Source organism: Episyrphus balteatus, chromosome 2, assembly GCF_945859705.1.
Source record: "Episyrphus balteatus chromosome 2, idEpiBalt1.1, whole genome shotgun sequence".
NCBI lineage: Eukaryota > Metazoa > Arthropoda > Insecta > Diptera > Syrphidae > Episyrphus > Episyrphus balteatus.
The window spans coordinates 18566362-18638450 of NC_079135.1; the positions used below are offsets into that span (position 1 = coordinate 18566362).

Consider the following 72089-nt stretch of genomic DNA (forward strand, 5'->3'; position numbering starts at 1 on the left):
TGTAACTGTTGCATGCTACGAACGATGCTACCATTCCCAACAATCTTCTCCACTCTTCTCTAAGCCATACAAACCATCACCATGCATGGCCGACGGACGTGGAAGTTACTTCAGGAATTGACGAGTGACAAAACGAGCTATAAAACTCGAAGTTGACTAGTTTTGTCTTCCGTTTTGTTATTTTGCAAAAAAAAAAAATGAAGACCAAAACAGGAAAATCCACGAAGCTCGTGCTCACTTTGGCTCATAAAGAAGTATATAGAAGTAAGTCTTCTAACCTATTTGCGCTAAATGTTGAATTTTCTATCGCACCGACACCATCACACTCTGCAATGTCATTGCTATGCCGAAATTGTTAAAGAATCTTTAGCTATGCGTGTTTCCCTCTCAGATTCATTTGTAATGTATCTAGGTTACGACCGAAAGAACGACCAGCCAACACCGCACACATTCCCCATAACATTGGTGGCTGGTGGGTATAAATATTTGAGTGGCTGAATGCCCCTTTTCCAGGTTAGCACTTGTCGTTGTCGCCTAAATGAATAGCATGGGAGTGTACGGCAACTAGTTGTTGTTGGTGATTGTGGCGGTGACACACAAACAGTTAAACGAAACAGTTTAATTAGCGCTCGATTTCTCGATTTCTTCCCACTTGTTGTTTGGAATAGTGGTTATTATGGCACCTTACCAATCAGAACAAATAAAGTTGATATTTTATGAAATGTTATTTAGAATATATATGTACAAAATAAGTTCTAAGTAAATTATGTTCATAAATTGATCAAGATGAACGAATTATGTTTTGAGTTATTTTTGGTTGATAAAACTGTAGATTAACTGGTTAATAGAATAAGCAAGTTGGAGATTTTTTTAAAAACTAAGATAACCCTCCCCAAGCCGAATATAGTCTAAGTGCTGGGAAACTCAGATGACGAAAAAATAATAATACATATATTCAAAGAATAAAGGTCTACATGCGAGTAAAAATAGAAATTGAATTTTTAAAGAAAGATATTCATGACCCCCGCACCACAGCCGCCGCACCATTTCATTTTGAATGAAAAATTCGATGCACCACCGCCGCACCACGACTGCAACACGTCCGCACCATTTAATTTTGTATGCGAAACTCGCTGCACCATGATATCTACATAATTTTGGATTATTGGAAAATAAAACTACCGACGAGAAGGAGACTCGAACCCGAGTATCCAGAGAACTTTCAATTAGAAGTCCAACGCCTTAACCACTCGACCACCAAGTCATATTTGTGTGAACTGGCAACTTGTAGCTTAAGTCAAAATAACTTTGAAGACGACTTAAGCATTTGTATAAGTACGAAAATAGAATTTTTGATCATGGTGCAGATGTGGTGCGGCAGTGGTGCACCAAATTTTTCTTTCAAAATGAAATGACGCGGACGTGGTGCAGTCGTGGTACTGCAGTGGTGCGGTGGTTAAGAAATTTTTAGAAAACGGTAGATAGGGTAGGTGGTGACAGTTATCAGAAAAATAATTTACGCTAATAATTTCTATCTTCGTGCCATATATTTTGTGTATAGGTGCAAAAAATAAACATAAAATTCGTTTAAAAAAAATAAAACAAAATCTGAAATCAAATTGCCCTCAAAAAACAAGTATGCAGTTTTGATTGATATATTAAGATGCATTTTTAGAAAAAAAAATGTTCATAGTCGTTAGAGCCGTTTTTTAAAATACTATTTTTTTTATAAATAATTTTTTGGAAAAAATGGTATACCATTTTGTAGAAATCACTAATCAACATCTAAAAACAAAGTTTCAAAAAAAAAAAATACAATGTCTCTTTTTCGAAAATTTGATTTTTCAAAAAAAAAATTTTGAAAAAATCCAAAAATTACTTTTTTCGAAATTTTATTTTTGGCTTATATTAAAAATATATAAATGCTTCTTCGCAAAAAGTTTCATTCAAATCGAATTGATCGGATTTGAAAAAAAAAAAAAACGGTTCTATGGCAGGTACCGTTAATAATGATTTTCAAAAAAAAATTTTTCATTAGAAGATAGACCTTGTCTTAAAACTTGAATTAGAATTTTTTTTAACAAAATCGTTGGAGGCGTTTTTGAGTAATTTCAATTTTACTAAAGGCAGAGATAAACTCACTCTTTGCGAATCTATGTTTTGCCTTTTTTGAAAAAGTTTTTTAAAACTTTGTATTGTTTACATAAATTAAATCGTCTAAAATTATTGTCTAAATTATTGATTTTAGAAGCATTATTTGACAATTTTAAAGGTTTTGGTAGGGTCTTCATATAGCTGAAAATCAGAACACACGTAGTCTTCTGTTGCCAAAAAAAACTGGTAAATTTTATCGTTTTATATTATATTATAACAAAATAATGTGACCAATGGTCATTGACCATTATTATTGTTAAAATCTCGTTTTCGTCCAAAAAATTAAATTTCTTCTCTAAAAAACATTGTCAAGCAAAATTAATTTGTCATGCGACGACCTATCTTATCATCTCTAAGATTTAACATTTTTCATCTCAAGATTCATCCACAAAAGTTTTACTTTCTTTTTTGCCAATTCATCATTATTTACCGAAAAAGCCGCACTACAATGACCTTGACATTCCTTCAAAACTTGATGAAAAGTACGAAAAAAACTAACCAAATACCTTTTTAAACAATAATTTCTGGCTGGAAAGAAAAGTGAAGTCACATTCGTCATTATAATTAATCGAAAGTTTTTTTTTTTTATTGCAAACTAATTTCATTTTTATATCTTTTTTTTTTTAAGATTGCTTATCTGGATGCATCCGTCAGCGGGTATTTTTGAGTTCGGAATTTGTGTCACATGAAAATAAAAAAAAAAAAAAAAACAACAACAACAAAAGAAGAAGTGAAATGAAGAAGTGTTGAGCGCAAAAAGGGAACACAAAGAAAATTACATACAAATCGGTTGATCAGTGGCTTTGTAATAAGAGCTCACGATCACGATCAAAAATCAAGATCTTCCAAAGGAATACAGAACTAAAAAGAAAACGAAAAATAAACATTAAAGAGAAATAATAAAGAAGACCAAGAATATAAGAAAAAAGAAGAAGCAGCAAAATGAATGAAGTGCTGACGGTTAGTATAGCCGTTTTGTGCTGCCTGCTTATCGCGAAACCGATAGCTGTTAACTGCGAAGAAGAATCATTGGCCGGCAGCTTTCTTTCCGGTAAGTAATTTGTAATTCGGCTTTTTAACACGCATGGTGGATAGGTATTTAGGTATCTGGTAGATTTTTTTTTTTAGAATTGATCCGATGACACATTTGTTGTGCTAAATATTTGAAACTCATACATTGTCGAATCGATTGTTGATGATTTTGAGAAATGGTTATAATAGCATGACCATTTTAAGCATACGCTAAATTCCTTACTAGGTCAAATAGGACAGCAGAGCTATAAAGGAAGTTGAATTTACAAACGGAATTCAAAACATTAGCAAAGGTTACATCACTCCACATGCGAATGACCCTGTTTAATCACAACACCCACAACATATGAGCTGTGGGAGAATTTTGATCAATGAATACAATGAAATTCTGAACACTGTAGACTGTTCTGAAAGGCTTAGAACTGCTCGTAAGTTTTTCTCATCCACTATGGTTGGGTTGAAAATCTTCCTGACAATTTACAGCTCTCTCTTAGTTTAGGAATGTATGTTTAAGATGCATTTGCATGGACTCCTGCTTAAAAAAGCTTTGAAATTCCTTATCAAGATTTTAAACCGAAGAAAAGTAGTATTTTTCTAGGTCTAAAATATTTTTTTTTTTTTGACATTTCAAAACTTATTTTTATTAAAAGGCATTACATTATTTTTCTCTTCTTTTTATTTCCTGATTCGCTTCAAAAGTACTTATAATCCTGTCGTGTATTTTACTCAGGGTTAGACCACCCCTTAAGTGTTTTACTGCCTTAAAAACCAATAAAAAAAAACATCTCTTAAGGTTTTATTCATTAAGTTTATTGTTTTTTAGGAACTTTAGCCCGTCCTATCCTTTTTTTTTTAGCATGACCGTTGATTTTTTAAAAATATAATCTGCTTGCGATAATCACACATGTATGCTATATCTTCGTCGTTTTCCACTTCAACACAAGCTTCGTTGGTAAACACCCATCTTTTATATCTGCAACGTACAACTCCTTTTATCGCAAAAAATAATTTTGAATATCAACCTTCTATTATAAAAGAAGAAAAAGTTTTATATATTTCAATGTTGAAAATACAACTTAATTTTCACATGAACGATTTGATGAATCGCGTCACAACCGAACTTGTTTATATTTACAGACATGATCGATTATACCAAAAGACGCACTTATTTTATATTCCAATTCCAAGTCGTGTTGTCAATTTTTTTCACACAACATAGTACACAAACGGCCTTGCCCCTATCGGCGGTCTAATCCCCATTTCCCCTTATTAAACACAAACAAAATTGTAATCAAACAAATTTTAAATAAGTTGATTAAAAAATCTCAAGTCAATTCCATATGCTTTGAAATTTTTTTCTGTTAATAGTACCTACTTAATTATTTGAAATTTGAAGTTTTTGGTTAAAAAAACGAATTTTAAAAATAACTATATTAACAGTTCAATACATGGGAGTGGTACGATTGATCGCAAACTAAAATCTTTTAGGTATAACAAAATCTCGCATTTTTGCAAAAAAAAAATGCAAAACAAAATTTCGCATTTTAAAAATCTCAAATAATAGTTTATCTTTTGAATGGAACAAATTCTTTCAAGAGTTTTTATTGCTGAATATGATTCCTTGCCATAAAAGTATACTCCAGTCAAAAATGCTACTAAATACACTTTAAGAGTGTTAAGAAAATTTTTTAAATTAGTTTTGACTAAAATTCTAGCATTCAATGAAAAAAAAAGTTAAAAAATTGACGATTTTATTTTTTTTTTTTGTAAATCAGGGAGCATTACGTGTATGAACCCGGTACGTCTAAACTTTGTGCAGATAAAATAAAGTTAAAGTATAAAATCCTTTGACAATATGCAATTTTTAATTTTTTTTAAAGAAACGATTGAAATGTACCTTTTTCAAAAATGAACACTTTTTCTTTATTTTTAACTTTTTTAGTTTAAAGCCAGGTTTTAAAATTCGATAAAAAAAATAATAACACGGTGTAACACTCAAAATATACGCGGGCGGTGACCTATCAGGTTTTGTAGAGCTAGTCGCACTAATTACGAAACGGTATTTGAAAATCCCCTAACACCCCCAAAATCTGGAGTTACGGGCAAAAAACGGGTTTTTGGACCTTCACCCATTGAAAAAATTATAGCTTCGTCAATTTTTTACCCATTTTCGATTTTTTTACAGTTTCTGATAGAAGATAAATATACCTTTTCAATAATGTATAAAACATGTAACTCGGTTAAACCACATAGAATTTATAAGCTGTAAAAATTCCATTTTTTTCGTCATTTGCCCAACTTCGGCATCAATTTAAAGTATATGTTTTCAAAACAACATGCTATTTAAAAAATATATTCTAAAACTATATCTATTTAACAATCAATCGAGGTATTTTTTATGAAAATCACTTCAAAATTGGCTTAGAAAAAAAAAATGTTTCGATTTCAACCCAGATACAGAAATTCGAACTTTTAGTAAAGAACAAAAATGTTGTTTTGGCACGTAGTAGGATAACTTGGCAGCCAGGATTTGATAACGGGTTTTTGTAGAGGAGCTCAATACAAACATTTTTTTCTTTGGGAGGGGGGTCTATCTCTCCCCGTTTAGGTGAGAAGGGCATTTTTCTAAAAAAAAATTATCAAAATAAAAAAAAATTATTAAAAACAACGGCAACACTTACAGTAATAAATGATACCATTTCCGAAAGGCAAAATTGTACATTTGATTCCAATTTTTAAATCAATATAATATAACCAATAGTTTTTGAAATAATCGATTTCAAAGTTAAAAATAGGCGAAAAATTTTTTTTTAAAACTCATTTTATACTTTTTTGTTCAGATTGTGAATTTTAATAAAAAAAATTACTCACCCAGTGAAACCGTGACAAACTCTAGTCTGAAATATTTTTTTTAAAATCCTGTTCCCTACAGACTTTGAAGAAATTAAGTTAACTTAGTTTGTTAGTCTAAGTTCTGATTTCTTTTAATTTCCATGTACTTTTCAGTATAGACAAGTAAATTGTTACGATTTGCAAATTTTAATTTATTAATTGTTTTTCATTTAAACATGCCTAGCATAGTTTTCATATTTAAGGAAACTAACATTAATCTCCATTCTTTTTAAATTAATTTCAGGCCTCCTAGATACCATAACCAGCACAGCTGATTCCAAAGACTGTCCCGGAATCTGTGTCCATAGCTTAGCAGTGTTAATATGTGATGAAGTTCTACACGATGTTGCCTGCCCTTCGGCCAGTATGAAATGTTGCATACAAAATTCCGTAGCTAAAAATACAAGTTCATCCAATCAAAGTCCATCAACAACTTCAAAGCCGGAAACTACAACAAAACTTCCCACAACAACAACAACATCAACAACACCCAAGCCAAAACCAACACAGAAAAAAGTACCAACAACAACGACAACAACTAAAAAGCCAGTCTTGTCTAAAAAACCATTAAAAGTTGCTGAGAAAGATGATAAAGATTCCTTAAGTAAGTATTTTTAAAAATTCTTTAAAAAATAGTTTTAAGAGAAAAACTTATTTTCTTAGAAGAAACTTGCAGTGGAGTTTGCGTTGCTGATAGAATCGCAGAATATTGTGAAGCCTATCTAACCAGCTCGGGTCTATGTCGGACCGGTAGCAAGTGTTGTGTTTCGCTGGTTGAGTTTCCCAATGGAAAGCTACCAAAGGATATCTACATACCAGCAAGTACACACAAACTAACATAAATATTATTTTGCAAACATTGAAACCTTCTTTAACTTCAATCTTCTTTTTTATTTTAGAACATCAAATGGGAAATAATATGATGAATCAAACTGAAGAAAACAAAAAGAATCCACCTACAAAAACAACAGGATCTTCCCAAAGTACGACTTCATCAACAACATCAACGACTATTAAGGTAAAGAATGTTCAAAAACGTTTCAAGAACAGTTTATAAAAAGACTTCAATTTCTAGGTTACAACAACCACAACTCCCGAACCAGCTCGTGTGAAGACCAACTCTCCACCAAAACCCCACAAGTCTACAATGAAGAAAGTTCCCGCTACCACAACAACCACCGAATCTCCCCAAGAAGATGAAACTTCGAACGATGATGATGATGAGCAAAATGAAAACAACAACAACAATAACGGACAAGTCCTTAAAGAATGTGAAGGCGAATGTTTAAGTGGCCTATTTTCACTTTTTTGTGAAGATATTGACTCTGAGGCCTATTGTCCTGGGGAAAGTAATTGTTGTGTAAATGATGTTAAATCTGAGGCTCCACCAACAACACCAAGCTACAAACCTACACCAGCAGCTAAGGTTCCTTCAAAGCCTGCCGCAAAGGTTCCACCAAAAAGTCCTGTAAAAATCGCTCCACCACAAGCGCCATCGCCATCATCTTCATTGCAATCGGCAGTCCAAGATATATTAATCTCGCAATTTATGAACTATGCTGAAAATACACTAACAGGTGGAGGAAGTACTACAAGCAGTAGCCCTCAGCAAAGACCTCCTCAACAACAGCAACAACAACAACAACAATATCCACAGCAACAAAATAATCAGATTGGACCATGTCCTGGTTATTGTATGTTACATTTAATGACAGCTTTTTGTGATTATCCTGCTGTGGTTATACCACAAACAACGACTTGTGGTAAAAGCTCGGTTTGTTGTGATAACACAAGGTAAGACAACCAAAAAGTCTAAATAAAGGTTCCCTATTAAATCCTGGTTAAAAAATTTCTTCCAGAGCGGGTCCCCCAAAACAAAGACCTGGCAGTGGGCAGCTTCAATCTCAGGCTCCTAATCAACCACCTTCGGCTCCACCATACGTTGTACCAAATACACCAAGTCCTGATCCACGTGAAGAGTGTCCAGGATCATGTATTGTGAGCCTTTTGAGTTTTACATGCTTCAGTAAGTCCTTCTTTATAATTCTTTAACATTTTTTTTTTTTTTTCAATTTATTAATTTTTCTTTATAGAAAATGCTGAAATGACCAATTTGTTCAAATGCAAACGGTCTGGACAAATGTGTTGCGCCCCAAAGAGCAAAATTTTAGAGAAACAAGATTTCATGTCACGCAACGATACGTATGTTCACTATCCACAAGCCCCACCACCGATCGCATATCCTCCTCAACCACAGCCACCTGTCAATCAGTATCAGAATTATTTGCCAGCTGGACCACCACCGCCACCACCACCACAACTAGTCCAATATCAAACGCCATCTGTGCCACAGCATTATCCACAATATGGACCGATTCCAGCACCTCCAATGTCAGGTAAGTTATCTGGTACTAGCAGCAGACAAATCTTCATAAAGTTCTCAAATTTCATTTTTAACATTAAAAAGCCCTCTTACAAGATGAAGACTTTAAATTTTTAAAATCTTCACAGAATTCTTGTTTTTTATGAAACAATTTTAACTTCATGAAGATCTCTTACAATATGAAGACTTTCAATTTAAAAAAATGAAGCCCTTTTACAAATTGAAGACCTTTAATTTTTAAAATCTTCATAAGTTCCTTCTTCTTCATGAAACAATTTTAAGCTCTTGCAGCCCTCTTACAAAATGAAGACTCAAAATTTTTAAAATCTTCATAAGTTTTCTTCTTCATGAAACAATTTTAACTTCATGAAGCCATCTTACAAAATGAAGACTCAAAATTTTTAAAATCTTTATAAACAATTTTAACTTCATGAAGCCGTCTTACAAAATGAAGACTCAAAATTTTTAAAATCTTCATAAGTTTCTTCTTCATGAAACAATTTTAACTTCATGAAGCCGTCTTACAAAATGAAGACTCAAAATTTTTAAAATCTTTATAAACAATTTTAACTTCATGAAGCCGTCTTACAAAATGAAGACTCAAAATTTTTAAAATCTTCATAAGTTCCTTCTTCTTCATGAAACAATTTTAAGCTCATGCAGCCCTCGTACAAAATGAAGACTCAACATTTTTAAAATCTTCATAAGTTCCTTCTTCTTCATGAAACAATTTTAACTTCAAAATGAACTACAAAATGAAGACTCGAAATTTTTAAAATCTTCATAAGTTCCTTCTTCTTCATGAAATAATTTTTAGCTCATGGAGCCCTCTTACAAAATGAAGACTATAAAATTTTAAAATCTTCATAAAATCCTTGTTCTTTATGAAACAATTTTAACTTCATATAGCCCTCTTACAAGATGAAGACTTTAAGTTTTTTTTTTTAATCTTCATAAAATCCTTCTTCGTTGTGAAACAGTTTTAACTTATTGAAGGTCTCTTACAAGATGAAGACTTAAAATTTTTAAAATCTTCATAAAATCCTTGTTCTTTATGAAACAGTTTTAACATCATGAAGCCCTCTTACAAAATGAAGACTCAAAATTTTTAAAATCTTCATAAGTTCCTTCTTCTTCATAAAATAATTTTAAGCTCATGGAGCCCTCTTACAAAATGAAGACTTTAAAATTTTAAAATCTTCATAAAATCCTTGTTCTTTATGAAACAATTTTAACTTCATATAGCCCTCTTACAAGATGAAGACTTTAAGTTTTTTTTTTTAATCTTCATAAAATCCTTGTTCTTAATGAAACAATTTTAACTTCATGGAGCCCTCTTACAAGATGAAGACTTTAAGTTTTTTTTTTAATCTTCATAAAATCCTTCTTCGTTGTGAAATTATTTTAACTTATTGAAGGTCTCTTACAAGATGAAGACTTAAAATTTTTAAAATCTTCATAAAATCCTTGTTCTTTATGAAACAGTTTTAACATCATGAAGCCCTCTTACAAAATGAAGACTCAAAATTTTTAAAATCTTCATAAGTTCCTTCTTCTTCATGAAATAATTTTAAGCTCATGGAGCCCTCTTACAAAATGAAGACTTTAAAATTTTAAAATCTTCATAAAATCCTTGTTCTTTATGAAACAATTTTAACTTCATATAGCCCTCTTACAAGATGAAGACTTTAAGTATTTTTTTTTAATCTTCATAAAATCCTTGTTCTTAATGAAACAATTTTAACTTCATGGAGCCCTCTTACAAGATGAAGACTTTAAGTTTTTTTTTTTAATCTTCATAAAATCCTTCTTCGTTGTGAAATTATTTTAACTTATTGAAGGTCTCTTACAAGATGAAGACTTAAAATTTTTAAAATCTTCATAAGTTCCTTCTTCTTCATGAAACAATTTTAAGCTCATGAAGCCCTCTTACAAAATGAAGACTCAAAATTTTTAAAATCTTCATAAGTTCCTTCTTCTTCATGAAATAATTTTAAGCTCATGGAGCCCTCTTACAAAATGAAGACTTTAAAATTTTAAAATCTTCATAAAATCCTTGTTCTTTATGAAACAATTTTAACTTCATATAGCCCTCTTACAAGATGAAGACTTTAAGTATTTTTTTTAATCTTCATAAAATCCTTGTTCTTAATGAAACAATTTTAACTTCATGGAGCCCTCTTACAAGATGAAGACTTTAAGTTTTTTTTTTTAATCTTCATAAAATCCTTCTTCGTTGTGAAATTATTTTAACTTATTGAAGGTCTCTTACAAGATGAAGACTTAAAATTTTTAAAATCTTCATAAGTTCCTTCTTCTTCATGAAACAATTTTAACTTCATAAAGCCGTCTTACAAAATGAAGACTCAACATTTTTAAAATCTTCATAAGTTCCTTCTTCTTCATGAAATAATTTTAAGCTCATGGAGCTCTTTTACAAGATGAAGACTTTAAAATTTTAAAATCTTCATAAAATCCTTGTGAAACAATTTTAACATCATGAAGCCCTCTTACAAAATGAAGACTCAAAATTTTTAAAATCTTCATAAGTTTTCTTCTTCATGAAACAATTTCAACTTCATGAAGCCCTCTTACAAAATGAAGACTCAAAATTTTTAAAATCTTCATAAATTCCTTTTTCTTCATGAAACAATTTTAAGCTCATGCAGCCCTCTTACAAAATGAAGACTCAACATTTTTAAAATCTTCATAAGTTCCTTCTTCTTCATTAATAATTTTAACTTCATGAAGCCCTCTTACAAAATGAAGACTCAAAATTTTTAAAATCTTCATAAGTTCCTTCTTCTTCATGAAACAATTTTAAGCTCATGCAGCCCTCTTACAAAATGAAGACTCAACATTTTTAAAATCTTCATAAGTTCCTTCTTCTTCATGAAATAATTTTAAGCTCATGGAGCCCTTTTACAAGATGAAGACTTTAAAATTTTAAAATCTTCATAAAATCCTTGTTCTTTATGAAACAATTTTAACATCATGAAGCCCTCTTACAAAATGAAGACTCAAAATTTTTAAAATCTTCATAAGTTTTCTTCTTCATGAAACAATTTTAACTTCATGAAGCCGTCTTACAAAATGAAGACTCAACATTTTTAAAATCTTCATAAGTTTCTTCTTCTTCATGAAACAATTTTAAGCTAATGCAGCCCTCGTACAAAATGAAGACTCAACATTTTTAAAATCTTCATAAGTTCCTTCTTCTTCATGAAACAATTTTAAGCTAATGCAGCCCTCTTACAAAATGAAGACTCAACATTTTTAAAATCTTCATAAGTTCCTTCTTCTTCATGAAACAATTTTAAGCTCATGCAGCCCTCTTACAAAATGAAGACTCAACATTTTTAAAATCTTCATAAGTTCCTTCTTCTTCATGAAACAATTTTAAGCTCATGCAGCCCTCTTACAAAATGAAGACTCAACATTTTTAAAATCTTCATAAGTTCCTTCTTCTTCATGAAACAATTTTAACTTCATGCAGCCCTCGTACAAAATGAAGACTCAACATTTTTAAAATCTTCATAAGTTCCTTCTTCTTCATGAAACAATTTTAAGCTAATGCAGCCCTCTTACAAAATGAAGACTCAACATTTTTAAAATCTTCATAAGTTCCTTCTTCTTCATGAAACAATTTTAAGCTCATGCAGCCCTCTTACAAAATGAAGACTCAACATTTTTAAAATCTTCATAAGTTCCTTCTTCTTCATGAAACAATTTTAACTTCAAAATGAACTACAAAATGAAGACTCAAAATTTTTAAAATCTTCATAAGTTCCTTCTTCTTCATGAAACAATTTTAATCTGATGCAGCCCTCTTACAAAATGAAGACTCAACATTTTTAAAATCTTCATAAGTTCCTTCTTCTTCATGAAACAATTTTAAGCTCATGCAGCCCTCTTACAAAATGAAGACTCAACATTTTTAAAATCTTCATAAGTTCCTTCTTCTTCATGAAATAATTTTAAGCTCATGGAGCCCTTTTACAAGATGAAGACTTTAAAATTTTAAAATCTTCATAAAATCCTTGTTCTTTATGAAACAATTTTAACATCATGAAGCCCTCTTACAAAATGAAGACTCAAAATTTTTAAAATCTTCATAAGTTTTCTTCTTCATGAAACAATTTTAACTTCATGAAGCCGTCTTACAAAATGAAGACTCAACATTTTTAAAATCTTCATAAGTTTCTTCTTCTTCATGAAACAATTTTAAGCTCATGCAGCCCTCGTACAAAATGAAGACTCAACATTTTTAAAATCTTCATAAGTTCCTTCTTCTTCATGAAACAATTTTAAGCTAATGCAGCCCTCTTACAAAATGAAGACTCAACATTTTTAAAATCTTCATAAGTTCCTTCTTCTTCATGAAACAATTTTAACTTCAAAATGAACTACAAAATGAAGACTCAAAATTTTTAAAATCTTCATAAGTTCCTTCTTCTTCATGAAACAATTTTAATCTGATGCAGCCCTCTTACAAAATGAAGACTCAACATTTTTAAAATCTTCATAAGTTCCTTCTTCTTCATGAAACAATTTTAACTTCAAAATGAACTACAAAATGAAGACTCAAAATTTTTAAAATCTTCATAAGTTCCTTCTTCTTCATGAAACAATTTTAAGCTAATGCAGCCCTCTTACAAAATGAAGACTCAACATTTTTAAAATCTTCATAAGTTCCTTCTTCTTCATGAAACAATTTTAAGCTCATGCAGCCCTCGTACAAAATGAAGACTCAACATTTTTAAAATCTTCATAAGTTCCTTCTTCTTCATGAAACAATTTTAAGCTCATGCAGCCTTCTTACAAAATGAAGACAAGAAATTTTTAAAGTCTTCATAAAATCCTCTTACAAGATGAAGACTTTAAATTTTTAAAATCTTCATAAAATCCTTGTTCTTTAAAAAAACAATTTTTTTTCCTTCTATTCTTTATAAATGTTTGTACTTTTACGAAGCAATTTTTTGTGCTTTAAACTTCATTAAATCATTGTTATTTTTTTAATATAATACAAAGTCAGCAAACTCTTCATTTTTAACAAATCTTCGTTTATTTCAGTTCCTCAAGCTCCACCTCCACCACCGCCAACAACAACAACAACCACAACAACGACCACCACGACAACTGTCCGGCCACCAGTCTACTCCAAATATGTTTGCGGTGTTAAGGGTACTCGTCGCACCGGGCGCAGTCTTCGTTTGGACCACATTAACTATCGCCGCGAGAAATACGGACGTGCAAGACGTCAATTGCAACAGCAAATGCGACATCCTGTGTATATAAGTGATGCTTCCACTGCAACAGCTTCAGTATCAACAACAAATAATGGCATCATGAAGACCACAGAACGTCTAATTCTCGGCTCAACTGTGATCCCAATCCAGATCAATAATGACAAACTGGGTGATTTGGTTTATGGGGACGAGTACATTGAGAACAATCTAATTAGACAGCCAGCAGCTTCTGACAGTAGTGCCATTGAAATTCCACAACAGCGGCCGGTGTATAGTAATTACAGTATGCGTCGTCGCGGACGCGTTGTGGGAGGTGAAGACGGTGATAATGGCGAATGGTGCTGGCAAGTTGCCTTGATTAATTCGCTAAATCAATATTTATGTGGAGCCGCTTTAATTGGTACTCAATGGGTGCTTACCGCTGCACATTGCGTAACAAAGTGAGTTCGATGATTTTTATGATAAGGGACATAAAAAATAAGATTCATTTTTATTGGGTTTTATGATGTTGAAGATCTTTTAGAAGATTGCTGATTAATTCTTTGATTTTTAGTATTGTTCGGTCTGGAGATGCAATTTATGTCCGTGTTGGAGACTACGATTTGACAAGAAAATACGGTAGTCCGGGAGCTCAAACTTTAAGGGTGGCTACAACTTATATCCACCATAATCATAATAGTCAAACTTTGGATAATGATATTGCTCTTCTAAAGCTTCACGGTCAAGCTGAGTTAAGGGACGGTGTTTGCTTGGTAATAATTTGTCTTAATTTGTTCAAACTTTTATAAACCCTTTTTGCTTTTAGGTCTGTCTACCGGCTCGAGGTGTCAATCATGCAGCTGGAAAACGTTGTACAGTTACTGGTTACGGATACATGGGTGAATGTAAGAATCGTTTAAAGCTTTTTTCTTCTTTTGAAAAATTAAAAAAAAAAAACTTTTTTCAAAATTTCCTTTAGCTGGTCCAATTCCATTAAGAGTTCGTGAAGCTGAAATACCCATTGTAAGTGATACAGAATGTATTCGTAAGGTCAACGCTGTGACGGAGAAGATCTTCATTTTGCCAGCTTCAAGCTTTTGTGCGGGAGGCGAAGAAGGAAACGATGCTTGTCAGGTACATATTTTTCAAATTTTAACACCTTTTAACATTTTTTACGTATGGTTTTTGAAAATTCCTTTTCAGGGTGATGGAGGTGGCCCTCTAGTCTGTCAAGATGATGGATTTTATGAGTTAGCTGGTTTAGTGTCATGGGGCTTTGGTTGTGGTAGGCAAGATGTGCCCGGTGTTTATGTTAAGGTGTCATCATTTATCGGTTGGATAAATCAAATTATAAGCGTAAATAATTTATAGTTTTTAAGTTTTGAATTTTCCAAAAAAAAAAAAAACAGAACAATTTGGTTTCTAAAATAATGATTTTTCAATTACTCGAATAAGAATTTTTTTTAAGTTTCGATATTAGCAAAAAAGGGAATTTTAAATTATTTTTTTTTACTTTAAGTTTCAAAATTTTTATATACCAGTGGTAATGAATTTTCTCTGTTAAAAGAGAAATTCGAAAAAAAAAATGAAATAGAGTGATTAGATTTAGAAAAATTGGATAAATTTGAGTACACTTTTTAAATAGTGAACTTGTTTATCCTTAACAAAAATTAAAAAAAAAAAAACACGAAATGATAAATTTTACTGACAACATATCAAAGACTTTTTGTTCAATTTAATTTCAATTTATATTATTTTTTTCAAATTTTTAGTTATAAGTATGTTATTTATATTTTTTTTTTTGGATTGAAAGTCGTGTAATTGAATCGAAATGTATATAAATAAATAAAAACAAAAAAAATATTTTATAATAAAATTAAATCTTAAAATTCTTGGGTCTTCTTTTTGAATGTTGTTGAGAAAATGGATATATGATATCATCTGCTAGATGTGTTATACTTTCCAACTAGATATTAAATTCTTATTGGAAATATTTTTGAAGTTTTCTTATTATAATTTAAATATTTTCAATGCCATCTACCGTAAACAGTCTATACTAAAAAAAACAAGAGTTATGAAAAAATCTTATAATTACCTAATTGTTAAAAAACAATTCAACAATATAATACTCTCTCAAATAGATTTTTTTTTTTTTAATTTATTTCAAAGTTTAGATAAAGTTTATTTCAGTCTTAGAAGTTTATAGACTTCTTACAATTCATGCTGAAAAAAAAATCATTTCACAACCAACTTTTTACGAAAAATTCTAAAAATGCGGATACCTCCTAAAATTCCCATTGAACAATTCCTTAAAATAAAAATATTTTCTTATAGCAGATAAAAATGTTATATACTCAAGACAGTGGCTACACTGTCAAAATATGTACACTAGCAAAATATGTAGGTATTGGTTAAATGAAATAACTCCAATTATGATGATATATCAGTTTTTAAATTTATCTCTTATTTACTTAGCATTTTCACTGGTACAAATTGAAGATTAAGATTTACTGTCTAATTGCAAAATTATTTTCTATACGTATTTATTTTAAATTTTTTTTTTAACTTTTTTACTTCACCATCATCATTATTTAAAAAACAAATATTTTGTATAGTTCTTGTACTTTTTTTATAAACTCTTATAGGTACATACATATTTACAAAGTTTGGAATGCTTCTTATACAACTTGTAATTTTTCAGTTAATTAGAACACAAATTCCTTGTATTTTGTTTGAAATTTACATAATTAAGTAGACATGGATAAAAATGGGACACCCTAGTATTTATGTACATTTCCCCAACTATTACTAAACATCTAATCTTGTGCAAACAAAAGAGCTGATGTAAAAACTTTATGTTACAAAGATCATGTTTGTTATTGCTTAGTTTTTGTTAGTTTTCAAGTGCAAGGAGTCTTTAGTGAACAGTGCTTCAAACATTTTTTTGTAAATTTAAATTTTTTTCAAATCTAATTTTGGTGAAAGCAAGTAAATTTTTATTAAATTCATAGTTATTGCAGTCCTGTTTTACTACCTACATTCTTTCTTTTTTGGACTCCCTCAATTATGTTTTTCTTCCCATTAATGTATATTCAACAAAGTGGAATTTAGGTCTTAGTTCAAAGAACGTGCAAACCGATATTAGGTCCATCGGGCGTATGTTATACTTAAACCTTCTTCTGTAGATAGTAGTAGTTATTATGTTTTATATCGAAAAAAAAAATTGTTTTAAGTAATCATAATAAGTTTTATTCTGAAAATTGTCGTTCTTCACCGTTTTTTTTTTTTTCGAAAAATTGTCATTATTTATAATGTCTTAACACTTTCCTCCAACTTTATATAGCTAAACATTTTCCGATAATGGGCCAAAGTAACAATTCTTTTTATTGTCAGGATATTTATAAAAGGAATCAACAATATTAAGCCAAGTTATAATTTTTAATTTTGTATATTTTTTCAAGAGAATTAAGCTTGTGCAATTTTTTCCAGTTGTTAATATATAAACAGAACATCAAGACAGAATTATTGTACTCCTCCTTAATGTATGTATTCGAGACAAATGAAAAATAGTTCCCAATTGGTAAATTTTTAACATTAAGAATACAAGAAAGAATTAAAAATTTGGTAAAATTATAAAAGTTGAGAGACATTTTTTTGACAACACCTATCTTTAAGTTGAGGAGTTGTGTATGCAAGATTCTTTAATTTTTTTTTAAACATTTATTCGTTAAAAACCAATAATCAATATCCAAGTGATTAGGAATTTCTTATTATTTTCCATTAAGTAAATATTGATTAAATATTTTGATGCTTTTTTTATTTGTATTCAAGATATTTATTGGTTTGATAAAGGTACATCTTGGTGTCTGTGAATATTTCCATTACCATTATTAGAAATGTTACTACGGAAGACACATAGTTAGTTTAAGTATCATAAAATCTATATCTAACTGGATAACACTTAGATATAAGTACAATATAATGAAGCAGTATTGTTTAAACAAAAGAGCTGATGTAAAAACTTTCAATTTTAAGAATCAAGTAAATTTTTATTTTTTCGGTTTATTTTCGTACAAGAGATTATACAATTTTTGGAACTGCCTCATGATCATTTAATACAAAATTTATTAATAAAGTGATTTGTAGGAAATATATTACATATTTTGATAATACAAATTTTTCCTTTTTTTTAATTTATTGAATCATAGAAAAAAATTACTATTTTTTTTTGTTCTTATTTTCAATCTTCAGATTTTTTTTTTGTGTGTTTAAAAGTTTTAGCTATGAAAAGCACATGAATTCGTTTAGCTTCACTTCTCTTAAACAAAAACAAATCGCTAAGTGCTGAAGTAAGTATCTAAAATATAAATTGTATAAATTATTTAAAACAGTCTATTTTTCTTCAGAGTACTAGAGAAAATTGATAAGACAGTGCACATTTTCAAAAACAATTTTTAAATGAGAAAAAGTCAAGAGGTGCTTAAACGCATAACCTTACCCTTCAAACTTAAATTTTTTTTTAATTAATTATTGTTTTTTCTTGCTCTATTTAAGAAAAAAAAATCCGTTGCTTACTCATCCATCTCATCACATAATAATAAAAAGAGTTGACACTCAAATTTAAATAAGTCAGTTAGATTTTTTTTTTTTTTTTCAATATAATGAATAATAAGTACCTCTACTTATTTTCTTCCCATGGCCTTGTAATAATACCTATATGATGAAAAATGAATTTCCTCAAGGTTTTTCTGTTATTAAAATTCTTTATAAAATGCGCGCCAAATATATTCAAATTTCACCCTACTATGTCCTCTATCTATCTTCAACTAACGTCTCTAAATCGTTACTCAAATAAAATATATAATAAAAAAAAAACTTCCCAGAGTTCTAATACATCACCATCAAATCAAGTAAATAAGTTCTGTGAAATACCTATCCAGCTATGCTTTTTTTTTGTGACTCTCTAAACTAATTTTACCCTAAAATCAAACGCTGCCAAAGTCTCTCATATAATTTTTTTTGTTGTTTAATTCTAATTCGCATTGACACTCACCAAAAAATATAACCCTTTCCTCAGAATTTCTAATAATTTTTTTTTGTTGTTTGTTCTCCTGAAAAATAAACCTCTCTCTCATGTAATTATAGAGGAGAACACACAAAATTTCCTACCGTCAAAATTTGTACCCTCTAAAAAACTCATATATGCACAGGGCGGAGCATTACCGGAGTCTACAGAGTGATGATGATGATTTCTTTCATCCTCATCCTCACATCTTTACCCAGCCAGCAAAAGATTCCAATAAGATCTTCATCCCTGTTCTAAAACTCATATATATATAACTTCTATGCGAATCTACCCAAGCAAAAGGCTTCTCTCGGTCAACAATCCAGGAGTTAAGAAGGGTCCATGCTGGGTCTAGGTATGTTTTTCACTCCCAGGCACTTTTTTGAAATCGTACCGCTCGCTCGCTCGTTCGTCGCCGCTGCCACCGTCTTCTATAGCATTTTGATTCTTTCGTATACATATAAAATTTTTTTTATATGGACTATATTGTACATCCCTTTTTTTTAATTTTTATTCTTTTGTAGATACCTTCTTTCTCGTCGTATGTTTTGTGTCCAAAGACGTGTGGTATGTTCTACAAATAAATACCTACAAAAAAAAGAAGGTACAAAGATTTCCCTCCAAGAAGTGTTCCTTGTTGAATTGGATTGGACTTGTGGACTGGATAACAAAACAGTGGCGAGTAAGAACAGAAACAGAACTTTGTCTGGCTTCGGCAAGAACGGTTGAAAAATAATTTTGTATCTTGTCTCTGATAAATATTTGTTGTGTTGTGTGTCTTACTTGAAGATAAACAAAATACGATAAATGAGATTGATATCGAATCTTTTTAACTAAAAAAGTTTTAACTAAAAAAAATAAATAAGATTATCTCAAGGAATCACTTTATTTACTGTGATTTGAATTAATTAATTATTTTTGGACATATTTTTTTTTAATTCTTCTAAATTTAGAGTAATTTTAGTGGAAATTTTTTGAAGTAGTGCATGTGTTTATAGTTAGTTTAGATTAGGGTTTATTTAGTGAAATATTGTTCAACGACAAAAATTTGATAAAAAATGGAACAACCATCTGGAAGTACACATTCGACAGTGGCAACGACAGTGACAAGTGCGGTACCAACAGTTGTTAGTAGTGTACTATTATCGGCAAATCCCCAACAAGAAGATGCAAATATATCAGTTACCAGTGGTGCAATGTCCGAGGGACAGCGATCACTATCTGGAGCACCATCGGCCTCGTCAAGTCCAATATTAAGTCCACCGGGAAAGATCTTTGGAAGAAATGCAAATGGAACAAGTGAGTAACAATATTTAATTTTTTCTTTATTTACCTTTTTCATTGAATTGAATTTTATCACAATTGATTAGATAATACCGATTAGTGTTTCTGTTGTTTACTCTAAGTTTGCCACTAGAGCAAAAGTCTCAACACATCTATTAACTTTTTGCTAATTTTAAATCAGAGAGTAAAGTTCTCCAAATATCTTAAATTCTGAAATTGAAACGCGCTATTAGTAAAAATAATGAACGATAAACATTCTATTAACACCTTTCTTATTTCTTTGAAACCCTTACAAATGTTGAAAGTTTTGTGTTTGTTTTTTTAACGTTATCCAAAATTTATATAATGTGTGGGTTGAAAATTTTAAAAAAATTACAGAACTATTATCGTATCGATGTTTCGTTGAATCTAGTCTAAAGAAAATGTTTAATATTGACTATATTCTGAATAGTCCTTACGTTTTTCAAGAATTTTCGGTCTCCAAAGGTTCCCTTACTCAAGCCTTACTTGAGTAGTATACATACTTTTCAAACTGTGAAAGATTGCTTGCTTTGAATTTAAAACAACTAAGTTTAAAAATTGTTAATTCGATTCTTCTGCCAGTACCAGCGAAAATAGGTACTTATGTCAACTTTGTTTAATTTTTTGATAGTTAAATAGGTATTTTGTTAAGACTATTTTTGGTGTAATAAGAATTCCTAAACAAATTTAGATCAACGGTTTTTTGTTTTGGATACTTTATTATTATTTAAAGTAAAAGTATAGTCAAATTTTTTAGCATTTAAGGTTTTGAGTAAGAAGCAAGATGTACAGTGAGCACTTTAGTTGTTTTTATGGTTAGTTGTTTGAATAACTGTGCTTCACCTGTGAAACCATGTGTCATTGTTTTGCATGAATTGAACAAGTTATTTTTAACATTCAAAAGATTGCTAAAAATTAGTTCTAAACACAGTTTTGGTTTTTAGTAAACTAAATAGTGAAGGAAGTTTGATGATTTTAACTCATTAATTTATATTTGCAGAGGTTTTTTTGTCACAAGGCTAGGGGGACTCCAAATAATTTTGGCAATTAAAACTTAATTTTTTTTTTTTGGTTTACAAACTGTAATTAGCTTTATGTATACACGCACATGTGTATTTTATATGAGGTATGATTGAGAAATTCTTATTTTAATTTTATTTTATCATTCCGGGAACGCTTCTATAACTTAAAAAGAAACTAAAATTCAAAATGAACACACATATTAAAATGAACTGTATTTCTTAAACATTTCATACTTTCTTAAAATGAGTATAGTGTGTACCTACATCCATCGAATTTCATTCGGGGCACGCCGTTTGTTGAAATTCATATTAAAAACATATTTTTTAGTAAAAATCGAGGTCATTAAAATATAACCACAAAAATATTTGGTTTAATTCAAATTGGAACCGTTCTGTAGTTTTCAGAAACTTTAAATCAATATAATGTTAAAAATACAACTCATATGAGTTGCGTTGTAATAAATGATATAGGTCGTTTCAAATCAAAAGTCCAATAAAATTGAAAACAAATAAACAGAAAACTCAATTTTATTGGCTCATTACGAAAAATCAACTCAAAAATAACAACAAATCATGCTTGTTTGAATGAAAGAAATGCTTGAGAAAAAAATAAACAAACGAAAAATCTGAATTTTGTTTATTAATGATTTATGTATATGGTGACGACTCCAAAATAATTGAAAAATAAAAATAAGATTTACTGCCCAATTATACAAATGATGAAAAGCTGTAAATCGTTTTCGATTGGCTCTCCGGAAGCGTCCGGAATCATTCAGAAGCCTTCTGAAAGTGTTTTATTCGCACTAATATGACAGGCAGAATGCTTCTTAAAATAAAAATTCTCTACTTGATTTCAAAACAGAATTCACTCAAAATCACTAATATTTAAATAAGTAAACGTCAAACTAAATTTTCTAGTAGAAAAGCAAAAAATTTTTATTTGATTATTCACCAATACAGATATAAAATTTCAGAATTGAGTGGAAGCGATTTAGGCCCAATTTATTGACTCTCCATTAAACTTAAATCGCCATTAAAAAAGGGAATTTTAAAATTAAAAACCAATTTCGTTTAATTCAGTCTCTTTTAAGGATTTTTTTGAAGTTTGGCATCATTAACTAATTGAGCATTAAATTTAAAAGTAGTTTTAGTTAAAACACCAAATTCGACCTTTTAAGAGGGATTTTTAGAGCAAATGGAGGTTTTAAACAGAATTTCTATTTATTCGCTCTCCATTAGTGTCAAATGTCATTTCATTTATTTTTTTTTATTTGAATTATTATTTTATTTGAAAAATGTCAAATGAGCTAAAGAATTATTAAAAAAACATCACAATTATGAAAAAAGTAAAGACTAGAATTTTTTGTAGGTATACACACATGCATTTGTACCATAAAAAAGAACAAAATTCAAAGAAATTAATGCATTTCTTGTCTACTTCGCACAGATAATACTAGATCTACTAGATTATATTCTCCACTTCAAAACTTATCATTTTTGAGATGCTGCATAATACATACATAACATACATAACATTGCAATTGAAGCCATGAGAAGAAGAGATATAAAGCTTACTTCTAAACCAATGATACGAGATGACTGCCGATAACACTTAAATTTAAGTTGTTATTTGACACCGATGGAAAAAATTAAAAATTTCACTTAACTCCTTCTTCTTCTCATGGTTTCAATTGTAGGTTGTAGCATTCTTTGGTTACCGCTGGTATATCGTTAATCTCTTGCATTTTCTGGCGTTTTCAGCTGCAAAATACTTACGGGTCATAGTTTTTTGGTTTTTCTTCCAATTCAAATCTATTTGATTTGACAAAATTGACAGATTATTTTTCAAACAAAATAAAAAATCCCTAGGATATTTTTAACAGAGTTTTAAATTTAACTTTAACTAAAGAAGAGTGAATTAAATGAATTTTTAATGATGTATACTTAAAGGCGACAATAGTTTAACGAGGCCGTTAACTAAAGCGATAAATTTCAAAATTTAATGGAGGCTCAATAAATTGGCCCTTAAACTGTTTTATTGGATTTCAGAATGAGTGAATCCTTAAGTTATTCCAATCGAAAACGACATTAAACTACTTTTTAAATTTGTTACTCACATTGGATGTTTTAAAGAGTGTTCCCGGAATAACTTGCGCATATTTGCTTTTAAGAGCATTTAACAATGCCAGATTCCAAAATCATTTTCTTTGACTTCGAGGGGTAGAAGCCATTTTTTCCTTCCGCAATTTTAGCAATTATTTAGGAAATTATAACTTCGCATTTTTAGTTTCGCAATTTGTACCTGTCGTTTCAACACCGTTATTTCACCGTTATTGCACATGTTATTATTGTAACATCTCTACGAGATGTCATTATGCAAAATATCTTTTTGTCGATTGAAATAATTTTTAAAAAAACAGCAAAATGTTTTGTTGCTACCTATATCTAGTGGATTTTTGTAAACTCAAGTTATACAAAATTTCCTTGTGATCCTTCAGCTATTGGACAATTTTGGCAATTTTTCAATGAATTTCAGACCTTTCCAATAGCATGTAAAGTATTTGATTTGAGTAAAAAATTTATCTTTTCAAGCACGAGCAATTTTTAATTAAAATCGGTTGAAAATTGCAAAAAATACTTGTGTAATGAGTTAAATTTTAAAATTTCATTTCTTTTTCCCGAAAGTTCAGATTTTGGAGCTATACCAAAAAACAAAAAATTATGTTTGACTTGGATCAACAAGCCTTAAGAGTCGTACTGGGATCTATTCACATTAATATAGTCTTCAAAATCTAAAGTTTAGAGCTCGAGCTCCAAAATAAGTATACAGTTTGATCTTATGAATTAAGTTGAGTTTTTAGAAAAAAAAATCAAAATCGTTGGAAGCGTTGGAATGCAAACTTGATGTATCTATAAAATCTATAATGGCAAGTTAAAACAGGTTTTAATTTTTAAAAGTTCCCAGAAAATAAATTAATGCTTTTAACTGGCTTTTCTAGTCAGAACTGCCTGATATTTGATATTGTTATCAAAATCCTTAGGGCCGTTCACAAAAGCAGTTAAATAGCAGGAACCGTTAATTTAAACCATGGAATGCTTTCAAAAATGGTTGAGGTACAGAAAAAAAGGCAGACGAATTCCATTTTTGTTTAGTTTTTTCATTACCGTTCGTATAGTCATGTTTTTGTTTTTTTTTTTTTCTATAACAAAATTAGACCCCTTATTAAATTTAATCTCTAGTCCTTTTCATTTCCTCTTCAGAGTGTAGGTTTTCTTCAGGTTAAAACATCCAATTTGTATCAAGTCTTTTTTTCTGTTTTTAACATTCTTCTGCACCATCGTTCTAGACAAATAAAAAAAAAAGAATAGCTTTTTCTTACAACTTATTCCTATCGATTGAAATTGTTGCAAAATAAAAAAAATCCCAAGCGATTTCACATGGGAGCTGAAAAAAATTCAGCCACCCAGTCGCCAATTTTTTGCTCCTCATGTATCTACAATATTTTTTTTGTCGCTGAAGTTTTTTTCTGCTATCCTTTGGATACCATACTATACAACCTCATGTGAGATTTTTCTATGTTATAGCTGCATGCAACTTTACTCACTTGTAGCGGGGTGATATCTGTTTTTATTTTATTTTTTTTTTTTTTTGTGATTTTATTTCTGTTGGACTCATATCCTATGAATGCATTATAATGTAGTAGATGGCTGCACTAAAGCAAAAAATAAATAAAAGAATATAATATACAATACAAGTTTTTTTTTACATTATTTTGTGTCTATCGTCTGGGAATCAGAACCACAAAATTAAAAAAAAGACAGATAGTTAGGACATTTGATATCGTAAATACCTTAAACATGTGGGAGAAGATTATTTTGTTATGAATCGAATCATCACATTATGACGTCATTTTACAAATATTTAACTTACGGATGTGTTAGTTCTTTGTCATAAATTATATTTTAAGCGCCATTCAGTAAGTAGTTATCCCCATTCATTAAACAATTCCAGCACCGACGAAAGGATGAAAAAAAAAATTGAAAACACAAATTTCGGACATATGCCGATGTTGGTGTGGTTTCCCTTTCCTTCTTCCATTTTTCAAAGGGTTAAACAAAATATATGCGGATATGCCCGGTGGAAGTTAAAAATCCTTTTGCTCACAGTTGACTTGATCCAAAACGAAATCCAATGGATTATTATTGTTATTGAAAAGGCGTAGGTAAGGTAAGCAGAGAGGAGTCCAAAAAGGAAAAGGGTTTCAAATTGGAAGCATATGTTTTTGTCTGAACTGTGTGTGCACATGTCTAGTTGGAAAAACGTAGGTTACTTTCAATTTTAAGATGTGGTGGGTGTTTACACTTTTTTGTTGGTATTATTATTTGAGATTCATTTACGCATATTTAAATTGATATTAATCTTTGTGGCGGGAAATCTTATGAAAGAGAAATTTCCATAGTTTAGTTTTGTTATCGTTTTTAATCGCATTCTGACATGAAATCATATTATGACATCTTTTTGATGAACATATGTTTTTTGTGTTGAGGTTACACTTCATTATGTTTGTGATGCTTATGGAGCAAGATTGAAGGATATGTTTTGAAGGGTTTTAATTGTATTTAGGATGTGCGTTTGGGTTAATTTTTGTTTCAATTCGTTTGCGTTAATGTCATTGAACTCTATGAAAGCCATGACATTGTAAATGGTAGTTTTTATTTTTTATTCGCAATTTGAAATTTTTCCCATTTTTTCTGCGTTTACCAATGAATTCAAACAAAAATCAGAAAACAGTTCATTGTCATTTGACTTAAATTTTGTATGTTTCAGCAAAAAAAAATTCTTTATGTTCTAGTTAAATTTAATTTAAAGTGGTAGGTTCGTTTTAATTGTCTTTGGGTGGCTAATTTTATATTTTATGGGTGCTGAACAAGAATATAAATTTGTCCAAACAAATTTCTTGAAGCAGATATGAGAAAATACCGAAATACTTGTTATTGGTGTACCATATATGTTTTTGTACGCCTTTTGGTAGCAATTTTTTCTTAGAGCGATTTTGTTTTGTCTATAAAGACTGATTCCAATCTAGAGTCCTTAAATTTTAATGTCTATTAAATAAAAAAAAAAACTCTTAGACCAACAGAAAGTAATTCTATGAAGCTACACAGAGAAAAAAAAAAACAATGTAAAAACAAGTAGTTCTTAAAATAAAGCGATTTCAACTTTTTATAATTCTTTCAACTCCCGGCTGAGATTGTAATTTTTTTGTCAGATGAAAAAATTCAATGCAATTAAGAAATAAGAAGAAAGCGGTCAGAGAAGATTAACAAACAAAAAGCGCAAAGAATCCATTTTCAATCGCCATCCAAGAATGAAGTTAACTTAAAGTTATCCTACAGTAAAACTCATGAGTAGGGATTGTACTTTTAAGAAAGGGATAAAATTAAGTTTAATTTTCTGAAAACCGACGAAAACTGAAAATCGTATTAAAAATTACAATTATCTGATTTTTTTTTTTATCCAATTTCGAAGAGTCACTCCTCACTTGTTATTTAATATATTGATACCTTAAGGTCTGATTCATTATGAGAGAGCAAGACTTGTGTTCAACGATAGTGAAATTGATGCCTAATTTTAGACGTTTGGCCAAATATTTTCATTCTTTTTACATACTTTTTTCTTATTGCTGTTAAAAATAAACAAAATGCCAAAGCAAAAAAAATGTGACCTGAAAATGGCGTTTTGCTCTCGTCTCGTAATACTTGAATCAGGTATGAAAAATTTTCAAACAAAACTTTTTCGTATGATTTTCCGAAAACTCAAAAGTGTTGATGTTTACATGATTTTCCAAGTTCAGCAAAGAAGTGTTAAAGTAAAATTAATTATAGTGAAAAATACCTATAAAAGTCTTTTTGAAAAATATAACTTTGTCTAACTAGTACTTTTTCAACTTAAATAAATATTTGTTTGATAAAACTGGCAATGATATATCAAGTAAAAGTATCAAATTAGATTCATAATTTTAATCAAATTCGTTCAGAAATTGATTAAAAATCATAAATTAATGAATGCTTCGAAACCGACAAAAAATTAACAGAGACAATATCTTTTTTACATTAATTTGGGTAAAATCATACGGAAACTACATAGAGAAAGTTCACCCGGTTGATTTAAACTTAGTTTACTTTCAATTTAGTGAAAAATGTCCTTACTTACCTACATAGTTGATCATAATTGAGGTGCATAGTTTCCACATTTTTAAAGTATATTGTGGTAGCTGCACAGAAAAAACTAAGTCACTTTGAATCAAAATGACGATCTCCTTAAATTAACATTCTTGAAGTATTATCTTTTTTATAAAAACCTTTTAAAATCTGTTAAAATCAAAGTTAACTTCATTTCATTTTATTATGTATTATTTAAAAAATAAATGGAAATGTATCTGCTAAGACTGAAGTGATTTCTCATTATCTTTATGTGCATTCTTATTGAAATGAAAAGAGTATAAAAAAATAAAAGGATGTTCACATTGACTTAAAGCGATTCTTCTGGAAAAAAAATTTAATTTAATACAGATTTCAATTGTTTTAGGCAAGTATTTTTTCCGTGTAGATACTTCATACTTTGTTGAGCATTAAACATGTAAAGTTTTTTTTTCCATTAGTTTTTGATTCGCAAGTCAACAGATATCGAAAATATTCTAAACTAAAATTTCTTCCAATAGTAAAAAAAAAAAAATCAGGAAATCTGTTATTTACAGTTTTCATTTCCTTTAAAATAAACACCATTTAAATAGATTCTTTTTAATTTGAAATAACATCAAGTATTTTCCGTTAAACATAAAATAAAAATAAAAACGATATCAATTCTTTTTCTTAAACAAATGAAAATCCTTTTCATATCAAATAAATTTGCATATTATCCTCAAAAAAATATAACGGCCATTTCCTTTTTAATAATAAAAACTGGTTTCACTAAAAATTCCGTTAAAATTTCAATATAAATAGGTAAATACAAAAAAAATAAGTCTTTTTTTTTATTACTTTTCTTATTGTATTCATTGCTTCCATATATTCTTGTTTACCATTTTCAAATCTTAAGAAATGATAAAAAAAAAACAACAACAAAAAAACAATATCCGTTTCTTCTTCCACCAATAGAATTTTTTTCTTTATAAGTTTCCTTGAAGGTATCCTTAAATAAACTTACCCTCCCAGATTTTTTTTTTACCTAACTGCTTTTATGTGATAAACTCAAGTAAATTAGTACTCTATATACTTGTACCTAAGAAAAAAAATGCCTATGTAAGTCTTCCATGACAGTGACAAACCAACCCCTAACAAGACTGTCTTCCTTTGCCATTGGCAAACGATCACCGTACCGTTGTTAGGGGGACCAAATTTTCGTTAGGTAGGTATAGGTATTTATGTAATTTTTTTTCTTGTTGGTTTAATATCAAACCCGAAAATTCCATTATCATTAATACACATGCGGGATCTTTTGTATGAAAAATTCTTACACATATTTTATATGAGACAGAAAGACTAGGAAAAAAAAATCAGTTACGGCCAAATATTTAATATGCCAAAAGAAAACAGGAATTCCACTAGAATCGAATTTAATATTTAACAAAAAAATATAAAAAAAAAAACTCACAAAAAAATGTAATACCAAAGGATCCCCTCTGATAAAATATGTCTTCGTTTTTTTTTAGGTTTTGATTATTTGATAAACTGGCAATGAAATTTTTCAGTTTTTTCTACCCCCAGCGAGCACCAAAAATACTTAACTGACCATTTAGCACACACAAAAGTCCAATAACAACAATCAAACCAAAAAAAAAAACCTATTTCAAGAAACGTCCAAAAGACATTAGCGCGCGGTACAAGTTCGTGTCATCAACATCATCTGCAACAACCCACCATCGATTGCCGCCGCGCCGCTCGGCAGGATGGTCGATGATGGTGTTTTTTTTTTTTAAGTTTTTTTTTGCCCTTACAACCCCACCATATATTGCGCAAAGGGCAGATGGAATTTTGATCGACAGGAATTTCGTCTTAAAACTCCTTAATTTATAAGAGTATTTTGAGAAATAGTTTTAGTTTTTTGTGCAGACTTTTCCGATATCACACAACACAAAATGCGCAGACGCAGACTCTCCATGATGTGAATGTGTTTTTTTTTTTTTCGTTTAGGTCTCATCTTCACCCGATCTTGTAGCTGGACTTTTTTTTTTTGTTTAAAGGCTTAATTTTTATGTATCGTCTAGAGAGAGAGAAAAAGACCCATGATATAAAACAAGATGTGATCCTGTGAGTTTGGTAGAAGATGCTGGTAAGCGAGTCAAAAAAAAAAAAAAAAAATTGTAATGAAGCCTCCTTGTTGTTGTTGTTATTGTCATGGTGATCGTTTAGGAAACGAGCAATCGGTTATATGTAGGTCCAATGGCCATTCTTCACTCTGCTCTGCATCTCGCAATGTGTATATTGGGACCTTAAAAGTGCTAAACTCATAAAAAATCCTTCACCATCATCATCATCTCTCGCGTTCAGGACATATAGCATAAAGCAGGGTATATCTACACTCCCCGCAACTTAGTGCACCCAATGGATATATAAAATTAAGTGAAAAAGAATTGGTTACCAATATTGTTGCTTCACATTGATGGCTGGCTGGACACAAAAGACGAGGGAAAGACGGTCGACAAAAGGGTAGCAAAAAAAAAAACTTCTTACAAACATTATTTGTGTATTAAAATCACGTATCATTTATTTATTGCAAATGGAGGGTCTTTAAGCGATGGGTGATGGTGGTTTAGCAGGCGGCGGTGGCAGTGGCGGCGGTGGTGGTGGCGGCCGGCGCATGCTGCTGCCATGTTATCCCACCAAAGCGCACATTACTGTGCGCGTACCGAACAAACTCTCTCAGTCTCTCAGTGTGGTGATGGATCGTGGGGCAACTGGTTTCCTGGGCCTTGCCACATTTAACCATTTAAACACTGAGGTTTATATAATTAGATACATTTCAAAAAAGAGTTTTATAAAAAGTAGGTACCTACACTTTTTCATTTGACAGTTGTTTTAGGTGAGATTTTTAAAAAAATTAAGAGTGCTATTAGCTAGAGAATTAAAAAACAAAGAAATAGAAACCGATCTTATGGTTTTAAGTTAAAAATTGCGTCTGCAATCTGTTAACAAACATATGACAAAATTTTTTTTAAGTTGGTGCAAAAAATCTATTTTTCTTACTTTTCTTAGACGAAACGTAATGCAACTTTATTTAAAGCTCAAAAATATCACATTTAAATCCATTTTTTTTTTCTGTCAAAGTGAGCCTAATTAAATAAACCACACTGTAAACTTCTTGCTTCTTTCTCCAGGCTCTTTAACTAATTATAAATTTTTTCTTCTATCTTTTCTCTGAATCTGTTTGTTTAGTTGGGCATTATACTATAGTGTGTCCCATCATCATCATCATCGATGGCAAAGTGTTTATGTCCATCCGAAGACACACAGTTCCACACAAGAGCAACAAAAAAAAAACAAAAACCTACAACAACAACAATAATAACAACAAAAAAATCCTTTAGCATTATGTTTATGGTTTAAGAGTTACAGAGAGCGCTACCGTGTTGTACAATACCAGAACATGATGAATATCCATTTTTTTTTTTGTGTCTGTGGTTGCGCCTCCTGAACCTGAGCTCTAGATGTGTATTTTTCTTGCATGAAGCGCACTTTTGATTGGGGTTTTATGGTCTCGCAAAAGAATATTGCTGCTCTGGTCAAGCAAAACCGTTTATGGTTATAATGTTGTTTTTTTTTTTTATTTTTCAATATACTTGTACCTAACCCATGGAACAATATTCATAAAAATAAAATTAAATCGACTGTTAATTTAGTACCAGATCAGATATATTTTATTGCAGCAGAAAAAAAAGGTTCATCATATTTAGACAGGTATTCTCTCACAAAAGACTATATGGTATAGAGAGAAGCGGTTTTTAATTATTGTCAATTTTAATTGTGGCAATATAATTTCATGGTGGAACACACTGTTATGCATTGAAGAGCAGAGCATCTTAGATTTTTTCCACAATCACCTTGCAGGTGGCCACACAATTATATACAGAAAAACCAGGCATATTTAAAGTTTTTGAGGGATTCCTCACAAGCATTGAATAAAACAAGATTTCATAAAAATTTCAAAAAGATTTAGATGCGTTTTTGTTATTCATGTTATTTTTAGATGCAAACGAGCAGTTTCAGATTTTTTAAATCTCAAAACACTTAACTCCCAAAACTTGTATGCATTGTTTCTTATATCAAAGCAGTTAGCTCGCATATACCTGAAAATAGTTTTCTTTATGTTATGTTTAAATTTTATCGAACAAACCTTGATGCAGAAAGACAGAAAACTTAATGCTAACAAATTATTTTTTTTAAAGATTCTTTAAAAAATTCTATATTTTATATTGACACCAATGAACGAATAAGCCAATTTGAAAGAGCAAGCTCTGAAATAAGGGTTTTTTAAAATAAAGTTCGCAAATCAGCTCTTTTGTTTAAATTCATAAATTATTATTTTTAAAATTATCAAATAAAAGAAATGAACCAAGAAAAAAGGATTTTTATCTGAAAACACGAATGTTATCTCAAAATTGGAAAATAATTAAAAAATAGATGATTTATTATTTTTTAATAACGAAATGGATTGAAATATTTTATTTATTTTCTTGATTCTTTTACAATGAGTCCTATTTTTTTTCTAAAATTGATTTAAGTTTTGGTATCTTCTGAGGCTCTCAAATTCCTTTCATATCCTATTTGAAATTTCCAGCTTTCGTGTATGATTCAATGTTTTTAAGTTCATTAACAAAAAAAAAAAAAAAAAAAAAAAAAATTTTTAAAGGTTACCTATAACTAAAATTTATTTAAAAAAAAAAAATATTTCGGAAACATTCAAATGAATGAAATCAGTACCTAGGTACATATCTACATAATAATCATAGACTTTTGTCATTAGTTATCCCGTACAGTGCGATAAATAATCTCATTAGTCAGTGTTACTCAATTAGAATCAACAGTTAACTAGTTTGCAAATCACTGATCTGCTATATAAAAATCGCCTTTGAAGAAAACCATAATTTTGAAAGAGTATTTTGTGTGAAAATTTCCAACGAAGCCAACATTGCTGTGGAATGTCAAGTTTTTACGATATTTCAATATTTACAAGTCAAAAATGCAATTTTTGTAAACTTTCGACTCTGAATTACGCCCCCCTTATTTTTTTTTTTTCAAAACAATACACCTTTGCAATCTCAAAAAGGTTAACTACACTAATGCTTTTTTTTTAGGATATACCAATTTATGTCTTCTGATTTGGAGTTAAAAAAAAAAGAAAAAAAACAAAATATGGAAAAACATATAATTTTGATTGAACATAAGAAAAATGTCATTAAACATTCGTTTTTGAGATTATAAAATAAATAAAAAAAGTGATGAGCTCAATTTTCTATTTTGAGATCATATTTGTATTCTAAAATTTCGGAAGAATTGATGTGTTTTTTTCTTACTGTTAATATGTTGCTTTTTTCTACAACAATATTTCCATTTTGAAAACCTCTGAGGTAGAAAGTTTTTCACATTATTCTTGTACTTAAAAAAATATATAAATCAAATTTAATAATGTAACAATGCAAACTAAGAAATTGAATTTTTTTTTTTGAAGACCAAAGCTTTAAATTTAACGCAATTTAAATATCAGATTTAAATATTTCTTCAAATGAGTCTTGCATATTTCAGTCAGATCAGTCCAACACTTTAATTTTTTACTGCTACAATATCTGATAACCGATTAATAATAAGATGTATTTTAAAAATTATTCATTTTTTTAAATCTATTAGTGTTAATTTTTTGGAAACCAAATTAAGATTAAGAAATATCGAATTTCTGATGGTTTCAAAAAAATTAAGAAGACAAAAAAAAATATTTTTGCAAACCAGTGTTTCTATTAGATACATTTTGTAAGCCAAAAAAAAAGTATTAAACATTATTTTTTGTTAATTTAACAAGAAACTTGTCATTTTCTCTTCAGATTCCTATTAATTTAACGAATCTTTATGTTATTAAAAAAAACGCTGATCATTTTTTACTTAAATGGTCTTAAGGTAAAATTTAATTTTGCTTGCAGTTAAGTTTTCTTTTATCAAATATTTAAATGCAATAAATTGGTTTCTGAAATGAGTAAAGTTCTTCAATTGTTTAAGTTTGTTACATCAGATTTTTGATGAATATTTTTTTAATTAATTTTTAATTTTTAGAAAACAAAAACAATACTTTCAAATGGCTACAGTCATTTAAAATAAAATAATTAAATCAATTTCTTGTTTATGATTTTTATAAAACATAAAAACAAAAAACAAATCTAGGAATAAAATTAAACTATAAAAAATTGCTTAAGATACATTTTTTTTTTCAAGATTTTCAGTTACCAAATGCTTTTTTTTAACTACCAAAAAGGATAACAATTTCAAACAAATTAACAAAATTTTTGTTTAAAAAAAAAACTTCTTTCCCACATAAAAATAAAGCAAAAAAAAAGCATTTTAACCCTTTCATATAATCTCACAAACGCCCAAATTAAGTTAGAAAAAAAATACATCATCTCCCAAAAAAACAAATTAAGCCTCTAAAAAAAAATCTGATCCTACCAAATTCACACGCTAAAAAATATATTCAAATATCCATACACACCGTATAAGACGCATTCATTGCGAACCAGCAGATAAAAAAAAATCGAAAGTGATATAAAAAAAAAGGTTTTTTCAACTAAAACCAAATATAAAAAAAACCGATGCGCAACCTACAAAAAAAAATTACTCCGAATATCTCTCCAGTTAGGTAGTTTCTGATATTCTATGTCGAGAACCAAAAACTCTGCTAGTTTTTTGCTTTAAATATATTCTAAATAAAACTGAATCCTGATCCTGACAATAATGATGAGTAAATCTCACGTTTCGTCAAAACGAGTATTAGCGACTCCAGGCGAAATTGGTTGCGTTTTTTTCATTCGACTTCGACCCATTCAAATTTTTGTATGCAGATGAGGCGAAGAAGGTATACAGCGTGGCGGCTAGCATACATCAGCACACACAACAGCACCAACGAATTTTTTAAACAAAAGGGGTCCGTCCTCCGGGTCGGCATCAGGAGATTTTTTTTTTTCATAGTTTTTTTGGATGGAAAAAAAAAGTTTATAGCAGAAAAAAAAATTCGGTTAACCCTTTCGATTTTTAAAGGATTTAGTTTTTTTTTTGTGTATATTTACTCATACAGGGATTTTTTGATTCAAGTTTTTTTTTTTTGCTTTTTTGCTGTTTTGTCTTCCGTGAGACGTAGGTCGTAGTTGTCTTCATTGCCGCGAGAAAAGGGATAACGATTTTGACCGTGGTCCATGTTACGTACGACTTTTTGTTTCAGGTAGGTAGACACACTGAGGAAGATGTAGTTTTTTTTTTGTTTGCTTCTTCGTCTTCTTATAATTCTATGGTTATGGGAACTGGAGTTTTTTTTTTTTTGTCTTTGAAAATGTTGAGACTGAAAGTGATTTGCATACCTTTTCGATTTTTTTTACTTAATTTTAAATCATTTTTTTTTTACTTTTGAAAAAAAAAAATGTTATATAAAAAATTTGAATGCATGTATAGGATGAATTTCGTGTGAATATTTTTTTTTAAGGAAATCAATTTAAAAAATAAAATTTATTTGATAAAAAAAATAATAAAAAAAATCTGTTTGGAAAAATAAATTAAATACAAGGATGTAGCAGTAAAAACATTTTTCTTAGTTTTATGTAAAAATTAAATTTTCCTGTTATATTTGAATATATTTGTTTTAATTCAAATTCGGCAGACTTTAACATATTAAATAATTTTCTTTCTTAAAATAAAGTTCGCAAATCAGCTCTTTTGTTTAAATTAATTCTTTATTACTTTGCTCTGTAAAAGATTAATTTCTTCAAAATAAATTTTAAGAATTATAAAACTAGAAGAAAATAAATCAAGAAAAAGGATTTTTATCTAGAAACCCAAATAGTGTTGAAAAATTGGAAAATAATTAAAAAGCTAGAAAACCTTAGGTTGTTAAGCAGAGTGTTGATGGAAATATTTTTTTTTATTTGTTGTTTTATAAAAAGTTCTTTTTTTTTCCTTGAATTCGCTTAAATTTTCATTTTCATATTAATATTAAAAAATCTATTTGGAAAAACTATTTTAATACAGGGATGTAGCAGTTAAATTATTTTTCTTAGTTTTTTATGAACCTGTTATGTCTGTCTGAACCTGTTATGTCTGAATATATTTGTTTGAAGTCAAGTCTGGCTAACGTTCATATTTTAAAATATTGTTTTCTTAAAATAAAGTTCGCAAATCAGCTCTTTTGTTTAAATGCATGTAGGTAATTATTATTTTGCTCTGCAATTTATATGTTTCTTCAAAATAAGTTTTAAAAAATAAAACTGGAAGGAAATAAACTAGGAAAAACGGATTTTGATCTGAAAACACGAATGGAATCACAAAAATTGGAAAATAGTTAAAAATAGAAACTTTATTTTTACAAACAAAATTGACTGAAATATTTTTTTATTTTTTTTGAAAAATGAAACTGGAAGGAAATGAGCTAATAATTAATAAATTATTTTTTACTTTTTTTTTTTTTTATTTGAAACTGGAATTAAATAAACTATAAAAAAATGATTTTATCTGAAAACACGAATGGATTCGTAAAATAGGAAAATAATTCAAAAATAGAAAATTTAATTTTTATTAGCAAAATTGATTGAAATATTTATTATTTTTTTTTTTTTTATTTTTCTTAAATTGATGGATTCATCTATTTTAAGTTCATCAACCAAATATTTTTTTCCTTCAATCTACCCACTTTTTGTTTGTATTATAATATTCACATGACTATAAGAATTTAATCCTTTCTCACAGCTTCCAAATATTATTCGCTTTTTTTTTCTATACAAAATATCAAACCCATCTGTCTTAAATGATCTTTCTATGCAAACGACTTGGAACTCACTATCAATATTAATTATTTAGTTTATCTCAACGAAATGAAGAAAAAAAAATTCGTTAGTATTCTGACATTTGCTCACAAGGATCATTACTCTCTCTTCCATCTTTGCATGCTAAGTTATTTTTTTTACTTAGTTTCTTATAATTTTTTTGTATCCTTAACAAAAATGCGCTACCCAGCGACCAAAGGTTCTCATTGTTTCCCATGACTGAGACAATATAATCCTCTAAATTTATTCTACACTGCAACTCAAATCAGAAAAAAAATCATCAAAAAAAAAAAAATCGAAAATCACTTATGGTCATAAAAAATGATCTTATGCAAACAAAAGGATCCCCGTTAAGAAAGTAGTATCCTCGGTCGCACCCATAATACAACAACACACACAGAGCTGTTCTTTCTTCCACTCACAATATGCAAATTAAGTGCTTAGGAAATGACCTTAAGCAGTTAAATATCAGGGAAGCAACAACAAAAGGATATACCGTAGTATCTGGCACCTAAAGACAATTCCGGTAATAGATGGAAAGGAAAATAAAAAAAAAATAAGGACTCGATCGTACACACAAAAGGGTTGTAGCTGGCGCTGGTTTTTATATCCTCATTACAGGCAAAAGGTAAGAATGTAAAAAAAAATTGACCCTTTTATCCTTTTCTTCGTCTTATTCTTCAACGACGACGATGATGATCATACTGAAGGAAGCTACGACTACGACGACAATAGGGTGAACCAAAATAACCTCATCCGTATTATCTGTGATGTGACTGATCGCTCTTCTCTCTGCGCGAGTTGTTGTTTTATTTTTTATGATCTTATAATAGATGGTCTATCATTTTTATAAGGGAAGAAGAATAGGTGCGCTATGGCTCTGCTCATATGCATATGAGATGGATCTACATATTAAATCGCGAAGAAGAAGATGACGATGTCATTGTCTACGTGAGGTGTTTTTTTGTGTAAGATTTTGGTTTGGTATATTTTGTATAAAAAAAAATTAAGGAATAATAAGGATCTTCTTTCTCGCGGTGTGCACCGAAATTTTTGTGCGTGCAGCAAAAGGATGATGATGATGATCCAGCCACTCGTTTGGTTTTTTTTTTTTTGCTGTTGTTTTTTATTTTCAATGCAATGGTTTTGCCTACTACTCCTTTTTGAATGTGGACTCTGGGAATTTTGGTTTTTTTTCTTTCGTCTTTGACTATGAAATGAATTTTTTTTAGATTTTTTTTATAAAAAAAAATTCATGGGAAAAATTTTAGGAGAATATATATCATTCTTGTTGTGTACTGATGTCTGATGGTAATTAATTTTTTTATCTTCTAATTTTTTGTATATTTGTTTGGTTTGCATTGATAAAGGTTTGCTTATCAGGTTTTGATAGAAACAAAAAAAAAATACATGAATTAATGTTGTTTAAATATTTAGCTAACGATTGAAAAAAGTAAGAGTGAGAAATGCAAATATTGAAAAGAGTTTGTATCTTGATATTGGAAAATTATAGGTACAGGTTTCAAGTTACTTTAGCATTTGAGACTTTAATGAATCAGAAAGCGATTTATATGAATTTTAAATCGTAAAGTAGGTACACAAAATCTAAAAAAAATTATGAATTTAAGAATAGTTTCAAAATTTTTTTTACATATTATTAAGATATTAGAATCTGAACATTAAAGAAGAAAAAAAAAAATTTCGTAAGATTAAGTTTTAGATTTTTGTTTTCATTTTGGAACAATTTTTATTTTAATTTATAATTTGTGAGCATCATCACTGATATAATTCTGCTGCCTTTTTTTAATTGGCACTGGATGGATACAAACTTATTCTAATCTTTCGATTCTTTCTATTAAGAAAAAAGTATCGGTTATAAGAAATTTCTTGAAAGTAATTATACATTAAGGACTTTTATTCACTATAGACAAATTTTATTTTCTGAAGAATTTTTGAATTTTCAGACAAACAAAAAAAGTTTTTAACACCTACTAATATTTTGGTTAAATTACTAATATAATTTAATTAGAAACTTTCTGAAAAGTTTAAAAGTGGTCTTTTTTAATCCTTTTTTTTTTAATTTTACCTAAATACATTATTTGATTTTAATGAATTTTTGAATAAACATTTTTTATATAGTAATAATTTTTTCGATAAAATTAATAAATTACAAAAAAAGTCTATTTTTGAAAACACAAATTTAATATTATATTTTTTATTTTTAGCTTCATTTCTCTGTTTAATTTAAAATTTAATATATTTTTTTTTTTTTCAATTCAATGTCTCTGGCAATAATATTGTTCGACTTACGCTTCTGCGGATTTTTTTCTTCAGTATTTTATTAACTTGATTAAAATTTTGAATTTGATGATGTATGGCAACCCTATTTTATCTATAAATGCTCATAATTTTTTTTTTCTTTTACAATAATAGTATAAGGTTTATTTGATTCAATATTTGTTTCAAAATTTTAAACTTGATTACTCTGGCAAACAAATGCCTTCACTTACTTGCTATGTACTAGCTACTATAGCGCAAATTCAGGATTCGAAACCAAAATGAAAAAAAAAAAACTCATTTCAGTTTGAAATTTCGACATGGTTGGCTTTAAAAAATTCTTACTTTTTTGTAGGCATCGTAGAAATATGATTGAAACGTTATAAAAAAGGAGAAATAATAAGCTTTCAGATGATATAAAATTTACTATAGGCTGTCATTTAAAATATGCATTTAATTGTGTTAGAACAGAAAAAAGATTGATTTTTTTGGCTTTTTTGATGAAAACTAATTGGGTTCAAAAAATTCTAGGTCTTTTTTGTAGACATAGTTGATAAAAGTATTTTAAGCTAAAACAATAACCTTTCAGATGATATAAAATTTATTATAAGTGGCCATACATAAAATGGATTTAATGGTGTTAGGAGAAAAAAAAGATTTTTTTTTTTGCTTTTTTCATGAAAAATTTTTGTTTTGAAAAAATTATTTTTATACTTTTTGCGCATTGTAAAAATTTAAGTATAGCTTTATTCTTTAGGAAAGTTTGTGTGCTTTTAAACTTATTTCTTATAAAACTAAGTTAAAATTAATCTTAAATGATATTTTTCATAAAGAGCTTCATTTAGAAAATATTTCACCGTGTCTAATTTTGTTTCTGATATTTCCTAATTTAGGCCTTTCTTTTATATTTGTATTTTTTGTTTATTTGATGACACCTGATAATCCTTTTTCGACACTTACATTACTGCACTTGTTTTTCTGCACTAGCAACATGCTTTAAAATTTATGTTTGAGCTATTGGTATCCAAGCACCAAATAGTGTAGAATTCCTGATTAAAATTTTATAGACAATTTTTTTTTGCGATAACAAGATAATTCTTCAAAAACACATAAGAAAATAATTCCTTAAAAAAATCAAATTCATATGAAGTTACCAAAAAAGGCAAAAATATCAAAAATAATTTTTAATTTCGTTTAACCTCCTGTATGATAATATTCCAAATATCCTTCAATTGCCACCAATTCACATTTATTTTTTTATTAAATCATGTAAACATAAAAAGTGCAATACAATTTTCATTTATATATCAAATTCCATCTCATTCAATTGATTTATCTTCTATCGATCTTCAATTTAATCTCCCTTCTTCTCAATAATGTGGTGTATGACAACAATCCAAAAACCGATCATTTGAAACACTTCACAATCCCACAAAAGCAATGCACAATCAATGCGAAAAGATGATAAATTTTCTACACTTCGCAATACAATACCATTATTGTGACATTGCCAAAAAATCAACCCCTCTTCGAAATCGAAAATAAGACAATAATCATTATCGAGTGATGATGTGCTATCTACGGCATCACGTCAATTGTTATCCTTGGCAAATAAAGAGAAGAAGAGAAAAATCATCTCCAGGTAATAATAGTAAACCTTTTCTTCTTTTATAACAATTTAATGATATTGTGAAAACAAATCCTGCAAATCGCATTGTGTTTTTGCGAATGTATGTAAGTTTTGCAAATCAATAATAAGCCCTCTTGCGATCTGTGTTAACATAAAGATATCATCATCATCTTCATTCGATCGAAATAAAGAGGGTGAATCCTTTTTTTCGTGATGCATTTTCTGTTTTGTGCAAAAGGATCATTCGATTATGCAAATATGCAAAGAAAATGCGAAGATGTTAAGTGTTTGTGGAAATTTGCATTCTTTTTTGCATTTTTTTTGCATTTGCATATTTACATCATCATCTTGGGTGTCTTAATAGTTCTTTTTTGGCAATATAATGTGGTTGAGTCTTAAAGTATTAAAGGATTTCTTTTTCTAAACCCTCTTGACTGAATATTCTTAAAAATAAATTTTGCATAATCTTTTAACAACACTAATTAACAAGCAATCGAATGAAAGTGTGAGAACAATTTGAAGAAAACCTCTTCAAGTTTGAAAACAAGATGAAAGGACTTTGTTTTGCATATATTTATCAATATTTTGGTTAACATGTTAATTTATGTTTTATTAAATATTTTCTTTTTTCTCTTTCTTTCTTTTTAGTGGTTGCAACATCCCGTCCTAGCAATGAAGCCGAAGTGCAATTATATAGAGTTTTGCAAAGGGCAAGCTTATTGGCATACTATGACACTCTACTCGAAATGGGTGGCGATGATGTTCAACAATTGTACGAGGCTGGTGAAGAAGAATTTTTAGAAATTATGGCTTTGGTTGGAATGGCATCGAAACCATTGCATGTTAGGAGATTACAGAAAGTTCTACATGAATGGGCTAACAATCAAGCCATGTTTCAATCTACTTTGCCTTCTGTTGGTAAGTTTTATTTAACTATTTAATTTTAATTTTTAATTTTTCTGACAATTTTTTTGACAATTTTTTCTGACAATTTTTCTGACAATTTTCTTACAATATTTCTGACAATTTTTTCTTTACTCTTCTAGGTTTTGCCGATGCTCCATTACCCACTTCTTATATTCCAGAACCGTCCACATCTCGTCCAAAGTTTACAATTTCTCCTGGTTTCAATCCTACACCTCTTATGAGTACAGTACCAACATCATCACAAATTGGCACTAATATCACACCTGCACCTGTTGTCTCTCTCGTTGGTAATATCACACCCACCCACACAGGTCTGTCCTCCCAAGTCACATCAAGTTCACCACAATTGACACCAATTTTGACAAGTTCACAAGTTGAACGAATTGCCTTGGTAGCTGCTGAAATAATTACAAGAGAATTACCACGAGGTGAACCTCGTGGTGAACCTCGAGCACAAACTTCTAAGAAACGTACCTCCAGAGAATTGGAACAAGTGATTGCAATGAGTGAAAATGATCCACGTCGAATGGAAGAGATTCGTAAGTATTCAGCGATATATGGTCGTTTCGATTGCAAACGTCGTCCTGAGAAACCTTTAACATTGCATGAGGTGTGTGTAAATGAGGCAGCAGCTCAATTGTGTAAGCTTATTCCAGTCTTGCTAACACGTCGTGATCAGCTATTTCCTTTGGCTAGATCGGTTGTTAAAGAGGCTGGATTTGGTCATTCGGCAAATATTGCTAGGTGTGGTGGTTTGGGACAGCCAGTGCAGAGGACTGATGAGAGTAGTCAGTCTGAGAGTAGTGTTAAGAGGATGAGGCTATCGTCAACAGAAATAACAAATCCTGAATATAAGGTGAGAATGTTAAACTTTTAGGGAGTGCGTCTAGTGCGCACTAAAACGAGACTGCTTTAAGGACGCTGCGCAAATAATGATGCTGTAACAGAAATAACATGCTTTATGCTTTTTTTTCAAAATTTAACCCCACAGCTTTTCTAGGAAAGATGCATTAATATAGTTTTTAAGGCTTGAGTAGATTAACTTGATTCTAATTTATATCGCTTTGAATTGAAAATGCTTGAATAGAATCTATTTCGTTTGACGAAATGATTCATTATTTTCATGATCAACTTGAATAATTGTGATTCATTTTATCAAACGAATATCTTAGAAATCTTTATTTAGTTTTAACTTTATTAGTTGTTTGTAGGTAAAAATATGGATCGTAATTTTAATTTTAGTATTAAGGTTGAATTTAGTAGCATATTTTTTAATTTTTTTTTTCTGTGATTGAAATGCATGTTAAACTGAATTGGTTGCTATGTTTTTTTTTAGATATTATATTATTTATTTTAAATTTATATAAAAAAAAAAACTATAAAGTAATTTAATGTAAGATTATTTTTATAAGTTGTTGCTTAGTTTTCTAATATAATGTAATCACTTTATGAATATATAAGCTTTTGATGTTGAACGATTTAATTTAAGTTGACTCACAAGTTTATTTTATTTAACATTACTAAAAATATTTATTTTTATTTTTAGATTGAGGAACAAAAATATATAAACCTGCTTTTTAAAAATTTTAAATGTGCCTTTTTTTGATTTATTTATTAATATTTATTTTTCTTTTGTATACTTCGCTGAGGGATGCTGTTTTTGATCTGTTGAAAGTATACATTTTCTTGTGATTTTTTTTTTTTTTAATTTTTTATAGCAAAATTTACAAAAATTGATAAAATGGAGTGTTTCGTATATTATTTTTGGATGAAAGCAACTTTCAAAAATATTGGCTGATAATTGGGAAGATTTTTTTGAAAATGCATTTGGATAGTATTCATTTTTTATTTTTCAATATTTACTTTTAAGTTTATTAAACTTTAATTATGGAAATAAGAGGTCCGAAATGCATATAATTTCATTGGCAAAATAGTTCATGCAATATTTACTTACAGTGTCCTATCGTTCGCAAAAGTAGAAGAAATACAGTCAAATGTTGTCCTTAATTAACGATTTTTTTCTGGCTCTAACGATAAATTGCTTCTGTTTTTCTCAAAAATGGTTTAAGCGATTGTGGTTTAAAAACTATTTAAATTGGGCTACTTTTTGAAATAAAAAATATTTTTCCGTTATCTTTGTTTTTATTTTTCTAGTATACCTACAATATTGCTCTGACTTAAACGAAATATTCTTACAGAAACGTTTTAGTGATCTTAATGTTAAAGTTAAGAAAAATTTTTTGAAATAAAAAAAGATCAATATTTTAACTTTTACAATTTTCAAAAAAAAAAATGAAAAAATAATAAAAAAAAGTTCTTCAATAGCTTTCTGTTTTGTTATGCCGAAAAAAAAAAATTCGACAGCTTTTACTAATCAACAGCTTCAAACAAAATTTCAAGAAAAAGCAAAAACGAATTTTCAAAACAAGATATTTGTTTTTAATGCCGTGTGCGAATTGGGTTAAAATGTTGGTTGAATTTTCTGCCACGATTAAATTTTGACGTTTGGTTAAAAAATTATCAAATTTATATTTTTGATGTGCGAATTGGGTTAAAATGTGTTGAATGAGACTTTTTTGGCAATTACCCTCAAAAATGGTTTTTCTTAAATTCAATTAATTACATTTTATAACAAAACCCAGCTGAAAAAATATAAAGTTAAATATTCCAGTATGAAAATGTAAGAAATTCTCAATTTCACACACTTTTTTTTATTTTTTTTGATAAATTCCTTTAACTTTAAATTTTAAACTACCCAGTATCTAAAACTGTACATCGAGGTAAATAAAGGCATGTGGACAGATAGATAAATAGAGGTTTGCGGGAGCTGGTTTTTTCGCATTCTCTATATTATCGTAATGTTTGATTGTTATGACGAATTTGATTTTTCTACGAATCCTGTTTGTTTGTTAAATTTGGTTTTTATCGATTAAAAGATGGTTTAGAACTCCAAAAAAAGTACAAAAACCACTCAATCATGAAATGTGGTAATTTTAAAATGTTTTAAAATATTGGTTTTTTAAAATAACAACCTTTTTTAAATAATAGATGTGGTTTTTGAAAACTTTTTTTTACTTTTTTTAGCACGTTCTTTCTGTCATATTTATGCCTTAAAATTTTAAGAACTCTTATGGAGAGTCTCTAAAAAAAGCTTATGCCCAAGTTTTAAGAAAAATATTAATACAATCAGACTAGCGAAAGTATTGAAAGGCACAATTTTTATTATCAAACTAAAATCTCTGATTGTTATCTTAAATTTGACTTAAAAAAAACTGCTTTTAATAACTATCTTAATAGTTTTTGTGGTGCTCAACACAAAACTAACTAAACTCGTTCAACTAATTTTTTTTTCACGAAAACTATAAGAAATTACCAAAAAATTGCTGAATATTACGTTATTATTAGCGTATTATTTAAAAAGTGAACTCTTTTACGAAAACAAATTATTGTATATTTTAAAAGAACAGAGTACTAAAGTTTTTCTGTTGTATTGTTGAAAATTCTTTACAAATCAGTACTTTTTCTATCAGATATATTTTTTTTCATACAAATTTTCGTACAATTATTTCAAAGGACTTTTAAGCATAAGTCGTAGTATTTGCCTCTTCTTTTTAAAAACATAATTTGTTTTTGCGAAAAGAGTTCACTTTTTGAATAATTCACCGAAAACACACACATTTTCTTGCACTTTTGTTTGGTAATTTAAATTTCTAATAGTTTTTGGACAGATTCAGGTTCGTCATAAATCTACAAACAAAACTTAAGCTTGCCCATAGAAAACAATTGCAGCAGAACTTTCCACTTTAATTACAATTTGGCCTGGACTATATCTCATAACTCCTAGGCAAGTGTACTTAAAAGTGACCCGTCCGTCATTTCTGATAATTGCAATTATCAACAGTCTAGGTACGAAAAAAAAAAAAACTAACAAATCAACTCACAATCGAATTGTGAGTTGATGCACCATTCTTAAACATCATACTGAAAAAAAGAAAGCTTTTTCGAAAATCAAAATTATAAAAATAATTTTCAAAAAGACAATTTTTTTTCTACTTCAGTATCTACATTTTAAAATAAAATTACACATGTATTTATCTTTATCTAACATTCTATTCTATGCATATGTGTGTTAAAATCTTGTATAGTACTTTATGTAGAGCATAATTTTCAGGAAATAACAAATAACTGCTTTTTAACAAAAATTAAAATCGCTTTATAATGCTGGCGTTCCGGAATTGCTTTTTAACAAACATTTGGCTTTCTAACACGCAATCAACTAATCATATGAGTAAGATCGAGCTTTAAATTTTCCAATTGCCTTTAAACATTGAATAAAGTTTGATTTTGTGTGAATTTATTTCAAAGGATTCCTTGGAAGATTCCAGATACAATTTATTTACAATGTATCAGAAGTTCGCTAAACCACCATTTGATTTGTCTGATATAGCAAAATTTTCGTAAGTAATGTCAAAAAAGTTTAACAATTTGTATTTTTACTTTTTTCTATAATAATGTATATTTTTTAAATATAGGCTAACAAAATCTGATTTTGAAGATAACGAAAATGAAGATTCAAGATATTCGTTTAGTAATTCTAGTACTCCACCATTGCCGGTAAGATTTTTTAACAATTATATACAAATTAACAATTTTGGAGTGATGAACTTTTTGAATAAGATTTTTACATATGATTACCAAGCGATATTATACTGATTCAAACCTAATCTTCATTTCTGCTGAAAGTAAAAATTGTGAAAAGTATAATATTTTTTATATTTTTTTTTTAGATAAACGATCGAGAATTTTTCGATAGTGGACGTGATGAAACAATAAAATCACCTCAGAAATCCTCAGATGCCATAGCAACGTCACCTTTGGGAGTTCAAGTTATATCGGCATCAGGAGGTCATATAATTGCGGTAGCAAATCCTGCACTTGCCATGAGTCCAGCTTTAAATGAAGCCATAAATACAATAAAACGAGAAGCTGATTCACCAGAAATATGATAAATTCAATTTAACCTCTAAAAGCCTTTAAGTGACTTAAATAGAAAATGTACATAAATTAAATATATTCGATTTTTAAAATCAAACTAAGTCTAACAAAAAAGTATATGTATACACAAAATGATTTACAAAACATCTAACCACACACAGTGCAATAGGTTAAAATGAAAAAAATAAAAACTATAAACAAAACAAAATAAAATAAAATAATTAACTAAGTTACAAGATAAACATTGACTGAAAATGAGAAAAGTGTTTCAACATTTTTTAAGAAAATAATATCTATACTAAATAAATATTATTTCAGTGTTAAAACAATGTAAAAGATTGTTGAAATATTTAAATAATAATAAAATGGGCCAGTATACGATTAATAATAATAAACAACAGTAATAAAAAAAAAAGTGCCTCTAGAAACATTGTAATAAGAATAAATAAAAACTAAACTTAATAGACTGTGATGAATAGTAAAAACTAAAAAAACAACAAATAAGTTAAGATATATAAAACAAAATAATTAAAAACATGTATTTTGTAAAAGTACTTAAAACTAGTACACTCCACATGCTTACACTTAATGGTTAAAATAAACATTTCTTAAAGTTGTTATAGTAAATAAATTGATTGTGTTTTGGTATTTTTATGTACTCTAAAAAATAGATCAAAGTTAATGCAAAATTAATTGGAAGATTGAACATTAAAATGATTAAATGTTATCCCCCAGAGACTGAAAATCAGTGGATATTTTTTTTTTTTTTTTTTTTGCCAAAAAAATTGAACTTCAGACCGATTTAAACCACAATGAACTCTTTTATAGATATCTCAGTTGCTGAAAATCAGTTCTAAAGTTTTGTTTTCAATGTAAGGGGATCGGAGTAAAATTATGTAACTGTAGCTGTAAATACTATATTTTAACAAAATTCTAAAAATTCAAAATTTAGTATGTATTTTATTATACAAAACTGATGCTTTATGCTTTTTTTTTTTAATTTTTCTTGCCAATATATTTTCAATAAACAATTTCATTTATTTAAGAAAAGAAGCATACATATTTACAAAAGAACGGAAGAGAGTTTAAATTGTGAAAAAATAAAAATTCCCCGATTTCATACGAAATAATGCTTCGAGGTGTGTTTCCGACAGGTAAAAACTGTCCGGTTCGGATAAAATCAGATAAAATCCAATCCAAGCGGATTACCTCGCTAGAGCCGAAAATTGGTATGATAGTTAGGTAACAACAAAATTATTTGAACTTAAAGCCATATAATTTCTTCATACGAAAAGCTTATTTTGGAACTAACAGTTTTTGTATTTTAAATCAGTTGTTTTATATAATGACAATTTAACCTACAATCATCCAAGTCGGATCACATTGTAACCATTTACGAGATTATTTACTTGATGAAATATTATTTATAATTTGTTTCAGTAATGCACCAGTTCTTCTCTTTAGCGATATGTAAATATTTAACAAATCTTTTATAAAATGGGAGAAAGGAAAATGTATAAGAAGACAAAAAAGATAAGAATTTTGCCACACCAAAGTTTTAAAAAATTTTTAAAAAGATTTTGTTTGTATTATTTTTTTTTAATCCATTTTTCAAAATTATGTAAGTCAAAACGTTACAGATTTTCAAAGTCCATAATAAAAATTTTTCCCAGTAAGAGTCTTCCAAAGAGAACTTGGAAATACGGTGTTTTGAAAATAGAATATTAGACAGTATTTTAAATCCGATTGGCATCGAAATATACTGTATTGGTCATAAATGCTGATTTTAAAATTCTGTATGTACAAAATATTGTATGACCAAACTACATACTATAAAATTCTGTATTTAAAAGTCTGGTGGGATGGTTTTAACAACATTTGGAAATACAGAATCTTAAAACCTTAATTTTTTAAAACTGATATCAATAATAATATCAAATTTTCTCGGACTACACCAGACCAAAAATTATACTATAACAATTATTGCAGTTTCATATATCTAATTCTTTTATACAAAATAAATCTTAAATATGTATAAATAAATGGGGATCGGGTCAAAATTCTGGCTTCAAAATTCTGCTTTTCAAAATTCTGCTTTTTTAACGAAAATTCTGTTTTTCAAAATTCTGCTTTTTTTCTATTCTGCTTTTCAAAATTCTGCTTTTTAAAATTCTGCTTTTCAAAATTCTGCTAGCAATATACTTGAACAAAAAAATTCTGCCAATTCTGTTTTTTTTTTTTTTATAGCATATGCGCTGACTAAAGAAAAATACACCTCATTAATGTAATTCAACATTGGTACTTTCCTAAATTTTTTTGTTTAGGTGTCGCAAATATTTTTTCAAAATGAATTTTGAAAAACAGAATTTTCAAAGAGGAATTTTTAAAGCAAAATTTTGACCCCGGCAGAATTTTGACCCCAACCCAAATAAATGTACATAGGTACATTAATTTAATCAATCGCTAACTCTATCAAACTATGTTATCAATCAAAACTTCTATCAGTATTTAGGAATTTTTTTAAGCTCGACATTTTCCAAAAATAGTTGCAGTATTTTTTATCACAGTATTTCAAGATACAAAACTCTAAAATAAAAAATTTTAGAATACAGTTTTTTATTCATACCGTTTTTTTTCACATACAGCGGATTCCCCATTTATAGTATTTTAAGATGAAGAATTTAAGACTATAGTATCATGATTTTGATCCTACATAATTTTGAAATAATGTTTTGTTGATTAATATCTTATATATAAAAATGAGTTCGTTAAGTGTGTGTGGCCGATAAACTCGAGTTTGGCTGGTCCGATTTTGGTAATTTTTTTTTTGTTTGAAAGGTATTAATATGTAGATGGTTTGTATCAAAAAAAATAATACCTTTTCTTCCATCTTTACATTGCTGTTAATTTGTACGAGTGAAGAAACACTCTCGATTTCTTAAAATTCTAACTTAGCTTAATTTGTTAATAAATTAATTAAGACAGGCTTCAAAATAATTATTAATTATTATCGTTTAAATCCTGACTTTAGCATTATTGTTAAGATAACATTACTCAGGATCAGCAAAAGCGTCGTCATTTAATCCACATTTGCAATACACACATTCTGATCCTCGGTCTTATTTTTACAAAAAATATTGGAACAATGTTCGTGTTTAAATAAAAAAGTATAGTGGAAATGGGGTTCAAGACCGCCTATGGGGTCTGCCAGACGTCCCGATTAACAAAATGTCCCGATATTGTCCCGACATTCTGTTTTTTCATCTGTCTTTGTTTGAAATCGTTCGGCAAGAAAAAAATGTGACTGCGTAATGAATCACTATTGATGTGCAGCAATTTCAATTGATTTCGAACAATCATATTCATCAAACATTTTGATCTTTTTTTTAAACCGTTAAAACAGAAATACAATGTTGAAATGTCAATGAAAAGTAAGTTTTTGAAACCTCAGATATAACACATTCATAATGGCTTTACCCTTGAAATTGATGAAAAGGATTTTTGTTCTCTCTCGAAAACATTTAGCTGATGTGACATTTTCTTCCTAAAAACATTTGCTACGTGTTGTTTCCCTTTTGGTGAAAATATATTACCACTTTTATTATTACACGTGTATAAATGAATAGTAAAACTACCGGCCCAAATTTACAAACATGTTTTTGAGATATTTTGTGGCGTCTTGATGTTTGTAAGCACTATAACTTTCGTTAGAGTTCAGACAATTGAAATCTGGTAAATGCCAAAAGCTTAGAATTTCCAAAATGAAAAACTTCCAGCTTTAGATAAAAAGCTGTTAGCCTTAATTTATTCACACTCCATTATATTTTAAGTCCGCATTCAAAATTAGAAAACTGTCAAAACAGGGAATTTTTACCATCCGAAAAAATGTATTAAATAAGTTTGTTTGGTGTCCCGATTTGTCCCGACTTTTAAAACCTGTTGTCCCGACATTAATATTATTTTATCTGGCGGCCCTAGGGCAAGACAATTTTTGTACTACGTGTATGAAAAAAAGTAAAATTGGCAACACTTGCAATATAAAATACGTGCCTTTTAGTATAATCGAACACGTCTGTAAGTTTTACCAAGCTCAGTTGAGGCGCCGAAGAATTATGGTACATTTTGTGATTTTTCATCAAATTGTTCATGTGTCATGTCAGTTGTATTTTTAACAGTGAAAAAATAAAATTTTTAACTTTTTCTTAAATAGTAAAAACGTTAACGAATGATCGTAATCGTATGCTGTAATTCGACCCCAGTACATCAGATATGATATGACTGGGGCAAGACTGCCCATGAGCGCAATTGTTAACATATTTTCACACAGGTTAAATTTTTTTTATAAATGAATCATTATTTTCAAAACATAATCAGTCCATGATTTAAAATTTTGCAGGAGAAGAAAAAAACGTTCTATTTTCTTTTGATGTGTGTAGCAAAATTTATAAAAAATATATTTTGTAGAACTTTTGCCTAGGTACAAAATACCGTTTCGTTTTTAATTTTTGGAGCGATAGTTCAAAAGATAAAAAAAAAAAAACGCTTTTGGACTTATCATACTTTGAAAATATACGGATGTGAAATTACTTTTAAAATGGGTACACAATTTTGCTTTCATCTCCAGTCTATCACAAAATAGTATTTGAGATTAAAAAATAATGTAATGTAATGTGCTTCTTTAACTTTAAAGAAGCTTTAAACTTAAGATTTTCAGCCAGTAGCTTAATATAGCATTTACACATAAAGAGCTGTTGTTTATTTTCAAAAGATGATACTAAAAAAATATTTCGCTTAGCTGTAAGATCGGATATAGATGGAGTAGATACTACATTATTTTGAAGATAGACGTGGTTATCCCTAGAGTAACAATTTAGTAAAAAAAAAAACGAATTTTGAAAAAAAGTGGACTTATCATGTTTTGAAAATAAATGATTCAAATGCACTCAGCGAAGCGGGTGGGGTTAGCTAGTTGTTCTATAATAATTCTGCAATCTGAATTACGTGAATCTTCTGATTCTGGCTTTGAAAAACTTCTATTTTTTTTTTTTTGGAAAACGTCTTAAAATTATAACGGTTATTCCAAAAACAACTGACTCGTCCTGATTGTTTCAACAATACTCAAGGCTTCAATTTTGATGATTTTTCACAATATGTATAGAGGAATTATTACAAATAGACCAGACTTCTTTTTGTTCATACGGTTAGTGACCCAACCCAAATAAGAATGGTAGAGAATATGATTAGATTATGGACCTTAAAATAATGAAACATGCTAAATAAATACATGTGACATGTAAATTGATATTTTTTTAAGAATAATTTTCCATAATAAGCCATAACAAAAATCGTAAAAGAATTTATATTAGTTAAATTTTACAGTACCTTGCCATATTATTAGGCCCAAACGGCAAAAATACAATTTTTCGGTTCAGTTTTTGCTCAGTTTTTAAAGTTTTTGTCGAAACATCTTGAATTTTTTTATCCCATTTACTTGCACATATCATGTAGATACGGATTGACTTGAAAAAAGTTTAAAAATTCATACTTTTTGATAAAAATAACGTACAAAAGGGGATAAGCTCCAAAAAACGTACCCTATGGACATAGCCGTATTTAGAGGGGGGGGGGTTTGGGTGTTTTTAGAAACTGTTACAAATTTAATTTAAAAAAAAATAAGTAAACGCTAAAAAATAACTTTGAAAACTGGTAAAAATCGGCATTTTCGATTTTTTAACGGGAATATCTCCAAAACGTGATGTGATAGAATTTTTCTGACTTCGGATTCGAGCTCAGCCTATAGAAAAGTATACCCTGGTTTCTGTAACAAAAACCTTGTTGACCAGTGTAATTAGCTCATGTCAAACAACTTGGATTATTTAAAATTTTGGTTTTTAAGTATTGCTAATTTCATTTAGAACTCAATTTTTGTCAATTTTCTGCTACAAAATTTCAGTGCAAGAAAAAGTCCATTTTTCAATGTTTTATATATTAAATTGTACGAAATAATTTTTTTTATAAAGCCTTAGAATGGTTAAAATTTGTTTCTTAAAAAAAATTTTCTTGGTTGCGAGCGTTAGCGAGCTCGCAATTTATATCAACCAACTTATCACTCTTTGTACCTACAAAACTAGAGATGCCGCTGAATATTCGGCCATTTTTAAATTCGTTTAACGTAAGCAGGGCTCTTTTAAACTTTTAACTACGAATTCCTCTCCTAAAAAATACTTAAAAAGGATATTGGCAAATTTTTCGCTTCTACACAGTTCAAATGACTATTTGATTTAGCGGGATTTAGAATCGACTGCAGTTACATATAGTTGATACAAAGTATTGTGATTTCTAAAAAAAAATTTTGTTTGGTCTGAGCTAACCCCCCCCTCCAAAATGAAATCCTAGCTACGGCTATGATGTGACATGTAAATAGAAAATTTTTTAAGAATAATTTTCCATAATAAGCCATCAAAAAAATCGTAAAAGAATTTATATTGGTTAAATTATATACCACATATGCTATTCCTTGCTTAAACAACTTAAGTCCAAAACAGTTTTTCTTTATAATTCCTAATAAAATATGATTTTTTACACATGAGTTTCTTACAACTCAAATACTAAATTATGCTTAAAAAAGTCCATCGAAATTCGTTTGCTTTATTGGTTCCTGAAAAATTCAAATTGTTTGACTTTAGTGGTTATTGAAAGGATCGATTCAACTGATCGCTAAGAATCACAATTAGGGTGAATTGTTATCCCAATTGAGATTACGGCAATCTTCGAAAAAAGAAGAATGTGTTAATGAAATGCAGCTCAAAACATCGACCTTAAACATCACCAGTAACGTGTACCTAAATATTCAAACCATTTTTCAGACTAATCCAAATTACTTACCTTTTTTAATTTAAACCAAAACACAAAAATTGTTGATAAGTCTTTATTTACTTCAAATGTAACCAACTAAATAACATAATTATGTAGATACTGGACAATTTTCCACAAATTCAAAGAGATTCTTTTTTTTTTCTCACAGATGGCGCTAAAAAAATGTCTTATAAGAAACAAGAAGTTGGAATTGGAAACGTATGGAAGTGTTATACAATAAGAGAATATATTAGAAATCTAGATGGAAAAGTATTCAGTTTGTTTAAACATTACCAACATTTCCAACTTTCGACAAGTCGGTTCTCGCTGAACGCCTAGGCTGAAATTTAAAAAATGACAAATCGTACAGACCTAGATGACTTTTGTTTTTAAACTTACGAGTACAACGTATAAATCGACTAAACAAAATAATTTTTAATTTTTTAAACAATAATTTATTTATTTTCGCATTAAAATCTCTTGACTTAAAATTAATTTTACAAAAAAATAAAAAACAATGAATCAAAAAATTACAGTAAATCTCTTTTGTCATAAAAAACTGTAAGTATTTATATGGACAAAATTCAGGTCAAGAATTTCATTTATAAAATAAAAAAATTAAATTTAAAAAATAAATGAATCTATTTATAATCAACCTAAATTTTGCTTTGTATAAAATGATATTATTTTTTTTCTATTTTCGGTATTTCCAATATTTTCTTTTTCTCCATTATTTTCGTTCAACAAAACATGGGCGACAAAATAAAGCAAAGAAAATTTTTCAGATTCTTTAACTTAATTATAAAAGTTTTTTTGTTTTTTTTTTTCTTCTTTAAATATTTTTAAGTAATGTATTATTGAATTCGCCTTTAATTTTTTAGGCGAATTAATGGCTTCGCTGGGTAATGATGTTTTTATTTGTTTGTGTGTAAATGTGTTGATTCTTTGTGAGTGTTTTTTTTTTTTTTGTTTTTGTTGTATTTTATTCTTTTAGTTGTTTTTTTTTGTTTTAATCTCTAGAATCAGTCTATCTAGCATCGGACCTGAAAAGGAACCTTCGCTTTCTTGGATCCATTCTAAAACGGTTCAAACTTCGTCCTTCTTTCAAACTTTCAATCGGTAATTGAGAGTCAAGTTTTACTTCAGTCGCAACTTTTTCAGTTTGTATGGCAGGGACTTCCGGAAGAGAATCTGTTTTAGCGGCAAGCTGTTCGGGTTCAGGAAGTTTTTCCTCTGTGATAGCTTTTGGCAATTCTGGAGAAATTTCTTCCTTTTCTGCTACAGATTTTTCATTTTCTGTTGGAGTAATGACAGGTTCATCATCGGAAGCTGTCAAAGCTTCAGATTTCAGCAAATTTGATCCAAGCTCAATATATCTGTGATAGATTGGCTTGACTTCTTCTGATTCTGGCTGTGAACTTCCATCATCATCATTCGATGATTGCTCTTGGACAATATTTTCCTTTTCAACTGTTGGATTATCTAGAGATTCTTTAACAAGCTCAACTACATCATCAACAGTTAGTGGAAGTTTTGGTTCAGGAACTGGTACAATTGGCTCTGGTTCAGGAGTTTCAATTACCTGAACAGGAATCTGATACATTTGGTCATTATTTGGCATCACTGGAATATAAAGTGGATTGATTTGACTGTCCTCAGTCTGGATCTTTACTGGTTCAGCTTCGGCAATAACTTGTTCAGGAATAGAAGCTTCCGGCAAACTATCTGATGACATTTCGTTACCAATAACACTTTGATCTTCAAAGTTCGAATTTTCTGAATTAACAAGGCTTGAAATAAAGTCCAGTATTAAAGATTGAGCTTCTTCGTTATCATTGGCAGATTGTACAATTTCTTTTTCAGCATTTGCTTCTGTCTCGCGCATTTGTTCATCAGCTGAAAGTTCACTTGCTTTTTCAGCTTGTACTTCAGCTGATAATAATTCTGACTCAGAAATTTCTTCTTTAACAGGTTCGATAAGACTTTCTAATGGTTTTGAAACTGGTTCAATTGGAAGTTCAATTTTAGCGTCAGGAATTGTTTCCATAATTTTGACAATCTTTTCGTTTTGTAAAGGTTCTTCAACTTCTGACTGTTTTTCTAGCTTTTCCATTGATTCTAGAGTGGGTGCTTCGAGATCCATTTGCATATTCAATTCTGGAGCAGGAGCTTCTTCAACTGAAGGCATTTTTTCGTACAAATTCTTTTCAATTGCTGGTACAGAAGATTCAACCGCTAAAGGTTCTTCAGGTTTGACTTCAGGAACTTCCAACTTCAGAAGAACCTCTGGCTCAGGGACTGGTGTTTCAACATTTTCAACTATTAAAGTCTTCTCAGGTTGTGCTGCTACGACTTCAGTTTCAACGACTTGAGGTTTTGAATCTTCTGGTAAATCTTTTGGCTTTTCTGCTTCAAGCTCGGGAACTTCAGGAGCTGCAACATTGATTTTCAAAGCCATTTGTGATTCTTCTAGCTTTTCTGGAGCAGGAACTTCAACTAAAACTGGTTTCTCAGCTGATAATTCAACTTTTGGTAAGACCTCAGATTCTAGCTTTTCCTCTACAACAGGAATTTCCACTTTTGGTAAGTTTTCGGGCTTCTCTTCAGCCAAAGATTCTTCAAGCTTAACTTGTGGAATTACTTCTGACTCTGGGATTTTAGATTCCATAATTGTCTCTTCGGTTTTAACTGGTTCTAAGGGTTTTGGAAGTTCAGCTGACTTCAAAGCTTCCAACGACTGTTTAGGTTCATCCAAAGTAACTAATTCTGGTTCTAAAATCTGATCATTGGGCATTTTCTCTTCCTCTACTGGTTTCATGGGTTCAGCAACTTTTTCAATTTGAGCAACAATCTTCTTTAGAAGAATGTCTTCAGCTGGAATTTCAACTTCTTCACCTTTAATTGGTTCAATCACAGAAACGACTGGTTTTGGTTCTTCTGGAGCTGGGGCTTGAGCCAAAACAGCTTCTCCCTCAGCCATTAAAGGTTCATCGACTTTTTGAATTGGAATTTCAACAACTTCAACTCGACTTGGTATATTTTCTGGCAGTGGTGCAATTTCAGACTTAAGTTCAACTATTGGCTTGATTTCTTCTTCTTTCACTTGAACTGGTTCCTTTTCCAAAACTGGCAAATTATCAATCTTCTCAATTTGTGGCTTTATGCTAACTTCAGCGATTTCTGAAGCCTGTGCTTGTGATTCAGCTTGATTCTGTACAACAAGTTCAGGCTGTTTTGGCATGTCAGTCTTTAAAAATGGCAAAGGATTTGGTTCAGAATCGGTTTGTTGAGCGACATCAAATCTTGATGGGAAATAGATTTGTGGACGTTTTCTTTTTTGAGCGAAAAGTTCTTGACGAAGAACTTCTTTTTCAGGCTTTGGTTCTTCAGGCTTTGGTTGTTCTGGAATTACAGCAATTGGTCGTTTCGTCAGTCTCTGGTATTTAAGTGTTGTCCTTTCGACTTCTTGTTCTAAGATTGGAGATTCTTCAACAATTGGTTTAGCGGTAGTAGCAACAACAGCAGGCTTGGGTAACCTTCTAACAGGTTGAATCTTTTTACGTTGAGCTTCAATGGAAACCCGGTTAGCTTGAGTCTTTCTACGATTTGAATTTTGAGCTTTATTAGTCTGTTTCTTAATTGGAGCAGTTTCAATCGATTGTTTATTTGGTTCTTCTTCGCCTTGAATTGTTGATGGTTGTCTTGACATTTCTTCCATATTCATATCTTCATCGGCTTCATCAGCAGGTGTCTCTTCGGGCTCAATCATTCCAAAATTCCTATTCAACTCGTAATATTTGAAAGATTCTTCACAATTGATAGACATATCTTCAGATCGCATGCAAGTGAAGTATTCCTACAAAAAGTATGCAATAAAAATGGAACTATAGAATAGTTTAAGGAGCTTACCTGACTGAAAACGGTTTCCTCGGGACAGATGAAACTCCATCGGAAGGTATTCTCCTTACCATCAGCATAGGTCACTGGCAAGCAAACATGGAAGATCTGACATTCATTCTCGACATCGGCATAGTAACCGTAGGTCTTGTTATCGCAGGAGAATCCATCAGTAATGTCAGCCCTAATCGAAGTCGCATTACTTGGAAGATTCAACCTTGATATCATCATTTCTGGCCTTGTTTCTTCATCTTCAGCCATCATAAGCATTGGATCTTCCTGTTCTTGAACTATGGCCATATTCTTCTGCAGAAAAGAGAGAGAGAGATAGAGTTTTTTTTTTATTAAAAACGGAAGACATATAGGTTTGCCATATTGAGAGTTTATAATAATGTGTTGAGGCAGGTGCATGATGGTGGTTTTAGTAGGGTTCTATTGCGGGAGGGCTTCCTCTTCATTAACTGCGTAAACGATGACGACGCCCAGACAAGTACTTCCTCTGCACCAAGCCACAATCATAAACCTCAAAGCCACTATACAGCCAATGGCTTGATAAAAATTTGCATTATTTGTCATAGAAAATTTATCGAACGTGACCGGATTACGCAATAAAGGTTCTATCCATTATGAACATGATAATGATGACCACCGCGTTTTTCATTCATATCAAACCAACGGAATCGACTCTGAGGGAGCAATACACTCCGAATTGATAGAGAGCTTACTGTTGTTGTTGTGTCTTAAGTCTGCGCGCATTCCATTTGCGGAAGGTATACTTTGTGGCGCGTGACATTTTTTTCGGGCTTTGAAAATATATACGTTGTATAGAGTCGGAGACTATATGGATTCTTTAGTGTATTTAACAAAACACTCTAGAGAGAGAGCCACAATTTCACTTGGTGTTCTAATTTTCACTGATCACGCCCGCTAAACTCTGGCTGGCTGGCGACGGGACTCAAAGTGAATGTGATAATTGTAATTTTCGGCGATAAAAATATTTTTGAATTTGTTTTTAGAGAGTTAAAAGTTTCTCAATTCCTTAGATGGAATTTTGGGTGAATTTTTTTTTATTGCAAAATAGACGCCATAAGGTTGGGTTGATGTGCAGTTTTGCGAGTCTTCCGGCAGGTGTTTTTTTTTTTGCAAAAACAAAATTTCTACCAATGACAAAAAAATATTAAAGAGAAAAAGAATAACAGAGTTCTGGTAGAAGAATTATTGAGTAATAATTTTACGGAACTTCTTGAATACCTTAAATGTACATCACATGTTTTGTAATATTGTAAGACGTAACAAAGTAACAACTGAGCCTTAATAACACGTGTATATAGTAGTTGTAGTATTTTTTTTATTTGAATATATGTAAGTTTCTAGTTATTTGAGTTTCGTAATATTCATAAATATATTCTATTTTAAGAGCAATAAACAAAATCCTTAGGTGACACCTCTTTTATTAAAATAATGAAATAATTGCTTGAAATTAAACAGACCTTCAAGGTCTCTCTGAGTTTGCATAATTTAACTTTATTCTTTGTGTATGGAGTTTTCTTAGTCAGACAATTGCTAGTTACAGTTCTTAGAACATGGTGGGTTGTATGAATTTCAAAATATGGTTTAAATGCCCTCGTTTTTCTTAAACTTTTTTTTTTTTTGTTTTTTTGAATGAAATTTTGAGATTATTGAAAATGTTAAATTCACCGTGATCCAGATCAGATCATTGTATTTATTTACGTTAAAACAATAACAGATTTCGCTTTGTTGTTGTAACGCAAAAAAAAAAAAAACAATGATCTGGATTCGAATTACCGCACACGATTACGATCATACGTTAACGTTTTGACTATTTCTGTCTCTATTTAATTAGTAGAAAAAGATAGGGACACATAGCAACCATACGTTTACGAACGTATGCCGTAATTCGACCCCAGATCTGGATCACGGGAAAAATTAAACACGGTTAGTAATAAAGTTCTTTTAAAATAAAATTCAAAGTAATTAAAATTATTAGCTATTTGAAGGTTCTTTTTAGGGAATGAGATAGAACTTGTTTCGAGAAAACTACATCTGTTCGTATAGAAAAGGGAGGCAAACTTGTATGCAACTTGTATAGTTATTTATTTAAAAGAAACCTTTTCGACATTTAACCTTGAACATTTTTGATGTTTGGGGACTTTTCACATTTTACTAATCGATGTTTTAATGATCTGCACCTTTCACATTTTCAGCTCTATGCGAATTATTTCTGGGTTTGCAGTTTTGTATATCTTTTTCATCTGGATTATTTTTTTAAAGAAAAAAAAAAAAACCTGGAAACCTCTAAATAAATAAAAATTTCAATATTTATCCAACTTTTTGGGTTTTTTTTTTTGTTCTAAAACTATTTTTTTAATCATGATCTTTTATAGCATGTCTGATAAGTATTGAATCAACATTTTAATATTTTTCGCTTAAACTAAAATTAATTTTTTAAAACTGTCTTAAAAGTTATAAGCCTTTATTTCTAATGAACAAAATAAATACTTTTAGTATACAAAATATATAAGAACCTCATTTCTTAAATAAATTATAGAGCACCCGTAAAAATGTCACATTTCTGAAATTTTTATTTATATTTTGAACTAATTAATGCAAAATTACAAAGACAATCCGTCCTTATTTAAAAAGGACTGTCCTCTTTTAAGGGGCCCCCCACTTCCCCTCTCTATGTCCTCTTTAATGTTTTTACTAAGAGGCTACAGAACAATTTTCTCTTTTTACACGGACAAAATGAACACCTTAAAACAATCAGATTTCTGCATGTTTTTTTTTTGCTCAGATGATTTCCATGTTAAATTAAGCAAAAATCCACTTAATCTAAGATGAAAATCTTTTAATTTTTATGTTAATAAGAAGATTTTTATCTTAAATTAAGGGCAAAATCCTATTGTTTTAAGGTGTTCCTTTTCCTGTGTACTAATTTCTCTTTCCTATGTTCTTTTTTCTTTCAAATAATTCCTTCAGTAATTTAACAACGCTATACAAAAACTTAAGCATTGCAAATCTGTGTTGGCTTCAACCGATATTTTCTTGTAATTGTAGTAGAATTGTCAACAAATTATACTCTCGGTCGAACGCTCTCTTAGGTATCTCGGACAGTTGCATTCTCTAAGATCGCTTGAATCACTTCATCATGAATCACATTTTGAATTTTTTTTATAAAAACCAACATTTATGAGCGTCATTTTACAACAGTGTATGCTTATTTTTCATCATTGCAAAAATGATATACATAGAACATGATTTTAAGATATTCCTTTTTAATCTGTTATAATAAAGTACCTATTTATTATTTACCATAATAGAGAATGTGAAAAATAGATTTTCGAAGCTATTAGATAAGTATAAATAACCAATTTAAAAAAAAAATATTTTTTCCCAAAAAAAAATTGACGATTTTGATTACTAAAATCAAGTGCTATACTTTTTTGAAGAGATTTCTAACTTTTGGGTAGAATAGGTTTTTTTTGTTAATATTTAATACCGGTTCTTCCTCTAAGAACCCTGTTTTTTTCTCGTAAACTACTGAAACGATTTCGAAGATTAGAATATCAAACACTTAAATTTTAAGCCTGCTAAATCCTGACAGATACAAAACGCAGTTATAGTATCAAATGAATTTATTATTTTCTAGCTGAATCTACGCTCAAACTTTAAAGGGATATAACACCAATTTTTTTCAAATTGAGACATAATGTGCCATTTTTTAAAAATTTGTTTGCATTTGGCCTTATTACTCATTTAAACCAGGCATAATTGAGATGGGCATTATTTTATCGCATTGCCTAAAACAATTTACAATTTTCCTTAGAATTAAATCCGATATTTGGAAATTTTTGAAGAAGTTAAGCTCATCATTTCCTCAAAATTTAAAACTTTTTACGTTTTATTCTTATTATTTTTCCAGTGAATAGACCAAGTAATACTTTTTAACTCGATTTTACAAATTGAAATTCTCTATTATTTCAAAAAATACAGGTGTTATTTTACTGTTTCCATTTTATTTGTACTTTTACAACTTTAGTGATTTTGTTACTTTATTTTTTTGTACTTTTACAACTTTAGTGATTTTGTTACTAGATTTTCCCAATGGCAGTGATGTTGGAAACGATCTAGGAACGACATTTAGAAAGTGGTAATTCAACTTTTGATCGAATAGTGAAAAAGTGGAGTTTTTGTTATAAAATAGGAATGCAATCATTTAGTACGTAATTTCCTTAATTCGGACAGAGCCTTTAGTTTTCATTTTGTTTGGTTTATCCGGTTTCGTATCCGTTTTTTTTTTTTATTTTTCATTATTTTTGGCGTATTTTTTTTTAATCGAATTTCTTAAATCCTTTTATCTAAAATCTTCTTAAAGATAAAATATTATATATTTTTCAATATTTTAAATCCACCATATGAAAAATGTATATGCTTAATAGAATAATTATATAAAAAAAATTCTTTTTATAATTTTTGAAAGTTAAAACACAAGTCATTATAAAGGACGTTCAAATTTTAATAATATTCAAGGGTAAAATTCGCAAAATATTTAAAATCTAACTAATTCTAACTACTTTATTACTGTCTCATGTTTTAAAGAAAAAAAAACTCAAATATTTCTTATGTGCCTTTTTTTGATAATTATTCTCTCACAGCTGAAATATCTATTTTAAGAATAAAGAAGTCTATGTATAATAAATTTAAAAAAAAAAATACATGTATACTTCTAATACCCCTACATCCACTATAACATCCGGCCTTGGACACCTTTGCGCGACCAAAAAAGATACATTTATCTGCGCTCACTATCCGCCAGGTCGGTCGGTCGGTCGTTTCAATTTGTTGCCGCCCAATTTCACTAAAACCCTCTCTGCTCAATGAATTTTGGGCTCACAAAACGTTAATGGACTTCCGAAATTCTAAGAAAGGAGTTTCCTATCAGCCAAAAAAAAAAAAAATTCACCTTCAAAACGAAAACAAAAAACCAAAAAAAAAAAGGAACGCAATCCATCAGATACAAAAACAAATAAAAATAAAAAAAATTAAAAAAAAACTTTATGAAAAAGAGTGTCAGACGAAGGTTATACGGAAGAACACTCAAAAAGGGGCAAAAAAATATGATGACAAAGTTCGTCTCTTGCCGAACAAAAATTTTATCACGCATGTCGCTTCTTTTGATTATTATTTTTTTTTAAGACGATCCTTAAAATATTAATAAAAATGAAAAAAAAATAATAATAATTTTGTTTGTCGATTTTTTAATCTCTGAGCACTGAAGTGAATTTTAAATAAGATTCTTTTAAAGAATTCGGATATGCACACACTCAGGTGGCAGATTGTCTGCTTTTTTTGGTCATTAATTTTTTTAATATTTAATTTTTTTAATATTCAATTTTCGAGTCTCGTTTTTTTTTTGGGATCAAACAAACCTTTAATCCAAGTGGCACAGCATTTGTTAAACTACAAAAGCACAGCACTAATATCACCAAAGGGTTCCTCATTTTTTTAAAGGATTTTTAATAATTTTTTTTAATAAAAGTTATTTTCTATGAAAGTTATCACTTATTTTTCTGACTTCAAGTCCAACACTATTCGATTTACTAATTGTTCACTTAAAAATAATAATTCATCAACATAATCCTTTTGAAATGAATTTTTTGGCGGGAGATCCTTTTTTTTTTCTGTCCGTTTGCTAAGTTTTTTAATTGATTTTAAATCTATGACTATTTTTTTTTTTTTTTGTAGTGGATGTGTGTATCTTTTATTATTTTATTTCAAATCCAAAGCTCGAACTCCTCAAATAACGAAACGAAATATCACTGAGGCTCCGATGGCTGAAAATCACTAACTGCGATCTTGCAAGGTGTGGAGGTCCCAATTTATATTCTTCACTTTGATTTATTAAGAATTCAAAGAAGACACGATGGAAAGAAGAATAAGAATTGCGTTTATATTGGTGGTAAGCTTTGGTGGTTTTACGCATGCGCTGTTTCAATGTGTGCATAGGGGGACATAAGACTTGCGCTCTTCTATAGATACGTTTTTTTTTGCTTTTTGAGTTTGTTTGCCTTGTATCAATTGTGCACTTGAGGATTTTTGTTCTTATAGATACTTTTTTTCTTAGTTTTTTTTTTTTTGAAGTAGAAATCAAATGACAAAAAAGAAAATCGCATACGCGGGTGGAGAGAATCCAGAGAACAGAAAATCTAGACAAACATTTGTTTTCGAATAAATTAGAGTCAAGCTAAATTCTCAGATATTTTTTTTTGTAGTTGTTGTGTACTTTTTTCTTAAAGATAAGATTATACTACCTTAAATAAAAAAAAAGTTTGTGTATTTATAAAATATGAATTATAATTTTTTTTTTGCTTTTGGAATTTGCTTGGAGCACACGCGAAGTGATTCATGATAAAGGGATATTCACTACCCACCGACAATTACAATGTTTGAATTTGCAATTTCTAGACGAGGAGCCAGCGCGAGATCTTATTGTAAAATTAAAGATGAAGAAACATGAAAAGGATGTGTTTTGAATATATGTAATTGATTCAGGGACGGGGCTAGAATCTTGAATCTTAAAAATAGTTTTGTATTTGATTTTTATTTCCTTACACAACACAGAGAAAAATATGACCCGCTTAAAACTAACAGATTGCCATATTGTTTTACCGTCCATACATTTCATAAGGAAATCTTATTAAAATCAACGATTAATAAGGTTTTTTTAAGGAGATTTCTCATTATTTTTATAGAGAAAATCTTATTAAAATTTGACTGAAAAGTTGATTTTTTTTGCAACTTAGCACTAGAACAAAAATCGCGATCAATATTTTCATGGCAGGTTGGTTCAGGTGGTAAGGTGGGCGACTCACGATTTGAAGTCTCCAGTTCGATTCCCAGCCTGGTCATCGTTTTTTTTATTTTTTTGCAGATTTTAAAACAATAAGGAAAACCCGATTGTTTTAATAAGGTTTCCTTCTTGGATGAAAACCATAGAGAAATCTTATTGTTTTTGTTCTATTTTATGTGGTCTATTTTTCTCTGTGAAGTTTTAAGTTTTAAAGAAGAAAATATACTAAGGGGATTAAACCATCCTTAGCAATGATTTAGATACGTTCCTGGCTTATCACATAATAAGGGACTATTTGCAATGGAAAGCATGTGTTGAATGTGTTAATTCTAGCCGTTTTTTGAAGCTGAATTGACTTGATTTACTCTAGACAGAATTTGAAATATGTGGAACCACTTCAGCAATAATCGTTGCTGATTTCGGAGAAATTTTTAAATAATATTGAGATTGTTTCGATAAAACAAATTTAACATGTTACAATGTTTCGAAAGAATTTTGCAATGATTGTCAATGGTTGCACAAGTAAATAACCAAATGCCTACATTTTCTTCATAACGCAAGTGATTTACGGTTATCTGTGAATAGATTAGTTAATAAGTCTCATACAATGTAAAAGTTATTACTTGAACTTTTCACGAATAGGTTCTTCTTCTAATTTGATAAGTCAGTCAAAAATCAAGTTCTTCTCTCATAAGTCCAGTGCATTTATAATGTGTTATTATATTTTGTACCAGCCCCAATTATTTTTTTTATCATGCGACAAAAAAAAAACTAGTCCAAAAAAAAATACTGATTTTTAGCAATGAGGAAATTCACCTTTTTGCCGCCATCTTCGATTTTAGTTTTTGACCGAAATGTCGTTTTCTGTTGATTCTAGAAAAAAAAATTTTTTGACATGTAAAGATACTTTAATTCACGTTTAGAAAAATTCTTATAATTTATTAAAAAATTAAAAAAAAAATGAAAATAAAGTTTATTTCGGGTTGGGGTCAAAATTCTGCCGGGGTCAAAATTCTTTTGTCAAAATTCTGCTTTCAAAATTCTGCTTTACAAAATCCTGCTTTCAAAATTCTGCTTTTCAAAATTCTGTTTTTCAAAATTCTGTTTTTCAAAATTCTGCTTTTCAAAATTCTGTTTTTCAAAATACTGCAAAAAATTAAAAAAGGGTTTGGAAAATGTTAAAAAGCGCTCGCTTTTTATTTCATATTTTGTATGAAACAACATCGGTTCCAATAAGTTAAACATAGATTTTATTTGAAAGAAAGTCAGTCTATGCATTTGAAAAAATATTTGCGACACTTAAACAAAAAAATTTAGGAAAGTACCAATGTTGAATTACATTAGTGAGGTGTATTTTTCTTTAGTCAGCGCATATGCTATAAAAAAAACAGAATTGGCAGAATTTTTTTGTTCAGGTATAATGCTAGCAGAATTTTGAGAAGCAGAATTTTAAAAAGCAGAATTTTGAAAACAGAATTTTCGTTAAAAAAGCAGAATTTTGAAAAGCAGAATTTTGAAGCCAGAATTTTGACCCGATCCCGTTTATTTCTTATTTTGAAGCAATTTCAAAACAAATTTAGGTCCCGTTTTAAAAAAAAAAAAGTTAAAAAATTAACTGTTTTTGAATCTAAAAAAATATTTACTGAAAATTTGTATAATCGTTTAAATTAAACAAGACTGTTGAAAACGAAAATAGAGGTACCGTTTTAGTAGAGGTTTTTGGAAAAAAAATTTTTTCGTCGGATATAGACACCATGACAATACTCACTATCATTGATTTCTTCATCATCTTAATGTATTTGGTTAATGATAATGGTTATTCGCAATGGTTTTGATTTAAACTTTAAATATTTGTTTATATTTATTATATTTATAAAGTTATTTAAATTATAAAGTTTTTAATCAATTCGTAAATGAGTATTTTTAATTAAACTTAATATAATAAGAAAATTATTTTAAATTAAAAAAATAATATAAATGTTTTAAAAATTACAAAAACATATCAACATATAAATGGTTTGACTTCATAACGAACAAACATTTTTTTGGAATTTTTTTTTTTTTTTGAAAACCACAATAGCGTTTTTTTAATAGTTTTTTATTTCCAAAAATTTGCAAACAAATTTAGTATGCAAAAAAAAACTGAAAATATTAATCGACACATAAAAACAAAATTTGAAAAAAAAAAAATCAGTAATGCGTTTTCAATAAATTGATTTTTCAAAAACAAAGATCAATTTTTTTTCATTTTCAGCATAAACTAAGACGTTTTTGTACAAACATTTAAGTTGAAATCGATTACGTCGCTTATGAAAACATAAAGCAGGTATTTACGATAAAAAAAAATATATTGTATTTAAAAAGTTTTAATTTTTTATTTTACTTTACGAGAGACAAAACATCTATCCATAAAAAAATTAAATAATTTTTCCCTTGCTTATCAGAGGGATTGTTTTCACTGTTTCTTGTTATCAGAGGATTTATCGCATTGTATCCATTAATAATTTGGAACTTTCTTAAAACATTAATTTCTCAGCTCTGTTGGTCGTAAATTGTTAACTATTCATTTTCCTTTAAATTATAGAAAATTTTCTCTTTTACCATAGATTGTGTTAAATTCTGAACAAATTTTTAATTTTTGATATTTTTCCACACATTTTCTTATACTATTTTTCTGCTTTAAAATTGCAGCTTTTGCAAAGTAGAATAACTAAAATAGTTAAAGTTTGTTCTTGTTGATTCTCACTCAATAGAGTACCTACAAATACTCATACAGTCTAGTACTAAGGAATAGAAAAAGTCAATTTTTTATCGTTGTAGAAGATATGCTTTCAATTTATTAATTTAAACTTATTTCGATACGATTCAACTGTAAGTAACTTAATTTTGTTCAAGAGTTTTTTTGTTGAAGAAAGAGTAAAAGCTGTTTTCAACATCAAAGTCTTACCGCTTTATTTAAAGAATTCCATAAAAAGAATGCTGGCGTCAATTTCAAAACTATTTCAATTTGCAAATTAGGTGTCAACTGTAAAAATTCACTAAAAAAAATATTTTTGGATTTGACATCCATTTATTTCGAGACAGTTTTAAATGTTTTAAATTAGGCGCCATTTACATCTTGCATTCAAATACCAACACTTCCTTCTAAAATCAATAAGCTTATATAAAATTCTTTTGGTCTTCCACAAAGATAAGATCAAACTCTCTGAATTTATGGAAAGTGTATGACCATTATGTCTCACCCAAGTGAAAATTCATTAAACACTTTTTTAACGGCTATTTAGTTGTTGTTGTTTTTTTTTTTCTTTTTTTATTCAAAACTTTTGCCTATTTAATTTCTGATAAACACGTTCATATATGTATTCTAATAGTCTAATGTCATTAGTTTTCAGTAAAGCTTAAATTTTGGATATGCCATTGACTTTTAGCTTTCGCTTTTCGGTGAGTACGTGCGTCTAAAAATTTATTTGAAAAAAAAAAAATGTATATAAATTTTTTTTTAATCACATTAAATGCATCCGTTGAAAATTATTAGACCTGACGAGAGGTGTACTTAGTGTGCACGTGAGAACATTGACAACATTATTTAATGTTTGTATTGAATATTTATTTAAGTTATAGACTATTGAGTATATTAGAAATTTATGTTTAAAAAATAATATATGAATATCTAGAAAAAAAAAAACTAAAGTCAAGATTGATGTGAAAATTGTTTATGAGGACTAATCATTTTTAGACGAGCTTTAAATTAAAGTCAATTTTTTTTAAACTATTGACTGTCCGAAATAATCTCTTACCAACGAAAAACTCATAATCACTGGTCAATTGCTATATAGATTCAACAAACTGACGCATAAATTGCATAAAACATTTTTGTGGAACTATGTTTCATAACATTAAAAAAACTTTTTACTATCTGAATTCAAAAATTATGAAGCGTATTAGTTCTGATTTTTTCTTCTTTTTGTAAAAAAATTAATAAAATGCACGCCTGATTCGTTTTTATAATTAATGAAAAAACGTTTTTAATGAATTTGATCAAAAAATGAAGTATGTCATCTGATTTCTAGTATAAATAAAATGCACGACTGGGTCGCACGAACTTGCTCTTAGAGTTAAAGTTGCTTAAATTTTTAAGACTTTTTATATAGAAATTTGGAAAAAAAAAAATTCGTTTTAAAAAAAAAATAAAATAAAATCTAAAATTAAATTGCCCTCCAAAACAAGTATGCAGTTTTGATTGATATATTAACATGCATTTTTAGAAAAAAAATTTTCAAAATCGTTAGAGCCGTTTTTTAAAAAACTAATTTTTTATAAATAATTTTTTGGAAAAAAAGTTTTAAAATAAAATTGGTATGCCATTCTTTAGAAATCACTTATCAACATCTAAAAACAAAATTTCAAAAAAATTCAATGTCCCGTTTTCGAAAATTTGATTTTTCAAAAAAAAAATTTCAAAATTTTTTTAAAAATCCAAAAATTATTTTTTTCAAAATCTTATTTTTGGCTTATATTTAAATTATATAAATGCTTCTTCACAAAAAGTTTCGTTGAAATCGAATAAGTAGTTTCGGAGATAATCGGATTTAAAAAAAACGGTTCTATGGCAGGTACCGTTAATAATGATTCTCAAAAAAAAAATTTTTCATTGGAAGATAGACCTTAGCTTAAAACTAACACTTGAATTTTTTAAACAAAATCGTTGGAGCCGTTTTCGAGATATTTCAATTTTACTATAATCGGTATATGACAAGTACCGTTATTTTTGGTCCAAAAAAATTAATTCCAAAAACCCCTCTGGAGAGTCGCCAAATAACGCTACATACCAAGTTTGACATTAATCGGTCCATACGTTTAGGCTGTAGCTCCTTATACAGACAGACAGACAGACTGACAGACAGACTGACAGACAGACAGACAGACAGACAGACGGACTTCCGGGACCCACTTTTTTGGCATTGTCTACTATCGTAATGTCATGGAAAAATGTTATCTCAACTTTTTTTTTTGTACGAATGCATAACTTGATATATAGTACCTATATCGCAAGTAAAAATGAATTTTTAGAAAAAAAAAATTGAAAATCGTAAGATCCGTTTTATACAAAAATAATTTTGTATAAAAATTTTACAACTTTTTTCAAAAAAAAAGTTGATATGCCATTTTGAAGAAATAATTAAATAACACCTAAAAACAAAATTTCGAAATATTTCACTAAGCCATTTTCAAAAAATTGATTTAAAAAAAAAATGGAAATATGTACGTATTTTTATATGGCGGGTACCGTTAGTTTGGTCCTAAAAACAAATGTCAATTTCTCCTCTAGGGAATTAACCAAAACTATGCTAACTACCAAGTTTGAAAAAAAATTAATGAGCATCATGACGTTTTCTATGCTGTCTAAAAAAAAATTGTTCCAAAAAACTGTAATCAATATTATATATCTGTTAATTTGATTGCTTTATAATGGTAAATTCACAAGAAGTAGGGAAATAATAATGTTAGGTACAATTTGTGAAAACAAAATCGAGTTCGTACCTCAAGTCTTTTGTTTCAAAACGAAACCTACTAAATGGTAAGGACGAAACTCCTACACATTTTTTTTTTTTTTTTATTCAAACTAAGCTTTTAATATATTTTCAAAGAGTACCATCTTGGTCCTCCATGAAAAGTATGGCCCACTTTCAGGGGGACGGCAATCACCATAGTTCTACCAAAATTTTGATTTCTATTTAAGTAAGAACAAACTTTCTTGGAATAAATGACAAAATTTAAAACAGTTTTATATCACCTTATTACCCGAAAACAATGAAATGAATTACAAATATCAAGAAAGTCTTAAAAAACTTGACTCAATATCATCAAATCCAAACAATTTTATTTTTATTTCCCTCGAAGTGTTTCTACCCAAAGTGTTAAAGAAATCACTTTTTCTCCATTTACATGAAACAATTAACTGCTGGTAGACTTTTCAATTTTCCCATAACTCTGCTAAACCAATATAATACCTCTGCTATTTGGCAATTCAAGCGACCCACTCGATCGTAAAACTTCCAATATTAAAATTTAAATGTCTATTTAAACAAGGTCAATATCAAAGATGGCCCAACGTGTCAGAATGTGCCACTTGTCTCTGAAACGGCTCTGAAACGCTCCCCATCATGAGAACAATATTATATTGAACACAAAAAAAAATACCCATAAGGTGGGTTTATATATGTGTGACAAAGGAACGTGCTCGGTTCCAGCTAAAAAGTGAATTATTCTGCGTGCTAACCGTTTAATTGAGGCCCTTTAAACATGACAACCCAGAGACTAACAGAGAGAGAGAAAGATGGTAACCAAAAAAACGAAGCAATCGCAGCTTTGCATCGTGCCCTGAAATAGTTAAACATTTGCAACTTACTGTCAAACTCAAGGGAATTTCAAATAATGTAGTGCTGTAGAAATTTTTGAAAGTTCCTCCTCCTCTGTTCTCTCGGCAACCGACGACGACAATGAACGGATTGATTCTTGATGCATTTGACTTGTATATCTCTGTGTTTGGCTTCTACTAGTTGATATTCAAAGATGGTCATTCGGAGAATTTCTTTCTTTTCGTTCGTTTGGGTCGTTTCTTTTCTTTCTTTTTTGTTCGTTTGTAAAGTTTACGAATAATTGAGTAGTTTGGTCGATTTGTAGGACTCAAAACCTCAAAGCATTGGAACAAAAATAAATGCCTAATCTAGGTCTATGCAAAAAAACAAAGCCAGAAAATAGTCCAACCAGTAGTATAGTTGAGAAATTGATGTGGATAGCATATAGCAGAAACCACGCGACGATTGACCAACCGACTGACGAAGTCTCATTAGCATTCAGATGGAATGTCCAATTATGGTACCACCTATAAATAAAGTGCTTGCTTCGAAGAGTGCTCTCCTTTTTTTTTTTATATTTGTCTATATGAGTGTATGTGTAGGGTAGGAGTGTATGTTTTTTTTTTTCTAGCCCGGCCACACCAAATTTGAGTCCATTTTATGCAAATGTATTGCAAATTCCAACATTGAAAAGGTAAATTATTTTTACATAGGAATAAGAAGCCGTTCTTTTGCACAAGTCTAATAAATAAATCAGTTTGACGCCATTCTATTTCGATATTGGTAACTCTGGAGAGTCTATATCACTATAATATGGTTATCAAATGTATTAATATTCTATTCATAGGTTGTGCAACGAATGCATCTGGCACCGGAATGGCGCTTCTTACAATAGTCACAAAAATACTTATTGCTTTTTTTCACATACACTCAAAATTGTTATTCATGCAATCAAAGTTTATATTCTTTGAGGTGACAGATCGTTTTTGAATGTCCGAAAGTATTAAATAAATTTTTGTTCTAAAAAACGTGTTATTTCATTAATGAGCAAAGACTAATGTAAAAATCCAAATGATGCTGTGAATTGTGTAAGAACTTTTTCCAGAAGTCGGTAGTTTTTTTACCTAGCAGGTATTTATTTTATAAATAAATTCAGATTCGAGATTAAACATGGTCATTATTAAATGTAAATAAAATTCTTTTTGAAAAATGTACATATGTGTTTGTAAAAATCAAATTTTGTGCGAATTGAAAATCTGTTTGTTGTTTATAAAAACTACATACCTATATTGAAAATCTAATTTCAATTTCTGACAAACGCCCTTCAAACATTGCCTAAATTCTTTATTGAAACCCAAAAGTTTCTGAATTATTTACAATCAAAATATTTTTTTCTTACATTCAAAAGTAGATAATAATTTATTTTTTCAATTTAAGAATCATTTTTATTTTTCTTCATCTTAAAACTATCTTAAAGTTAGACAAAAATTCGCAAAACTACACTGAGGGAAAAACGCAACGTAAAATTTAAAATGTCCAACGTTGATTAAATGTTGAAAAAACTAACATAAAACTTCTTCAAAATAAAATTAAAACAACGTTAGAAATTTTTTTATTTTTGTCGGACTTCAGCTTTTGGTTCATTTTATCACTCTATTTTTCAACACTGAGATAGCACGTTGGTAAAGCATTCGCCTAGTAACCCAAGAGGTGTAGGTTCGATCCCCAACGATTGCCCATTTTTTCTATTTTTTTAATAAATTGATGCTTTTTTTTGAGTTGGAACAACTTTGATTTAAATATGTTTTATAACGGTAAACCACTTTAAACTAACGATGTTCTACTTTGATTTTAAAATTTTCGTCTTCAAAGCAAAATCATTCCGAAAAATAGTTAAATCAACGTGGTTTTCATTGATGTTAAGTTATTTTTTTCCCTCAGTGTACTTATCAATTACTTACTTACTAACTTACTCGCCCTACACACACGGTCACTCTAAGTTATACTTCATTTTTCTTAATACTAATGCCTTTCGGCCTTAAAAACAAGTTTTAGTTTTCACATATGAGAAAAAATTACAAATTTAGTTTCTTTTCAGATTTTCGTAAAAAATGTACCCCTGCCAA

General features: G+C 29.3%; 3 protein-coding genes across 3 annotated transcripts; 2 read left to right on the forward strand and 1 right to left on the reverse strand.

Moving 5' to 3' along the window:
- The first annotated feature begins 2811 nt into the window (after window positions 1-2811).
- On the forward strand, window positions 2812-15300 carry LOC129911942 (protein masquerade). The gene is made up of 12 exons (XM_055989974.1): window positions 2812-3205; window positions 6323-6682; window positions 6742-6900; window positions 6978-7096; window positions 7154-7872; window positions 7938-8104; window positions 8172-8474; window positions 13535-14150; window positions 14264-14462; window positions 14516-14594; window positions 14669-14823; window positions 14893-15300. Exons 1-12 carry the CDS (start codon window positions 3097-3099, stop codon window positions 15058-15060), a joined length of 3153 nt encoding a protein of 1050 aa, XP_055845949.1. The 5' UTR covers window positions 2812-3096; the 3' UTR covers window positions 15061-15300.
- A 4418-nt stretch (window positions 15301-19718) lies between these two features.
- Window positions 19719-46234, forward strand: LOC129911943 (NGFI-A-binding protein homolog). Its single transcript, XM_055989975.1, has 6 exons — window positions 19719-20053; window positions 40708-40977; window positions 41106-41842; window positions 45352-45443; window positions 45519-45600; window positions 45774-46234. Exons 1-6 carry the CDS (start codon window positions 19813-19815, stop codon window positions 45990-45992), a joined length of 1641 nt encoding a protein of 546 aa, XP_055845950.1. The 5' UTR covers window positions 19719-19812; the 3' UTR covers window positions 45993-46234.
- Window positions 46235-53508: 7274 nt separating this feature from the next.
- Window positions 53509-62267, reverse strand: LOC129908251 (titin). The gene is made up of 3 exons (XM_055984628.1): window positions 62184-62267; window positions 56746-57039; window positions 53509-56692 (listed from the first exon to the last, which is right to left on the reverse strand). The coding sequence occupies exons 1-3, from the start codon at window positions 62253-62255 to the stop codon at window positions 53864-53866; spliced, it is 3195 nt and encodes a 1064-aa protein (XP_055840603.1). The 5' UTR covers window positions 62256-62267; the 3' UTR covers window positions 53509-53863.
- Window positions 62268-72089: the final 9822 nt, after the last annotated feature.

What these genes read in the sequence shown, in the direction of transcription:
- LOC129911942 (XM_055989974.1), top strand. Translation starts at nt 3,097, where the DNA reads ATGAATGAAGTGCTGACGGTTAGTATAGCCGTTTTGTGCTGCCTGCTT. An exon ending in TTACGGATACATGGGTGAAT is followed by an intron (nt 14,595 to 14,668) that starts GTAAGAATCGTT and finishes AATTTCCTTTAG; the next exon opens with CTGGTCCAATTCCATTAAGA. An exon ending in AAGGAAACGATGCTTGTCAG is followed by an intron (nt 14,824 to 14,892) that starts GTACATATTTTT and finishes ATTCCTTTTCAG; the next exon opens with GGTGATGGAGGTGGCCCTCT.
- LOC129911943 (XM_055989975.1), top strand. Translation starts at nt 19,813, where the DNA reads ATGGAACAACCATCTGGAAGTACACATTCGACAGTGGCAACGACAGTG. An exon ending in ATCTACTTTGCCTTCTGTTG is followed by an intron (nt 40,978 to 41,105) that starts GTAAGTTTTATT and finishes TTACTCTTCTAG; the next exon opens with GTTTTGCCGATGCTCCATTA. An exon ending in TAACAAATCCTGAATATAAG is followed by an intron (nt 41,843 to 45,351) that starts GTGAGAATGTTA and finishes TTTATTTCAAAG; the next exon opens with GATTCCTTGGAAGATTCCAG.
- LOC129908251 (XM_055984628.1), bottom strand. Translation starts at nt 62,255, where the DNA reads ATGAGGAACCCTTTGGTGATATTAGTGCTGTGCTTTTGTAGTTTAACA. An exon ending in CTGTGCCACTTGGATTAAAG is followed by an intron (nt 57,040 to 62,183) that starts GTTTGTTTGATC and finishes TCTTTTCTGCAG; the next exon opens with AAGAATATGGCCATAGTTCA. An exon ending in AGGAAACCGTTTTCAGTCAG is followed by an intron (nt 56,693 to 56,745) that starts GTAAGCTCCTTA and finishes TACTTTTTGTAG; the next exon opens with GAATACTTCACTTGCATGCG.